Genomic DNA, 72,089 nt, shown 5'->3' with positions numbered 1-72,089 from the left:
ACCCAATTAGTTATCCAATAAGGCACTAGTATTTTCACACAGAAAAGGTACTATTTGCATGGAAACATATGAATAAACTTAGTAACAGCACGCTCAATGTAGCACACCAACCGAGGTTGCTGCACTGCGGGAGAGGAAGCAAGCAGGACAGCACCATATCTCCTAAGAAATGGTCCTGTCCTACTCTCTAACAGCGCTGACACACAATCAAGCTCTTTAGTGCCATACATATACATTTTCACCATGGTGCAAAGATGTCTGCGTCATATCTAGCGCAGGTTTTATACAGGAAGGCTATCCTTTCAATATAAAAGTATACGCCAAAAAAAACTGTAAAACCTTCTCACTTTGGATGTGTGCACACATGCAAAGTCAGTGAAGTTTGGGAAATAAAAAGATTTCTCATTTTAACGCCTGTCTCATATTGTTAATAGTATGACTTAGCTTAAAAAAACATGGATGGTTCCCCATGGATGCTCCCTTAAAGGGTTAGCGATGTAATTGAAGTTAAGTACATGCGTTTCTTTCAGGCAACTTTTCCAGCACAAAACATTTTACGCTGGAATAAAAATTCCGAATAAACATTTTACACCGGGTTTTGTCTTTGCGGTGTAATATTCTAGTAAACCCGCCCCTCAATGTTACATTGGGTTACATTTACACCCACCACATATTTAAATGGAAAAGCATGACTCCATGTTCACCGTTGTAGCCTGGCTGGCTGCAGTGTAAAACACTACCACACTACCACACTAAAAAGGGCTCTTCTGTGTTTAAAACATTTTTTTACATTAGATTAGACACAGCTATGTATGACCAGTAACCAACATGGTTGGGTGCATAATGTATAAATAATGGACATGGTTAACATAAAAAAGTATGTCCTTGCAATGAACTGCCAGAAGGTTATGTGCATTTCCCATAGAAACACCAGGTTGGGATTGCTGCAATTCTGGCTAAAAAATGTGAAACTTGTTTTAAAGTTACAAGTTACTGTTTATCAAAAATGCAATGCAGAGGTGAAGATAGATTCTTGATATTTATTTTGGAAAATGAAATTTTGAAAATCATAGTTTCTGATTGTTAGATTTCTAGCAATAACACATTGGTTCTGCCTGATTTATTCCCTCTGGTGGTGGTAATTACCTTGATGCGGCATGAAAAGTTGCTCTGCATGGACACAATGGGCAAGTTGTAAAATCAGAAAGCCTGGAGGGAGTGAAATTCTGTACATTTGGCAGTGATGTGCCATTTGGGAGTAGACAGGATCGGAAGGTATCACAAAGCAGCAGAGCTGGGTCTGGTTTTTGACATAATGATGCCAGGGAGGCATCATTTTGATGTTGAAGTAGCATTTATCCATTAATCCCTCTCAGATATTATTCTGTGCTCCAATATGGGGGTATACCTGTTTCACGATCAGGAGGTGGGCGTTCATAATTTCCATAATGTAAGGAACTAGGGGGCATATTATCAAGGGATTTATCTCCGCTTTTTTAGCTTTAAAAGCCAAGAAAGCGGAGATAAAATTATCTCCCTATTAGCAACAGGGTGCTAACACGCAAATTCGCATGTTAGCACCCTTTTTCTCTAAGCTTCCCCTTGCATCTCTAATGAGATGCAAAGGGGGCGTTCCAGAGAAAAATAATAGGAGAAATGTTGTTTATGACATTTCTCCTATTATCAAGGATTTCGCTAACCCTGTTAGTGATAAAAAAAAAGCAGCGCTAACTGCAGTTAGCACTGCTTTTTTTACACCTGGTATTTTCCTGACTTAGCCATGATATCCTATGGAAGGTGGATATCATGGCTAAGTTTGTGAGCCCCTATTATCAAGCTAACGCCAAACTTCGAGAGATTATCGTTGGTTTTCCAGAGATAATCTCTCAATTGGCAGTTTGCACGAGGATTTTTATCACTACTGAGATAAACCTTGCTAATAGCAAGTTATCTCTGCGATAATTTCTGGCGATGCTTAGCGTTAAAAACTTCGTTGCTAAGCATCGTTAGCGGTAAATATCGCTAAACGTTGGTAATATGCCCCTAGATGCTGCATACTAGTCACAAGATAAGTTCTGAGAAGTTAGATTTTGCAGCTATGGCAAGAAGCAAGGTAGATACTGGATCATAGAAACTGAGACTACAAACATAACCACCTCCACAGGAAAAAGCACACTCACTTCTAGGTCACTGCAGAAACTTCTGGACAAGAATCGCATGAGAAATATGGGAACACGGTAAAATAGCGACATGGTACTGTTGGAGCAGGAATCAGTTCAAATACTTTCATTTTACTGTCTCACACAGGGCTGAACTCTGCTTTATTTCTTCCAATAGGTTTATGGACCTTGGACTCTGTACTTAAGAAGTTCAGGAGCAAATCATCACATAAATAGTAATTATATTTTCTATCTTAATTCCAGTCAGTAATGAGAGTTGATTTTCAGTTTTAAGGGTATTATTATTCAGTTTAGAAAATCATCTTTTTTCAAAATTTTAAGTTTTAGTCATATTAGTTTTAATAATCAATTGTTTACAGAAATTGATTAAAAAAATGGTTATTTCACATTATGATAAAATGCTTTAAGCATGTTTCCTAATGGAAGAAATCCATATTTTAAGAATGGGGTGAAATGGTATCAGAAGGATCTCATAAAGATTTCAGGTTCGAAAGAGAGTGAGATCAAGCATTAAGCTCAAATGATATTCCAATACAAACAAATCTTTATTTGGAAAACAGCTATAAAAGACATAAAACACAAGAAATAAAAACAATTCACCCTTAAAACTATTAAAGTGTATTGAGAAAATCACATAGGAAAACAGCATAAAGACAAAGGTCTCTGTCAGTATCGTACAGACAGCAGTACGGGGATTAATGAAAAAATCATTCCACACCTTGGAACGTTCAAAAGATATAAAATGGAGACAGAATCAGCATCATAAAGAGACGAGTACCTGCCTTTTTCCAATCCTTACGGCCTGTCTAATAAAAATTAACACGCTAGTCAAGTTTCTAAAGTACCTACTTTATGTAGGTACACCAGGCCATTCTGATGGGTTTTCAAACGTGATTGTCATAAATCAGGAACCAGTAAATCATGCCTAGGATAGTTATATAAGGGTCAGAATAATAAAAAATGGGCCGTAGTTTATGTAGCAACATGAATACAATGGCATAAAGGTAACTCACTGAACATACATGTTTTAGGGGAAAGGCGGCATTAAAATGAATTAAACTCTGTTTAAAATATGTCAAGGAACATTGGTGGATGGCGTTCAGAAACCAAGTTAGATAAGGTTCCATGCTCTTGAAGGTTCATACCAAGACGTATCTATCAAATGAAACCAGAAACTGGGCCTGCAGCAACCTCAAATCTGTACAATGGTTATAGAAACCTTAGAAACCTTTCTTAACTATCTTTTTACATCTAATGGATATATTATGAGGGTTATCATATATATCAGCTAATCCGATGGCCTCCAATATATTCTTAAAATATACTAACCCATAAGTCAATTAATACTCACATCTCAACTACAGCAACCGCTTTCGTATAATTGTGCCTTGTCAGTCTACAGGTTCTGGGCTTTGGACTTTGGGGCTTAGGCATTACTGTATCTTGAGCACGTGTTTATAATTCCTCTTCTCAGAATGTAAACCGTTTCTCTGCTACCACTTTAGTGGAGCAGGAATTAATTTAAATAAACTCAGTTTACCATATCACACAGGGCTAATCACCGCTGGACTCTTTCACATAGGTCGATGGACATTGGACGCTGCACTTGAAAAAATCAAGAGAGAATCATTACAAGAATAGTAATCATACTTTCTATATTAAGTCCAGTCAATAAGTAAAGTTAACTAAAGTTTTTACGGGCTTTATTATTCAGAGTTTAGTACATCATCTTTATTCAAAATCAGGAGTTTTATTTGTATCAGATTCAATACATAATCATTCACAGAAAATGATATAAAAAATGGTCAATTTAAATTATGATAAAATGCTTTAAGCATGTTCCATAAAGGCAGAAATCTCTATTCTATGAATGGGGTGAACAAGTCCCAGAAGGAACCCATAAAGAGTTCAAGTTAGAATGACAGTGAGAACAAGCATAAAGCTCAAATTATATTCCAAAGGTCAATGCCCGATCAAAGCAGACCTTTCCATAAAGACAGGTTCACAGAGTCTCTGACCGAACATGGAATAAGGCTGGGTAAATGTGCAGTAGCAACAGCCGACAATCAGCAAAAAGGTCTGGGAAGTGAAAGGTGGTGGGACAAAAACTTAATGGCAAAAGGAATTTGTGTAGGAGTGTTAACCTACTCAAGTACTCTCATAAACAGTACAATGTTATGTTGCAGTTGCAGTTCATATTGCATATTCTCCTCCTCTCATCCAATCATCCTTCAGGACTCTTCCTGGGAACATGATCACTTCCCTTCTTCTCACACGAATACAATTGTTCACAAACAGTAATCTCTAAGTGTGCAACTTTGCTGTATCAGTCTGAACTACACATGAGGCTTCTCACAATCAGGACTTCTTTTCCCATGAATGGGACTACATCCCTAAACTTCTAATAAAACTAATTGTATGTTAGCTAACAATGGGCTGTGTACTAATTGAAACATCTGCAATAACGAAATAATAATTATTTGCACATCATCCCTTGGTATTAAAACAAGTATGTTAAAAGAGGTAAGGTTCATTTTACGTGCTTCATTCTATGTGTGGGTATTCTCCATAATTCCAGTAAAAGATCAATTCTAGACCAGTATTTTAACCCTTTTTTGTATGAGTGGAAACATTTTGCAGAGTTATGTGAAACCTTTATTTACTAAAACATGATCATTGAATGGTCATGAAAATAAACATTTTATGGGTGCTTCAGCACATTTGCATAGAAAAACACACCCTATGCACACACATCGAATATCCAAATATACGTAGGTAGTATTAAATGCAACAACAAATACAGATGTTGTTCCTTGTTTTCCTAGTTCACTAAGTAAGCTCAACTTTCTCTTCCCCCTACCCTACTTCTTCTCTGGTCTTTTTCTCTTTATTTGTTTCTGTCCCCTCATACCTTTGGCATAGACGCAGTCATTCAGAGGTATGTGTTGGTTTGAGAATTATTCTGATTTCATTTTTCACATTGATTAGCCATCGCCAATATCATCAATACACAATTTGCCAACCACAGTGAAGGTTACACCCTAACTACTAGGCATAGAGCCACCACTGTTCACTTTTTTAAGCTTCCTTTCTTCAAAGAGCATGCCATAATATGGTAATGGATATTTTTCTTACAATTATTAACTCATCATCGAGAGTATCATAAGGATGACACTTTTTGCCTTTCGGTCGGTTATACATTTTGATACTTGTGCACGCGATTAGGGTACACGGTGATACTCACACAATGTTCATTAAGTGTCTAAGGGGATTTAATTTTTAGAACTTGTCGAGATGTGTGGATCTACCCATAAATATGTTTAACAACGTCAATTGCCGTTTGAAATACTCTCTGTACAAAAGGATTGTTTTGTTATTCCCAGCCCTGAAGATTTGCGCAAGCGATGAAACACGTGTCGGTTGGCTGCTGTTTATTACATGAAAATTAAAGAACGGAAGACTACCTTTTCTTTTCTTTTTTAGAAACGACTGTTTTTCTGCAGCTTTACCTGTATTTCTTGTTGCATTTAATACTACCTACGTATATTTGGATATACGATTTGTGTGCATAGGGTGTGTTTTTCTATGAATCCTTGTGTTTTACCAGCTAGCTGGTTTAACCTATGAGTGGTTATTGGGTTTTTCCACTCACCCAGTTGCACCACCTAATTTGTTCTTTTGTGCTTCTATTATTGGCCGTGTGCCCATTGCTTCGCTGACACTAAAAACCTTTCTGCAATTGCTTCAGCACATTTGGATACCCAGCACAATCGTAGAACAAGAGACTGACAATTTTGTGAACTGGATCATGGCAAGTGCTGATGAAGTTGCACCAAGGAAACCTATCCACACAAGAAATGAACACAACACACCAACAAGTTCATGGCAGAACTGAAAAACAAGAAACGTTGCAGGTGTTAGAAAGAAAGAAGATGGCGCACCAGTAATACCCTTGAGCACCGTAAATGCTTCAAAGACGCTCTCAACCGATACCGCCACTTCCTGAAAAACACTAATTAGACTGCACTAGCTATCCACATAAATGACAGCTACAACAACAACAAGAAACTCTTCAATATAGTCAAGGAGTTCACCCACCTCTCCGCAACAGAAAACAACATCACACCCTCGCAAAGTGCTCTGCAACACCCTCGAGGACTTTTTCCACAACAAAATCAACACCATCTTCCAAGTCTTTGCACCCCAAACCCACTGCAGAGAACATCAACCTCCTCTCGCCGACCGATGCCCACCCACACGATCTCACCACATGGAACACCCTCACCGAGAAGGAAACTGCATCCATTGTGAGTTCCATCTCAAAGGAGCCCCTGCAGAGACATTGCCCCCACCACACATTCAACCTTGGAAATCAACCAATCAGCAAAGAACTTCCTAGAAATGGAAACATGCCAATATAAAGCCATTGCTGAAGAAGCCATCTGCGGACCCAGCAGAACCCAAGAACTACCGGCCCATCTCCCTTCTCCACTTCCCACTTAAGGTCATAGGGAAAGTTTTCAATGTCCTGCTCGCCAAACATCTGAAGAACCTCAACCTGCTGGACGCCTCCCAGACTGGCTTCAGAGCACACCACAGCACCGACACATCTCTAGTCGCAGCCACGAATGATATCAGAATGCTGCAAGACCACGGAGCAACAGAAGCCCTCATCATCCACAACCTCTCAGCAGCTTTCAACACTGTATCCCACCACACACTGATCAACATACTTCACCAGATGGGAATCCAAGGAGCGGCCCTCAAGTGAGTTGCATCCTACCTCATAGGAAGAATGCAGAAGATCACCTTCTCTCCTTACTCATAGCTCCCTTACAACATATCTGCGGTGCACCACAAGGATCATCCCTCAGACCAACCCTCTTCATTGTATACATGACACCACTTAATATCATCAAGAGTCACAGACTCAACATCATCTCCTATGCCAGCGACACTCAACACATTCTCTCCCTCACAAACAACCCAAAGACCATCAAAGAAAAGTCTCAAAGATGTATGAAAGATGTGGCCATCTAGAAGAACAACTGTCTCACACTCAGAACCGACAAGACAGAAGTAGCCATCTTCAGGAAAGGCAAGGACCCCTCTGGAATAACAAAAGGTGGCCCCCAGAACTGGGCCCAGTCCCAAAGAAGTATACGTCCTCAAAGTTGGCATCATCCTCGACAGCCAGCTAACCATGAAGAAGCAGGTGAGCGTCATCTCCTTTGCGTGCTTACTCACCCTCCAAATGTTCAGGAAGGGCTTTAGATGGCTCCCACCCAACACTACGTAAACAGCCATGCAATCTCTTTTCACCAGCAGGTTTGCCTGAAGAAACTCCCTCAATGTAGGACTCACTGTATATCTCATGAGGAAACTCCAGACTATCCAGAACACAGCAGCCAGACTCATCCTTAACCTCCCCAGGTACCCCTCAACTCAGGAAACTCCACTGGCTACCAGTTGCAAAGAGATTACAGTTCAAGCTGCTCAACCATGTATACAAGGCACTACACAATGAAGGATGGGTAGATCTCAACAAAATGGCCTCACAGCTAGAGCTGCTGACTTTGTAGCTGGGGTACTAGGATCAAGCCTCAGCATTGGCATCGCATCCTGTGATTCTGGGCAAATCATTTTATCTCCCCATGCCTACCAAAATGAATGTGTCCTTGTGTAACATAACTGGTTCTCATGTAAAGCACTCCAATACCATTGGGTTGAGTTTGCGCTATTTAAATCTTCACACAAAAAAACTACCAGTAAACTTTGATCCAGATTCCTCTCCATAGCAGTCACCCAACGCATTTACCAGACAAACAGTGGAGGCTGCTCCTTCTCCCACCTAGCGGCTAAGGTCTTAAACAACCTCTACCTGCACCCCGAGCTTCACCAGCCCTCCAGCAGTTCAGGAATTGATCTCAGGACCTGGATGTTCAACAAATAGAACAGGCAAAATGATTCCACAGCACCTCGAGACCCTCACAAATGAAGCAGCTGTGCTATACAAATATTAATTGATAGATTGACAGTGGCAAAACCACTGGCAGTAGGAAGGACAAGCCCCCTGGTGTATTGAGTGCTGTCTGCTGCTTACTCCATTTTTGTAGGCATGGGGATTACAGGCTGGTCAAATTTCATGTGTTTGAAACCACAAAACCATCCAGTACCGCCTCTCGGCAGCTATGTCAAGCGCCCAGGGCATACCACCGGGTGACCCCGGACATGCTGGCACAGGCATGTTTGGATCATCCCTGAGCTATGACAGGAGAACTAGAAAGGGACTTAGAGTCTTTGCAAGCTTGGCTAACGAAGAGGCTAGACGATCTTGCCCCCGTGACTGCCCCCCGTAAAACAGCTAAACGGGTGGCTGCCCCTTGGTTTATTGAAGCACCGGTGGCTTCGCGACGGCAGTGCAAGGTGGCAGAGAGGGCCTGGCGCTCACAGTATGATTCCACGGCCAAGCTTGCCTATAGGACGTCCGTTAAAGCCTACCATCGTGACATCCTCCTTGAAAAAAAAGGTTATTTTGCAAAAAGGATTGAGACGGCCTCTAATTCGAGCAAAGAGATCTTCACTGTTGTGAGGGAATTTACATCCCCACGTACTACTGCGACCCAGGCAGCTCCTTCGGAGCCATGGGTAAGCGGCCTTGCCAATTTTTTTACTACAAAGATTAAATTAATCCAGGATTCTTTCCCCCTGAGGGTGGCTGGATTATCTCCCAGCACCATGGGTGGATCAAATTTAACAGCTTGTTCGGAACCGATTCTGACGGAATTCCCACCACTCTCTGTTTCCTCGTCTCTAGAACTTATGGCCAAACTTAAATCTGGATCGCCCCTTGACCCATGCCCCGCCAAATTTCTAGCGAAAGTGGCAGAAGTCATTAATCCATTGGTGAACCCCATTCTTAATCTCTCCTTGAGGGGGAGGGGGTGGTTCCGCAGGCCTGGAAGCAGGCGATGATCATTCCTCTACTCAAGAAGCCCGGTTTAGACCCAGAGGCTTTTTCCAACTACAGGCCCATCTCTCTCCTGCCCGCTTTTGCTAAGATCTTGGAGAAGCATGTGCATACCGTGCTCTCCAGCTTTTTAGAATCCTACAATTTGCTGCACTCCACCCAATCCGGCTTCCGTACCAACTTAAGCACCAAAACGGCGCTTTTGGAAGTGTCGGAGGCAATCAAGGAGGTTCTGGATTCAGGAGACAAAGCTATGCTTGTGATGCTTGATCTGTCGGCGGCCTTCGACACCGTCCCCCATGAGGGTCTCCTCGTCAGACTTCACGAGATCGGTCTGTGGGGGACGGTGGTTTAGCTGGTTTAGATCTTTTTTGGCTGGCCGCCGACAAACGGTCTGGGCCCCCCCTTGCTCTGCCGTGATGCCACCACTGGGAGTCGGAGTCCCGCAGGGCTCAGAATTGAGCCCGACTCCTTTTAACATCTTCATGACCCCCTCGGCAGCACTGGTGGAGACGTTTGGGGCCCAGATCGTTTCCTATGCCGATGATACCCAGCTCCTCTTTACGTGTGGGAAAGGAGCAGATTTTGATGGAGAGCGTATTCATGGGTGCCTTGAGGCTGTCTTTAACTGGTTCCAGTTTAACAGCCTCAAGTACAACTCGGATAAATCCGAGGTACTCTTTTTTGGTTGCCGGTCGGATCCAGACTGGCAGGAATGGTGGCTTGCCAACATGTTTCCTCCAGCAGGCTCTTCCCAGCAAGCCAAGAATCTGGGGATCAAGATCGATAATGGTTTGACACTGAGATCACAGATCTTGGGCCTTACAGGAACATGTTTTGGCCTCCTGGAGATGCTCCGCAAGTTTTTGCCGATGCTTCCGGAAGATCATAGGAAGATTACGGTCCAGGCCTTAATTGGCTCGAGACTGGACTACTCCAACGTCCTATATCTTGGCCTGCCGGAGTATCTCCTGCAACGGCTGCAGGTGGTCCAGAACTCGGCAGCACGGGCCATTTTTGGCCTCCACAGGCGAGTCAGAACTTCTGGCCTCCTACAGTCACTTCATTGGCTGCCTGTCCGGAAGTGGATAGTTTTTAAGGCCTTTGACCTTGGCCCACAAGGCTCTTCATGCTACAGGAGCGAAATATATCCAAAAGAGGCTAGCCTTCTATCGCCCGACCCGTTCCCTCAGATCCGAGTCTCTTTCCCTGGCCGTGGTCCCCCGAGTAAAAAAGGCACGCATTGGGGGACGGTCTTTCAGGCTGTTGGCACCTCAGCTTTGGAACACTCTGCCTGTGGCATTGCGCAGTATTTCCAATCTGTTGACCTTTAGGAAGGGCCTTAAAACCTGGCTCTATGCTCTTTAGATACGCTCTTTTTTTCTGATCTCCGTTCCCGTTTATTTGTTGTGTTGTGTTTCTACTACAAGTTTACATTAAAGCGCCGGGACACTCCTAGGAGTAGCCGTGCGCTATACGAGACTTTTGTAACATAACATAACATAACATAACATAACTCCAAGACTAGAGGGCCTTCCATGGCAGTTATGCTGCCCCCGCTTAAATCTGCTAAGGGTCAGTTGGGGGAGACATGGACCTCTGTGTCAGCACCAGGAGCTAAGACAGGGAGGAAGCTGGCAAAGGGAGCAAGTGAAACCAGCTCTATTCTATTCTATTCTATTCTATGTTTGGTGAAGCGCAACAGCTACCCCAGAAATGGGGCGTCCCGGCGCTGAGAGACAAACACACACCTTCCTGGACAGGCTGAGAGATAACCTAGGGGGCAGGGAAGAGAAGGGTCTTGATTACCTTACGGAAGACAGAGAGGGAATCTATGGAGCGTATACTGAGAGGAAGATCGTTCCAAAGTTTGGGACCGAGGACGCCAAAGGAGCGGCCTCCAGTACGGCAGCGCTTTGTTCTGGGTACTTTCAGAAGAAGTTGGTTGGAGGAGCGTAGTTTACGGCCAGGGACATAGGGGCAGGCCAGATTTCGTAGCAGAGGGGGGTTTCCCTGTTTGGCAATTTTAAAGATCGTAATGAGAGCTTTAAATTTGACTCGGTGTTCCACAGGCAGCCAGTGGAGTTTGCGGATGGTGGCTCTGGCTGAACATCTGCGTGGGAGACCGACTAGTATTCTAGCTGCCGCATTCTGGATTCGTTGGAACCTAGCCGTTTCTGCCTTGTTTGCTCCCAGGAGGAGGACGTTCGCATAGTCAAGGCGTGACAAGATAGTTGCCTGGACAATTAGCTGTCGAGCCTTAGGATCAAAGAATCCAAGTATAGGCCTAAGGTTTCTTAGGAGACCTATACAGGTGGCAGCCACCTTTTTAGTGTGTGATTGGAAGCTAAGGTTGGCATCCATCCAGACTCCCAAGTTTTTTACACAGTTTTTGGGGAGTGGGGTGGTGCCAAGGGATGACGGCCACCAGTGCTCGTTCCATAGGCTGGTGTTTCTGCCAAGGAGGAGCACCTCGGTTTTTCCGGAGTTGAGTTACAGGTAGTTATCCGTCATCCATTGTGCCACTGCTGCCATGCCCTCTCTGAACTTGGATGCTGCGGTGGACGGGCTTTCCATGAGGGTGACGACCAGCTGGGTGTCGTCGGCGTACAACACCAGCGTGAGCCCCCACTTTTTGGCCACACCTGCAAGCGGCTGGACATACAGGTTGAAGAGGGAGGGGCTCAACGCTGAACCCTGGGGGACTCCTTGTGCTATAGGATGGGACTTTGAAAGAAATGAGGGAGCTGATACCTTAAAGGATCTGTCCTTAAGAAAGGAGTGGAACCAGGCGAGCGCGAGGCCAGACACACCGGCCATCTCCAGACGTTTCAGAAGGATGTCATGAGATGCCGTGTCAAAGGCTGCGCTGAGATCCAAAAGGACCAGCGCAGCACTTTGGCCGGAGTCTAAAATCATCCGGAGATGTTCAGTCGTGGCCAATAGGGCACATTTGGTACTGTGACCCGCTCTAAAGCCATTTTGGGATGGGTCCAGGATTCCATTTAGGTCCACATGTTTAGAGAGAATTCCATTGACATGGGCTTCTGCTATTTTAGATATCCAGGGGAGGAGGGATATTGGACGGAAATTTTCTGGCTTTGATGGGTCCAGGGTGGGTTTTTTGATTACAGGAGATACCCACGCTTGCTTCCAAGCTATGGGTACAGAGGCAGAAGCGAAGGAAAGATTGAGAATATCCATAATGGGGGGTAGGAAGAAGTCAATCGAGTCCAGAAAGTGAGAAGGGCTCATAGGGTCCGCCGGGGAGCCGGATTTCACTTTCTTGCAAAGTTTTATCAGCTCAGTCGCCGTGATGGCAGGGATTTGGGTAAGGGGGGTGTGGGTGGAGGCTGGGTTCTTGCATTCCTCAGAGTGAGGAGAATTCTGCAGAAAAGTTGCGTAGATTTTTTGAACTTTCTCCAGAAAGTATGTGGCCAGCTGCTCGCATTGTTCGTTGGATGAAATTTTGGGAGAGGGTGACCTAGGGTTTTGTAGTTCTTTGACAAGTTTAAAGATCACTTTAGATGGATTCGGGTTGGAACTGATTTTCTCAGCATAGAAAGCTGCACGGGTAGTGCTGATGGCTTTGTGATAGGTTTTGAGCTTGGAAAGGTAGTTAGCCCCATCCTGACCGTCAAAGTTTTTCCTCCATTGGCGCTCGGCTCTCTTACAGTACTTACGCATGGCTTTAAGTGTTTCATCGTACCAGGGATTAGAGGGTGTGAGTCGTCCCTTAGTTAGTTTAGCTGGGATGAGAGTGTCAAGCCCGTCTGTGATCCAGGTGGTGAAAGAGGTATAGGTCGTATCTATTTCCTGATTGGCTTCGCAGTGGAATCCTCCTAATGTTTCGTGAAGAGTGGGGATGGAGAGTTTGTGCCAAGGTCTTTTTAAGCGGCGGTTGGATTCAGTAGTATACTGTCGTCCTGGGGCTGGGACCGTTAGTTTGATGAGGTAGTGGTCCGTCCATCCCATCGGGGTGGGGATCTCAGTGACAGCCTCTTGGATATTGGTGAAAACCAGATCTAGGGTATGGCCGGCTATGTGGGTAGGACCATGGATGAGGGAGTTAAGCTGCAAAGCCGAGAGGTCTGTGAGGAGATTCGCAATTGTGTGGTCGTTGGATAGATCAAGGTGCAGGTTAAGGTCGCCCAGAATCGTGAAGTTGGCGGTTTTGGTAATGAGCGCCGTAGACGTCTCGAGAAGGGCGTCAATGAACCTGGAGGCAGGGCCTGGTGGGCGGTAGATGTATAGACCCGGCATCGTGAACTGAGGCCTAATGCTAATTTTAAATTTGGCACATTCGCAGTCAGGGAGAGTTTCTTTAGTAAAAGAGCAGATGAGGTGCTTTTTATAAATTACTGCTATGCCGCGGTTTATGGTGGCCAGGTGAAACTCATCTGGGAGCGTCAGGTTAGGGATGGTGGATACGCCATCTCGTAGCCATGTTTCGCAGAGAAAGAGGATGTCAGGATTTTCATCCAGTAAGAGCGAGTTTACCTCTAGATGGTGTTTAGACAGGGATCTGACATTAAGCTGGAGTATCGTCAGAGGCGGGGTTGTAGTTCTGCCACGGTGTTCCCAGACGCGAGAAGGAATATTGGTGGAGAAATGGCAGCGGTTGCAATGGAGTTGTGAGTGGCCCAGGGTGCCAGTAGCATCGGGACATCTTTGGCTAAGATTCATGGCAAGGAGTTCCTCACGGTCATACCGTATGAGCATGTGGGGCCTGGTTGGACCAGGGGGACTGGCGACCGGCGATGTCGTGGCGATGACGGGCGCAGACGGGCTTGCCTTAGGCGCTCCCGCTGCGCTCGTCCGCTGCGCTTCCGGTGACGGCACATGTTGTAGGGGGTAGGGGGTGTGGGCTTCCGGGGGGCGTGGCCTCCGTCCTCGCCGAGATTGGCGTTTTTGCTCAGCTTTTGTTTACCTACGAGACAGCGCTAAATCAGCTGCTCGCTATGGTATGAAGCAGGTGAGTGCCCTGGCGCTTTGCTAGCGCTTGATGAAAGTTGCTTTTAAAAGTACAAGATATACAAGTGACACAGGTGAAAATAATTAGCAGATTTTAAAAAGACTCCCGGCTTCCGCCTCAGGAGTGCGCAATTGTCAGGCTTAGGCGCTCGTGTTTCAGCGCTTAAGTACGCGACAGGGGGGCGTGGCCTTCCGGGGGGCGTGGCCTCCGTCCTCGCCGAGATTAGCGTTTTTGCTCAGCTTTTGTTTACCTACGAGACAGCGCTAAATCCGCTGCTCGCTATGGTATGAAGCAGGTGAGTGCCCAGGCGCTTTGCTAGCGCGTGATGAAAGTTGCTTTTAAAAGTACAAGATATACAAGTGACACAGGTGAAAATAATTAGCAGATTTTAAAAAGACTCCCGGCTTCCGCCTCAGGAGTGCGCAATTGTCAGGCTTAGGCGCTCGTGTTTCAGCGCTTAAGTACGCGACAGGGGGGGCGTGGCCTTCCGGGGGGCGTGGCCTCCGTCCTCGCCGAGATTGGCGTTTTTGCTCAGCTTTTGTTTACCTACGAGACAGCGTTAAATCCGCTGCTCGCTATGGTATGAGGCAGGTGAGTGCCCTGGCGCTTTGCTAGCGTGTGATGAAAGTTGCTTTTAAAAGTACAAGATATACAAGTGACACAGGTGAAAATAATTAGCAGATTTTAAAAAGACTCCCGGCTTCCGCCTCAGGAGTGCGCAATTGTCAGGCTTAGGCGCTCGTGTTTCAGCGCTTAAGTACGCGACAGGGGGGGCGTGGCCTCCGTCCTCGCCGAGATTGGCGTTTTTGCTCAGCTTTTGTTTACCTACGAGACAGAGCTAAATCCGCTGCTCGCTATGGTATGAAGCAGGTGAGTGCCCTGGCGCTTTGCTAGCGCGTGATGAAAGTTGCTTTTAAAAGTACAAGATATACAAGTGACACAGGTGAAAATAATTAGCAGATTTAAAAAAGACTCCCGGCTTCTGCCTCAGGAGTGCGCAATTGTCAGGCTTAGGCGCTCGTGTTTCAGCGCTTAAGTACGCGACAGGGGGGGGCGTGGCCTTCCAGGGGGCGTGGCCTCCGTCCTCGCCGAGATTGGCGTTTTTGCTCAGCTTTTGTTTACCTACGAGACAGCGCTAAATCCGCTGCTCACTATGGTATGAAGCAGATGAGTGCCCTGGCGCTTTGCTAGCGCGTGATGAAAGTTGCTTTTAAAAGTACAAGATATACAAGTGACACAGGTGAAAATAATTAGCAGATTTTAAAAAGACTCCCGGCTTCCGCCTCAGGAGTGCGCATTTGTCTCTGCAGAGTATTCCCATTTTGAGGCCAGGAGGCCTGCTAAAAAGGCTTCTGGAGGCTATAGCTCACCACCAGGAGAATAACAAGCCCAGGATCATTGAAATTGGCCCACTGGGGTCAGAGATATTCATGCTGAAAAAAATGGATCTTTGACCCCCCTCTGTGCATTGGAGCAAATGGGGCTGTGCCGCCTTCTGGACTCTATGCCCTGGGTGAGTCCTTACCCAGGGGTCAATGGATTCCTATTTAGGTTTTGTTGTGGGGGAGTGGGCATGTTTGAGACCTACTCCCCCAAATTATTTTTGTCCCTGAGGTCCCTATCTCCCTGGGGGATAGCACAACATTCAACGGGGCCCAGGACCCACGACCAAAACACCACAGGAGAAAGTACTGCCACCACGTGCCCATGACTAGAGAACTGGGGGGAGCAGGAGAGATCTAGCACAATCAGGAAGGATGTAGGCAGGAAAATGGAAACGCCAGCTCCCTTGCCAGCACATCACATTGTCAACCGGGTGTGCAGCCAGCAGGGCAGAAGGGTGTTTGCTCCCTGAGCTGCCCCCATAGCTTTACCTACACCTGGGTGGCCAGTGGGCATGGGCACTCAGGATTTTAAAAATAAAAAGAGCAAAGAAAAGACTCAGGCACAAAGCCCATTCGCATCAAGAAACACAGTGGTCAAAGCCACTTATAAAAAAAAGTCATTGCTACTGGCTGTGAGTGCCCCATAATGCCCTGCAGGGCTTGTTTTACATTAAGTCCTCTTTCTATGGTGCCCTCTGGAGGGCAGGGGCACTACAAACATAAATCTGTGTGTGTGACTAACTAATAAGCATGGGCGGAAAATCCGTTTCGCTCGCGGATTTTGCGGATTTTCGGTAAATTCGCAATCCGCGAGATTCGCGAATCTCCCGCAAAATCCGCAAATCCGCGAGCAGCGGATTTTGCTCGCACTGTTCGCGTGAGTTCGCGGCTTCCCAGTACACTCCGCGCCCTGCGAATAAGTGCAAAATTGCAGAAATACGATCTTAGCAAAACTGAAACTACTTACCAGGTTCAAAAGTTCAGGCTCATCATTAGTAGCCATTTCCTGTAGTGCTTCCTGAGGGGCCCCTCCAGAGTTCAGTTGCCAGTTGCAACTATTATGTGACCCTGCTCTGAACCTCAGAATAGTTACACATATGCCACAAAGGTCCTGAATTACAGCTAAGGGAGACAAGCAGGAGCCAGGCTGGAAGTTCAAATCCATTAATCAGCCCCTAATTCATTATTGTCAGTTGGGGCAGGGCAGGTGTTGTAACTAATTTTGCAACAATGAAAGCACTTAGCAAGTGCAAAAGATCACTAATCAGGAAGCACCAAGGAAGCAGGTGCCAGCTAAAAAAATATTCTGTGACACATTAATCAGCCCCAAATTAATTCAGGTCAGATAGGGAAGGTGTGCTTGCGTTGCCACAATAATGTACACTGACTGGACAACCAGAGGGTGCTGTGATGAAACAGAGGGTGGCATGGGTGGGCCAGAGGGTGGCATGAGTAGTCAGAGAGTGTCAGTGGTGACAGAGAGTGGCAGTGATGAAGAAGAGTGTCCCAAACAGGCTGGACACGTAGAAACAACAAGTTCACGAAACTTGCGACCCGACAGGTAAGTTCGCAATTTGCAACATTGTACAAAATGCTCGCGAACTGGCAGAAACCCGCGCAAACACAAAAAAAAAATCCGCAAATTCGCGAGAATTCGCGGATTTTGCGGATTGCGAGTTCGCAAATCCGCAAAATTCGCGAACGCGAGATTCGCAAAATTCGCCCATGCTTACTAACTAACCATGGTTTAACTTCTTGTAGTCTTCCTTTGTATACAAGTTAGCAAACCTAAAGGCAATTGATGTTTGATGCTTGAGCTTCGTTATGGAGAAAATATGTGTATTAAAACAATATTTATTAATGTTCATTGTCATGCTGTCATCCTTTTGACTGAGGAAACCTTATCAATAAATAGCTTTTATCTAGGGGTGAAGTTCTTTATATTTTTTGTACTGAGTCACAATATATAGAAATATGTATTTTTACATAAAACTCTCATGTTTTTGAATTTAATAGACCTGGATAACAGTTTTATGTTTTACTTCCTGCATGGTATGCTGGTAAATATCGTGTTCCTTTCAATAAACAAGGTAACCATATTCACTATAATAATAATAATATTTGAATTTTCTTTGATTGTAACAGAAATGTACCCAAATCGTGCATAGGCATCAATGTTAAATACCACATGGACTTCAGCAAGGTTTTCACCAGCCAAAGAAGGGCAACCACATCACACTGAGGCTGAGAAATATCCAAGTAGACTTGTGTGCAAAGTCTTAGTGTGGAAAAGTAAAAGTAAATTAATTTTGGCTTGCATTGCTAAATTAGACATTAGATGCATGAGCTTTCATTGTTCCTTGTAGCAGAAAGGTCTAAATTCAATATGTTCAGAATTAATACCTGTAAGTTATATCCATATGTATGTTTGAAAGGTGAAATAGAGACTATCGAAACTGCATTCTCTGGCTGGTTTAAGTAACCTTATAAAAAATAGTTGTGCAGGGTTGAAATCTAATTTTGTCTTAGAAAGAGCTTGAGATACCACCATAGGAATATATAAATAACTAATTGGCAACATTAAAATCATTAGGTAACAAATAATTTTATTTTGCACATCCTAAGGATGCCTCTTAGAAAGGCTGATAAAGTCGGACTTTTGGCAGCTATCTTGCACTGATAAAAAACTAGATGGAAATCGTGTCCCAAAAAATAAGTGTCCATTTGCCTTTGTGATATGTTTTGGAAACCTGGGGACAAGAGTTGTTTTTTCATTTGTAACCTTATAACGGGTTGTCAGAAGCAGTACCTGAATTGTCCTGGTTTCCGTGGGAGCTAGTGGCCAAGGCTTCTACGATGATTATTTCCAAATTCCCAATCACCCCTGCACCCGGATTGCTCCAAGCCCAGGAATGGAAGGGAAAGGGGAAGTGGATAACAAACAACAAAGAGAGGCTTCCACACTGGTGTCTTCGTCACTACCTCTGGGATGAGTAGCTGGGGAACACCTGAAACAGTTAACAGATGATTACTAACGTTCAAACCTATTTTGGGAAAACACCACCCACTCACTCTCTCAGCTCACTTCTCTCATACCTGATTCAGTGTGGAAATTACCGCTCTCTTGCAGAGCCCGTAAAGGTTCCTATGGGAGATTGAGGACTCTTGTAGTTGTTTGTGTCGATAGGTGAATGGTTGAGATTAGGTGAGTAGAGGTGGTAGATGTGAGAAGTTGGCCTGGTATATAATGCTCACTAATTCTTAGCGATCACTTTGTACCATGCCAAGCAACCCTTATGATGATGGTTGTAATTCAACCTTGTAGACCAGTTATCCTAGTGGTAACGTGGACAAAGCAGTCTTAGGCTAAACTCTGAAAGGCATGTGAAGCCAGCTGTTATACCATACACAACCCCCTTGAATACCAAATGAAAGGGACACCACACAGATATATATTGAAAATATATATTGATTTATTAACTATAAAATCCCCTGGACTCTTTATGAGCATAGAAGCACAAGCGTTAAATCACAAGACAGTTTAAAATACACAAAAGTTGCACAATATGGATGAGCCCTAGGGGCCACCTAAACCATATACTAAGAAAGTGGTATAAGAGATACCAATAGGAAAGGGAACAGGCCTAGGGCCTTGGGAATCGCTGGAGCTATTCGAGACTAGCAGTGACTAAGTCGGGAAAGGCCCGCTGGACTCGGGTGCAGTGTTCAAAGTGCACGCACTTTCCAATGCAAAGTCTATGGTGCGTAAAAAGTACAAAGTTAGAAAGTTAGGAACCTTCCGAGTGACCTACGGAGCTGAAACTTAAGACACAGGCCCTTGAGATGTGTACCAGTGCAGGAGCACCGGCGGAGCTGAGTTACCTCACCCACAGGAAGCGGGTGCACAGGGTCGAAGTAGTGTCGGGTTTCGTCACGCTGGTCGATGGTGCTTGGAGCTGAAGATGCTGCAGGCGGCTCGATGTGAAGAGTTCCGGTGGATCCAAGGGTGGATCTGAAGATGTGAAGACCTGAAAGCAGAGGGGACAGTGTTCAAAGTCACTAGCCAGTGACTACCGTGGAACCAGATTGGAACCAGGCGATGTCGGGTGCAAACAGGCGTTGTCGGGTAGCTTCTTTCTGCAGCCACGTGGATACCCGGGGTCGAGGACGTCCAGGAGTCGGTCACGAGCTGTCCCACGCAGGCTTCTCGCTGTTGGCGGTGTCGGCAACTTGATCGGAGCAAACAGGCCTTGGCAAAGGCAAGCCAGGCAGAAGTTGAAAGATGCTTAACACTCGGACCAGCAAGGTCAGAGCGGGTGCTCCTTTTTACAGGAGCTTGGGTAGGTCTGGAGCAACCAGACCTGCTGTGTAAATTGTCGGTTTCATTGCCAAGATGGCCGCTGACCACGTGGCTAGTGGCCGGGATGGCGCATCGAGTGGCACAATGCAAAAGGGCCCCACGCAGATCGTGGAGATGCTGGAGGGCTGATCTTCGGTGCAAGGGCTGCTTGGTGGTGGGGGTTCTCAGTCCCCAAAGCACAACATCAAGGATGCCTCAGAAGCTGCGCAGTCAGCTTTTCGAGTGTCTTCCAAGAGGTCCGGTCCCACGTCACTCGGTGCCTCCACGGGTCCCTTCTTTGCAGGGACTGTGGATCGGGCTCTGAGAGGTCTGGGAGTCTGGTTCTTGTCGGGCTCTGGGCTCGGGCTTGTCAGAACCTTCAAAAATTGGTTCATAGTTGTTTTGTTCCTCAGGAGCAGTACCCAAAAGCCCACCTTCCAGCAGCTTCGGCTCTGCGTTATAAGTTCAGCAGAAGGCCAAAGTGGCTAGACGAGGGGAGGTAAGGGAGGGTACTGCGGGGAGGGAGATCTGGAACGAGAAAAGATAACAACCGGAACACGTGAGCGCTAGTCGCTACAAAAATCACCTGCTGCTCTCACAGAATGACTTCCGGATACCTGAACGAAAGAACTGGCTTGTAATTGTGTAACTCAAGTTGAAAAAACACCACTTAGAAAGTTTACCTAGGCTTACATCCAGTATAACACTAGAAATCAAAGTGCAAACAGATTCTTCTGAATTGTATTAGTTCCCAAAACATTTGCATACTTTTGTAAAATGACACCTAGAGTTGTCACAACTTACATCAATAATAATGCTTTTAGTAATAATTAAAACAACATTCCCAAAATGCATTTACCTCATGCACACATCATCAAAAGAATAAACACAGCTATTATTTTGGCAAAATTCCTAAATGCATTAAACTTACATCAATAATAATGCTTTCAGTAATAATTAAAACAACATTCCCAAAATGCATTTACCTCATGCACACATCATCAAAAGAATAAACACAGCTATTATTTTGGCAAAATTCCTAAATGCATTAATCTCATGCTCCTAAATAGAAGAAAAAACCCCCAGGCGATTAACAGGCTTTTTGAGGGATTGTAGAAAAGAAATACAACTCAGCCAAGTTGTTTAAAGTTGCCAGGAAATGAGGTCAAGTGGTGTTAATAGGCTAGTAAGACAAGATATTCCAAGAAGGGAAGAAGTTTTCAGCTGAAAGACTTCTGAACATTGAAGGTGCAATGTAAATAGGGAGCGCACCAAAACACGCAAGTGAAGGTCTGAGATGAAGGCTGCCTGCACCAAGACACGCAGTAGAAAGGCCTTCCTAGAATTGGCAATTGTGAAATGGTTGGATCCTACCTGAGATTTCTTAGCTCGGATCTCAGAGGTAGGATTCAACCCCAAGGTCAGGAACTGCTGCGGAGAGGTCAGGAAACCAGCCGGGTACAGGAGAGACGCCGGGAAATCAGAAACGGACCGGAGCTCAGAGAACCTTCAGCAACAGCAAGAAAACCTCTAGAATAATCCGCAAGGAATCTAGGGCGTGGCTCAATTTATAGCCCCTGATTCCGAACTACAGATGCTGCGGAGGAACAAAAGGCCTCCAGCAAAGTAAAGAAAAGAAACAAGAGTCAACAACAAACATTGGCACCTGCAAAAACAAAAGTTAGCAAGAACACAGTTATAAACAAGTTAGGTACATAAGAATCATAGACCAGTACAGGGTTGGATCAGCAAGTTAGACACATAGGAATTATAGAACATTACAGGGTTGGATCCTGACAGTGCCCCCCAACAAAAATGGAGACACCCCTCTCCAAGATGTCAAGTAATTGCTTCTGGGTGACGTGCGTGAAAGGATCGCACCAAACGAGGAGCATGCACATTTTCTCGGGAAACCCATGAGTCTTCTTCGGGTCCATATCCCTTCCAGGATAGCAAATACCATAATTTGCCCCTGACCCGTTTACTGTCTTTGATGCAACGAACTTCAAATTCTTCCTGATTCTTGACTTGGATCGCAGATGGTCGAGGTCTTTTTTTTGGAACTGCCTTTTTCAAAAGAGAAGTGTGAAACACTGGATAGATTCTCATGTTTTGTGGAAGGAGTAGCCTATATGCTACCGGATTGATACATCGTACAATCTTGTAGGGTCCAATGAACCTTGGATGAAATTTATAGCGTTTTCTAAACTGAAAGTTTTTTGTGGACAGCCAGACTAGGTCCCCTGGCTGATATTCTGGAGCTTTACGTCTTTTCCTGTCCGCAAATTTTTTGTAGGAAGCTTTTGCCTTCATGATGTTCTTTCGTAAAGTTTTGGTGATTTTACTCATTTCTTGAAAATGTGAATCCAGGGAAGGAATATTTGTCTTCGGTTGAGCTAACAGTAACGGAGAAAAGTGTGGGTGTCGGCCATAAACAGCAAAAAATGGTGACATTCCTGTTGAGGAGTTTTGTAGGTTATTATAGGCAAATTCTGCTTCCCATAAGAGACTTGTCCATGAACCTTGTTTCTTACACAGATAACATCGTAAATACTGTTTCAGGATTTGATTGACCCGTTCCGTTTGTCCATCTGTTTCTGGATGGAAACTTGTAGAAGTGTTATTTTTGATGTTCATGGAATCACACCATTTTTTCCATAGTCGCGAAATAAATTGTGGGCCTCGATCCGAAGTAATTGACCGTGGTACACCGTGCAGACGAACCACATGCTGCAAGAGTAGTTGTACAAGTTGGGAAGCGGTAGGGAGTTTATGAATTGCTACAAAGTGTGCCATTTTTGATAAACGGTCTACTACTACGAATATTGTTGTCTTTCCCTGGTCTTCCGGCAGGTCGGTGATGAAATCCATAGCAATATCTTCCCAGACCTGAGTAGGAGTTGGAAGGGGTAGTAGGTAACCTTTTTTACTTCCTCGTTCGCTTTTAGCTTGTACGCAAATGTCACATAATTGAATGAAAGAGATCACATCTTGATTCCAGGTTGGCCACCAAAAGTTCCTTCGTACAAGCTCTTTAGTTTTTGTAATTCCCGGATGACCAGCTAAGTGTCTAGTATGGCACCATTGAAGGACTTGAGTTTGTAACACTTTTGTTGGCACATACAGTAGGTTGGAAACAAAAGGTAGATTCTGATGAATAGTCCTATTTGGGCCTTCTTGTACCCATGATAACAGTTTGGATATAGGCATGGCTTCTCTTATTTGTTGAAAAAAGATATCTGACATAGTGGCACCAATTATTTGTTTGTTCGATAACATGTTTCTTGGTCTGGGAATGAGAAGTGATTCATCTTGTTTTATATCATAACGTGATAAGGAATCAGCTTTATTGTTCTTGGTTCCAGGCCTAAAAGTGATAACGAAATCGAATTCTGCAAAGAACAATGTCCAACGAAGTTGTCTTGGGGTCAAAGCCTTGGCGCACCTTAAAAATTGTAGATTGCGGTGGTCCGTATAAACAGTTATTGGATGTTTTGCTCCTAACAAATAGTGACGCCATTCTTTGAAGGCATGCCGAATAGCTAAAAGTTCCTTCTCAGCTACTGTGTAGTGAACTTCAGCAGGCAAAAATTTTCTAGAAAGAAAAGCAATCGGATGTAATTCATTGCTTACTGAGTCTTTTTGTGACAAAATAGCTCCAATAGCGAAGTCCGAAGCATCTGCTTCTACTATGAAAGGCTTTTCTGTGTCAGGATGTCGTAAAACTGGTGCTTGTGTAAAAGTCTTTTTGAGAGCCTGAAAGGATAGTTCAGCTTCAGATGACCAGATAAACCTTGCGTTTTTCCTCAGTAACTGGGTTAAAGGAGTAGCTAAAGTTGAAAAGTTCTTGATAAATCGACGATAAAAATTAGCAAACCCCAAAAATCGTTGGATGTCTTTCACTGAGGTAGGTGATGGCCACTCTAAAACTGCTTGAATCTTTCTAGGAGCCATAGTAATACCCGATGGTGAGAGTATAAAGCCTAAAAATTCAACCTCAGTAGTGTGGAATTCGCATTTAGACAGTTTGCAGAAAAGACCATGTGTTCGTAAAGTGGTTAAAATAGTTTTAACATGTTGGACATGTTCTTCTGTAGAAGATGAAAAAATTAAGAGATCATCAATGTAGGCAATGACGAATCTATCCAGATAATCCCGAAGGACGTCATTAATGAAAAATTGAAATGCGGCCGGGGCGTTGCATAAGCCAAACGGCATTACACAATATTCGAACAAGCCAAAACGAGTTCGAAAAGCCGTTTTCCACTCGTCGCCGGGTCTTATGCGTACCAAGTGGTAAGCCCCTCGTAGATCCAACTTAGAATAGATTGTGGCTGACCGCACTTGATCTAGAAGAACTGGGATTAACGGTAAAGGATACCGATTCTTGACAGTGATATTATTGAGCGCTCGATAGTCAATACATGTGCGCAATTCCCCATTGCTTTTGGGCACAAAGAAAAGTGGCGAGGCTGCTGGCGACTTAGAGGGTCTGATAAATCCAAGCTTCAAAAATTTATCAAGATATTCTCGGAGGTGTTGATTTTCCTGCTCGGTTAGTGCATAGATTCTACTGCAGGGAATTTTTGCTCCAGGCACTAAATCAATGGCACAGTCATAATCTCTATGAGGGGGTAAACTCTCAGCTTTTTGTTCACTAAACACATCAGCGAAAGAGCCATAAATGTCTGGTAACTCTATGTCCTGTTCAGCTGCGGTGGAAACGTACAGAGCTGAAACACTGTGTAACAAGGAACTTGGAGACTCTTCTGGTTCTTTGTTTGGACCTAAACATTCCTGTAGACACCAATGAGATGTAAATTCAATTGAACGATTAGCCCAGTCAATAGCTGGGTTATGTAGGGTTAGCCAGGGTATACCTAAAATTACCCCAAATTGCGGTGCATCAATAACATCGAATGAAATAGTCTCCTGATGTCTCTTGTTCTTGCTATCACAAATCATATGGAGAGCACTGGTGCAATGGGTAATCATTCCTGAAGTTAACTGAGTACCATCAACAGCATAAACAAATTCAGGTCTGGATTTAACTAAGGTTGGTATATCTGACTTTTTGGCGAAGGCTGTATCAATAAAATTCCCAGTGGCACCTGAGTCTACCATAGCAGCAACTTGTAAATTTTTCTGATTTGGCAAAATGAGTAGGATGTTCAGAATGAGATGTGGCACCGTTAACTGCAAAGTATTTGCTACTGACTGTTCAGGAGTAACCTGCAAACTCGAAATTGTCTCCTGATCCAATCCCGAGTTAGCTAGTTTTCCGACTTGTTGTTTGACTTGTCGCGTGGCCAAGAACTTTTTGGTTTAAGGAGACAATCTCTAACAAAATGCCCTTTCTTACCACAATATAAGCAAAGACCATTTTTACGTCGAGTTTCTTTCTCTTCGGAGGTTAAAGGTTTTCTCAAACTTCCAACTTCCATGGGTTCTACTCCCTCTTGTGTGGTTTGGTGTGTTTTTTCTCTGACTCTAGAGAATATTCTAACATCTGTTTTTCTTTTATCTCCTTTACGATCTGCAACCCGATGATCCAAACGAAGGCTAAGAGCAATTAAATCTGCACATGAGCGGGGCTGTGGATCGATTGGCGCTATTAGGTCTTTCAACTCGTCTCTTAGGCCTTGGTAGTATAAGGCTGCTCTCTTTTCCTCGGGCCACTCAGTTTCTGCTACCAAACGATTAAATTGAGTGAGGTAGTGAACTAAATCCTTATTTCCCTGTTTTAGTTCTAGCAGTTCTCTATCAGCTGAGCCAGTGATAGTTCGTCTGTCGAATATTTTCTCGAATTCACGTTTGAAGAGAGTCCAATTGTACAGTAAAGGATTGTCTGAGTGAACCAAAGGAACTGCCCACATTGCAGCATCCCCACTTAAATAAGAAATTAGAAAGGCTATTCGAGACTGAGCGTCTGGGAAGGAAGTTGGTTTAACCATAAAGTGCAACTGTACCTGAGTTAAGAAGGTTTGAAACTTGTTCGGTTCCCCTGCAAATCGCTCAGGTGGTGCCAAAGGAACAGGAGTGGGGACAGTTACAGAAACTGAAGAGCCAGGGCCTGATACATTCGTTTGTGATAGACCTGCTGTAGGCCCTGAATCCAATCTACTTTGTAACTGAGTCACCTTACTGGCTAGAGCTGCTGTTTCCTGTCGACTAGCAACAAGTTCATTTTGCAAATTTCCAATCATGGCACAAAGATCATTCATGGTGGCCATCTTTTGTGTACTGCTCGGGAGGAACTAAATTCTTGGGCGGATTATTCTGTCAGAACCTTCAAAAATTGGTTCATAGTTGTTTTGTTCCTCAGGAGCAGTACCCAAAAGCCCACCTTCCAGCAGCTTCGGCTCTGCGTTATAAGTTCAGCAGAAGGCCAAAGTGGCTAGACGAGGGGAGGTAAGGGAGGGTACTGCGGGGAGGGAGATCTGGAACGAGAAAAGATAACAACCGGAACACGTGAGCGCTAGTCGCTACAAAAATCACCTGCTGCTCTCACAGAATGACTTCCGGATACCTGAACGAAAGAACTGGCTTGTAATTGTGTAACTCAAGTTGAAAAAACACCACTTAGAAAGTTTACCTAGGCTTACATCCAGTATAACACTAGAAATCAAAGTGCAAACAGATTCTTCTGAATTGTATTAGTTCCCAAAACATTTGCATACTTTTGTAAAATGACACCTAGAGTTGTCACAACTTACATCAATAATAATGCTTTTAGTAATAATTAAAACAACATTCCCAAAATGCATTTACCTCATGCACACATCATCAAAAGAATAAACACAGCTATTATTTTGGCAAAATTCCTAAATGCATTAAACTTACATCAATAATAATGCTTTCAGTAATAATTAAAACAACATTCCCAAAATGCATTTACCTCATGCACACATCATCAAAAGAATAAACACAGCTATTATTTTGGCAAAATTCCTAAATGCATTAATCTCATGCTCCTAAATAGAAGAAAAAACCCCCAGGCGATTAACAGGCTTTTTGAGGGATTGTAGAAAAGAAATACAACTCAGCCAAGTTGTTTAAAGTTGCCAGGAAATGAGGTCAAGTGGTGTTAATAGGCTAGTAAGACAAGATATTCCAAGAAGGGAAGAAGTTTTCAGCTGAAAGACTTCTGAACATTGAAGGTGCAATGTAAATAGGGAGCGCACCAAAACACGCAAGTGAAGGTCTGAGATGAAGGCTGCCTGCACCAAGACACGCAGTAGAAAGGCCTTCCTAGAATTGGCAATTGTGAAATGGTTGGATCCTACCTGAGATTTCTTAGCTCGGATCTCAGAGGTAGGATTCAACCCCAAGGTCAGGAACTGCTGCGGAGAGGTCAGGAAACCAGCCGGGTACAGGAGAGACGCCGGGAAATCAGAAACGGACCGGAGCTCAGAGAACCTTCAGCAACAGCAAGAAAACCTCTAGAATAATCCGCAAGGAATCTAGGGCGTGGCTCAATTTATAGCCCCTGATTCCGAACTACAGATGCTGCGGAGGAACAAAAGGCCTCCAGCAAAGTAAAGAAAAGAAACAAGAGTCAACAACAAACATTGGCACCTGCAAAAACAAAAGTTAGCAAGAACACAGTTATAAACAAGTTAGGTACATAAGAATCATAGACCAGTACAGGGTTGGATCAGCAAGTTAGACACATAGGAATTATAGAACATTACAGGGTTGGATCCTGACAGGGCTCCGGCGGGAGGCGGCGGCAAAGCAGACGTCGAGTTGCTGGTTGGTACCTGTGTTCACAGGGTGGCCACTCCTAGGCCACAAGGGAGATTCTCTTCAGTCTTCTGTGCAGCAGAATGTCGAAGTCCAGTCTTCTTCTTCGTGTAAAGTTGATTCAGGATGATCTGCTGTGCAATGGCACTGCTCCCACTCTTATTCCCAATCTGAGGGGTGGATCACCTACTAGGTCCCTCCTCTGGGAGGAACCAGGAAGGGGGGCGGTTACACCCCCTTTCCTTTGTCCAGTTCCGCGCCAAGCCTGGGTCTGGAAAGTCCCAGGACCGGTTTGGACTGGCCTATGCACGGGGACACCTTGTGTGCCCCGGGCATGTCTGATTCTATTCAGCCTTGTCCTACCCAATACACAAAACCCTGTCTGGGATGGTGCTCGCACCTCCCAAGGCAGGAAACCCTTTGTCCAGGCCACCATCTGCCGAGTTTCGGTCAGCAGCAGGAGGCCAGACTCGTGTCTGTGGTGGCAGCATCCATTTTGTGATGCTGAGGCTCTGTTTAACTTTAACCGGGGTTAAGGCTACACACATGTCCTGTCCCTCTAGAAGGGTGGAATGCTATACCCCTCGCCAGAATTGGCGAGGGGATAGTATTCCAATTCGTATGACACCTTACTCGACATGTTTTGATAAAGCCAAACCAAAGATAGCAAATAACCGCGAGGATTATAATGCACTTCAGAGTATATGGTATGGCAATATCCCGGAACAGCTTAGGGAGTTGTTCCCGACAGCTGCAGACGGGCTCAGCTCATGCTAGAGCACCATCTCACATATTTCCAAGCACTCTGCCTCCAGGATTGATGAGGCCTTCCATAGGAGTGGCTGACAGGAACATATGTGTCCAGTTTAGGGTTAGGCACAGACATACTGTACCTAAGTAAGAGGTGATTACACCAACTTACCCCAGCTGAGTGATCAGCCAGTTGTGTCAAATATGGAGGCCAGGCCACGGGTGGCACAATACATGCTGCAGCCCCTGGTAGGCCTTGGATACACCTATGCCCTGGGCACCTATGGTGCACTGATACAGGGGCTCACAAGGTGACCCAGTTCCAATTCGTAATGCACCTAGAGTGCATTGGCAGTAATTTAGAGAGAGAACAGCAGGCTGTGGGTCTGATTAGCAGGCCCACAGCCACATTAAGTCAGAAACCAGTGAAGCAAAAAGCAAAAATTTGGGGTGACCATAGGATAGCAGACCCTACTCTCCTACATAACCCCCCCCCCAAACGCAGGGACATTAGTAGGGGTGGGCGGCCAGCTACGCTCCGTGCACGGAGTGTGCGTAGTGCCGCCTACTCCGCATTTTGCGGAGCTGGCAGAGCCAGGCGGCACTACGCACGCTCCGCAGACGGAGCGTAGCTGGCCGCCACCCGCCTCCCTCCCGCCCTCCCTAGATACTTTCAAATAAAGGAATGAAATAATTTAAAAAGCACTTACCTTGCCGCCGCTGCCCGCCGTGTCCCCGGGGCTCGTTATCTTCCGTCTTCCGTCTTCTTTAGTAATGCGCATGCGCGGGCGGCCGCGCATGCGCATTTTACGAGAAAATGCGCATGCGCGGGCGCCCGCGCATGCGCATTACTAAAGAAGACGGAAGATAGCGAGCCCCGGGGACGCGGCGGGCAGCGGCGGCAAGGTAAGTGCTTTTTAAATTATTTCATTCCTTTATTTGAAAGTATTTAGGGAGGGCGGGAGGGAGGCGGGTGGCGGGGCTGGCGGCCAGTGGTTTTGCGGAGTGGGGCTACGCGGAGTGCGGAGGTGGGCGTAGTTTCTCGCCCACTTCGCGTAGCTCCGCGAAGCCCCACTCCGCCAACTCCGCCCAGGGCTAGACATTAGACTAACCTTGACCACCAGTTGTGTCTTCATGTTCCAAGTGGAAGTACCTGGAGAGACCATCTGCGTTGCCATGGTCAGTCCCTGGGCGGTGCTCCACTGTAAAGTCCATCCCCTGTAGGGAAATGGACCACCTGAGTAGTTTTGGGTTTTCACCCTTCATCTGATTAAGCCATAGGAGGGGCTTATGGTCTTTCTGAATCTTGAAGTGAGTGCCAAACAAGTATGGTCTCAACTTCTTCAGGGCCCACACCACAGCAAAGGCCTCCCTCTCTATAGCTGACCAACGTTTCTCTCTGGGGGTCAGCCTTCTGCTAATGAAAGCAATGGGCTGGTCCTGGCCATCTACATTAAGCTGTGAAAGCACTGCTCCCACTCCCAACTCAGAAGCATCTGTTTGGACAATGAACTCTCTTGAGTAGTCAGGACTCTTCAGGATAGGTGCAGAGCACATGGCCTTCTTCAGGTCATCAAATGCCTTTTGACAGATTTCTGTCCACTGAACCTTTTTGGGCATCTTCTTGGATGTCAGATCATTAAGAGGAGTCACAATGGACCCATAGTTCTTAACAAACTTCCTGTAGTACCCAGTCAGGCCCAAGACGGCTCTGACCTGAGTCTGGGTGGTTGGAGGGGACCAGTCCTTGATGGTCTGGATCTTACTCTCCAGTGGTTGAACTTGGCCTCCACCTACAAGGTGGCCCAGGTATACAACCTTACTCTGCCCTATCTGGCACTTGGTTGCCTTGATAGTGAGGCCTGCCTTCTGCAGAGCCTCAAGCACTTCCTTCAGGTGGACCAGGTGATCCTCCCAGGTGGAGCTAAAGACAGCAATATCATCCAGATAAGCTGCACAAAAGTCATCCAACCCAGTAAGGACTTGATTCACCAACCTTTGGAAGGTGGCAGGTGCATTTTTCAAACCAAAGGGCATCACCACAAACTGATAATGCCCACTAGGGGTAGAAAATGCTGTTTTGGCTTTAGACTCCTCAGCTAACCTGATTTGCCAGTAGCCAGCTGTCAAGTCAAATGTGCTCAAATATTTGGCAGAAGCCAACTTGTCAATGAGCTCATCTGCCCTTGGAATAGGGTGTGCATCTGTCCTGGTGACAGCATTGAGTCCTCTGTAATCCACACAAAACCTCATCTCTCTCTTGCCATCTTTGGTGTGAGGTTTGGGGACCAGAACCACTGGGCTAGCCCAGGGGCTCTCTGAAGGCTCAATGACACCTAATTCCAGCATCTTTTGCACCTCAGTCTTTATACAGTCCCTGACGTGGTAAGGTTGCCTGTAAATCTTGCTCTTTACAGGAAGACTGTCACCAGTGTCCACCACATGTGTACACCAGTTAGTCTGACTGGGTGTCAAGGAGAACATATGCCTGTATGCCTGTAGAACTTGTCTGCAGTCATGTTGCTGATGTTCAGTGAGGCTGCCACCTAAGGCCACACCATCAACTGAGCCAACCTCAGGGTTCTGAGTGAGCAGGTCTGGGAGAGGGTCACTCTCTTCCTCCTGTCCCTCATCTGTAGCCATGAGCAAGCCCATGTCTGCCCTGCTGACATATGCCTTCAATCTGTTTACATGGAGCACCCTGTGGGGGCTCCTGGGAGTTCCTAGGTCCACCAAGTAGGTAACCTCTCCCTTCTTCTCCAGAATTGTATGGGGTCCAGACCACTTGTCTTGGAGTGCTGCTGGGGCCACTGGCTCCAACACCCATACCTTCTGTCCAGGCTGAAATTCAACAAGGACAGCCTTTTGGTCATGCCAAGCTTTTTGTAATTCTTGGCTAGCCTCAAGGTTTTTGGATGCCTTTTCCATGTACTCTGCCATCCTGGAGCGGAGACCAAGTACATAGTCCACTATGTCTTGCTTAGGCTTTTTGAGAGGTAACTCCCATCCTTCCTTCACCAGACACAGGGGTCCTCTTACAGGGTGCCCAAACAACAATTCAAAGGGGCTGAAGCCAACCCCCTTTTGAGGGACCTCTCTGTAAGCGAACAAAAGGCAGGGCAGTAGGATGTCCCATCTTCGCCTGAGCTTTTCAGGTAATCCTTTAATCATGCCCTTTAGGGTCTTGTTAAATCTCTCAACAAGCCCATTGCATTGTGGGTGATAAGGATTGGTGAACTTGTAGTTAACACCACATTCCTTCCACATAGCTGTCAAATATCCTGACATGAAGTTGGCACCTCTATCAGATATTACCTCCTTAGGAAACCCCACTCTGGAGAAAACTCCAAGTAAGGCCCTGGCCACAACAGGAGCTGTTGTGGTCCTAAGTGGAATTGCCTCTGGGTACCTGGTGGCATGATCCACTACCACCAGTATGAATCTGTGCCCAGATGCTGTAGGGGGATCCATTGGACCAACAATATCAATCCCCACTTTTTCAAAGGGAACCCCCACCACAGGTAGTGGTATCAGGGGGGCCTTTGTTGTTCTACCTGCTTTACCACTGGCTTGGCAGGTTTCACAGGAGCGACAAAACTCCTTGGTGTCTTCAGACATGTGAGGCCAGTGAAAGTGAGGGACAAGCCTGTCCCAGGTCTTGTTCTGGCCTAAGTGTCCTGCTAGAGGAATATCATGGGCTAAGGTGAGAAGGAAACCCCTAAATTGCAGAGGTATAACCAACCTCCTGGTTGCACCAGGCTTGGGGTCTCTACCCTCTGTGTAAAGGAGTCCTTCATCCCAATAAACTTTATGGGCACCTTCAGCCTTCCCAGCAGCCTCAGCAGCAGCCTGCTGTCTGAGGGGTTCAAGAGAAGGACAGGTTAACTGAGCCTGCCCCAAGTCTGCCCTAGAAGGTCCCCCTGTCCCCAGAAACTCAACCTGATCAGGTTCAAGTTCTTCAGAGACAGTTCCTTCAGGGGTCTCAAGATCAGTTTCCTGTGAAGCCTGATCCTCACTTGCAGGCAGTTGGGAAGGCGCAGCCTTAACCCTCCTGTTCTTCTTCTTGGAAGGTGCTTGGTCCATTGTTCCAGGATCCAAGACCTGAGGTTCAGAGAGGCACTTTTTGGCCTGTGACCTGGTCACAGCAAGGACATGTGATTATATCCCTAACATCTCTGCATGAGTCCTGTACTCAACTTCTGACCATAGAAAGTTCTCCAGGTCATTGCCCAACAAACATTCTACTGGGAGATCAGCACTAACCACAACTTTCTTTAGGCCAGTTACCCCTCCCCAGGAAAAGTTAACAAGTGCCACACTATGTGTAGTAGTGACATTGCTGGCATTGGTCACCAGGTAATCATCGCCTGGCATGTATTGTCCAGGGTCCACAAAGTTAGGTGTCACCATAGTGACACTGGCACATGTGTCCCTGTAAGCTTGAGCCACTTTATTGTTGATCAAAGGTGTCTGTCTGTATTTGCCCAGGTTACTGGGACTTATGTCAGGGGTCAAATCTATGTCCCCTTCACAAATCAGGACAGCCTGTGTAAGGGTTCTGACTAGGTCAGAATCTCCTTCAGTTCCCAAAGTGATACCCACTAATCCCTTGGTTTGAGGACCAGCACTGCTAACTGTACTAGTGGGTGCAGGTGCCTTAGGGGCTGTAGTGCTGGGGGCTCCACCCTTTTTACACTCACTTGTCCAGTGAGAGGTGTTCTTACAAGTTTTACACCAGGGTTTCTTCGGACCTTCTTTCTTCTTCTTCTTGGAAGTTTGGGACCCACCCTCTGGCTCAGTTTGGGGCCCTGTTGAAGACTTCTGGTCTTTAGCTTTCTGCTCCCCACCCTTCTGGTCTGTTTTCTTCTGGTCACCACCCTGGTTCTGGTTCTGGTTCTTTTGCTTAACTCTGGTTCTTACCCATTTATCTGCCCTCTTTCCCAATTCTTGGGGAGAGGTCAAATCTGAGTCAACCAAATGTTGATGCAACTGCTGGTGCTGACAATTATTTAAAATTTGTTCTCTCATCAGCAAATTATACAATCCTTCATAGTCTGTAACCTTGCTTCCCAGCAACCATCCCTCCAGAGCCTTAGTGGCACACTCAACAAATTCAGACCAGTCCTGAGTCTGTGTCTTCTGGGTATCTCTGAACATTAACCTGTACTGTTCAGTGGTTAAGCCTAACTCATCAATCAGAGCACTCTTCAGGACCAGGTAGTTTCTAGAATCCCCATCACTAACTGTGAGGAGTCTGTCTCAGCCTCTACCTTCAAAGGAGAGCCACAAGATTGCTGCCCACTGCTCCTGAGGGATCTGCTGTACTCTGCAGGCTCTCTCCATTGCAGTAATCCATTTATGGATGTCATCCCCAGCTTTGTAAATGTAAATGTAAATGTAGGTATACTTATATAGCGCAACTTGTCACCACAAAGGGCATCCTGGCGCTTGCCTAGGGAACCCGTCCTGGTATTCCCCTGTGAGAAGCCCCGACAGGGTGTCCACAGGGTGAAAGTCAGGCATCCCGCCGCGAGGGGCCGTTGTGGAGATTAAGCAAGCTATTGCCCAGAGTCGCAGAGTGTGAACCCATGAGTCGAGGAGGCACCGGGACGAGAATTATCGAGTCCGTGGAATTTTTAGCCCAAGACCCGCCGGGGCGGGGAATTGAACCCTGGTCCAGGACCGATCTCAGATTCTGGGTCTGCCGCCTCTAACCCCTGAGCCACACTTCTCCACACTTCTCAGCTTTGTAGGGGGGCACAATCTTACTCAGGTTTCTGTTATCAAAAGACCTGTCTTTATCCTTGCGGATATTGCTGCCACCAGTGGGTTCTATTACCCCACTCTCTCTAGGCTGTCTTGCTCTAGCAAGTTTCTCTTGGGCCAGGGCAATCTCTAACTCTTGTCTCTGGACTCTCAATTCAGCCTCTCTAATTTGAGATTCTCTCAATTTGGCCTCATGTTCCCTTCTCTGAGGGCTAGTCATCTCCCTTCTGGAGTGACCATGAGAGCCTCTAGAGACATGGGAGGTATTGGATTCACCTGAGTGATTCCTCCTCCTCCTATGCCCCTGGTTAAGTCCATTTGGGTGGCTGGGCAAGGTCAGCCTTGCTTCAGTCCCAAACACACTTAAGTTAGCCTGGTTCAGTCTACTGACCAGCACCTGACTATTTCTGTCATCATCTGACTCACTGCTTTCCACCTCCTCCTCTTCCTCTTCCTCTTCCTCCTCATCTACCTGAGGAGCTCCAGTGGTGGAGGCTTCCTCATATACCAGGATGATAGGGGCAGGGGTGTCTACAGTGTCATCCTCTGAAGGATGGCCTCCTTCAGCATTCCCTGTGGGGTTTGCTTTAGAGGGCTTTAGAGTCTCAGACTGGTCTAAGAGCTCTCTTAGGTGGTCTGTAGAGGGGAAGGCCCTGTCTTCAGACCCCTTAAGACACAAAGCTGTCTTAATTCCTTAAAGGAAAAAATAGCAAATTTGGATGGTGCCCTTGGAGGGTCACTCTCAACAGGAGTAAGTCCACTGGACCCCTCTGCTCCAGACATTGCTCTAGTGTGGGTGGATGTGTTGCAATCTACCTACACTGGTGTTTACCTACTAAACCTATCTAGTAGTTGTAGCTAGGGTGTGCTACTCCCTTTGCTCTACAACAACTAAGTTCAGTAGAACTTATGTATACTAGTCTTGTTTTATATGTACCTAGCAGGTACCTGTATGATCTTTCAAATGATAATCTCAAAGATTGTAATGGTAAAACAACAGCAAGCTCAGATCCCACCGCTGCCACCAATGTGAGAAGTTGGCCTGGTATATAATGCTCACTAATCCTTAGTGATCACTTTGTACCATGCCAAGCAACCCTTATGATGATGGTTGTAATTCAACCTTGTAGACCAGTTATCCTAGTGGTAACGTGGACAAAGCAGTCTTAGGCTAAACTCTGAAAGGCATGTGAAGCCAGCTGTTATACCATACACAACCCCCTTGAATATCAAATGAAAGGGACACCACACAGATATATATTGAAAATATATATTGATTTATTAACTATAAAATCCCCTGGACTCTTTATGAGCACAGAAGCACAAGCGTTAAATCACAAGACAGTTTAAAATACACAAAAGTTGCACAATATGGATGAGCCCTAGGGGCCACCTAAACCATATACTAAGAAAGTGGTATAAGAGATACCAATAGGAAAGGGAACAGGCCTAGGGCCTTGGGAATCGCTGGAGCTATTCGAGACTAGCAGTGACTAAGTCGGGAAAGGCCCGCTGAACTCGGGTGCAGTGTTCAAAGTGCACGCACTTTCCAATGCAAAGTCTATGGTGCGTAAAAAGTACAAAGTTAGAAAGTTAGGAACCTTCCGAGTGACCTACGGAGCTGAAACTTAAGACACAGGCCCTTGAGATGTGTACCAGTGCAGGAGCACCGGCGGAGCTGAGTTACCTCACCCACAGGAAGCGGGTGCACAGGGTCGAAGTAGTGTCGGGTTTCGTCACGCTGGTCGATGGTGCTTGGAGCTGAAGATGCTGCAGGCGGCTCGATGTGAAGAGTTCCGGTGGATCCAAGGGTGGATCTGAAGATGTGAAGACCTGAAAGCAGAGGGGACAGTGTTCAAAGTCACTAGCCAGTGACTACCGTGGAACCAGATTGGAACCAGGCGATGTCGGGTGCAAACAGGCGTTGTCGGGTAGCTTCTTTCTGCAGCCACGTGGATACCCGGGGTCGAGGACGTCCAGGAGTCGGTCACGAGCTGTCCCACGCAGGCTTCTCGCTGTTGGCAGTGTCGGCAACTTGATCGAAGCAAACAGGCCTTGGCAAAGGCAAGCCAGGCAGAAGTTGAAAGATGCTTAACACTCGGACCAGCAAGGTCAGAGCGGGTGCTCCTTTTTACAGGAGCTTGGGTAGGTCTGGAGCAACCAGAACTGCTGTGTAAATCGTCGGTTTCGTCGCCAAGATGGCCGCTGACCACGTGGCTAGTGGCCGGGATGGCGCGTCGAGTGGCACAATACAAAAGGGCCCCACGCAGATCGTGGAGATGCTGGAGGACTGATCTTCGGTGCAAGGGCTGCTCGGTGGTGGGGGTTCTCAGTTCCCAAAGCACAACATCGAGGATGCCTCAGAAGCTGCGCAGTCAGCTTTTCGAGTGTCTTCCAAGAGGTCCGGTCCCACGTCACTCGGTGCCTCCACGGGTCCCTTCTTTGCAGGGACTGTGGATCGGGCTCTGAGAGGTCTGGGAGTCTGGATCTTGTCGGGCTCTGGGCTCGGGCTCCGGCGGGAGGCGGCGGCAAAGCAGACGTCGAGTTGCTGGTTGGTACCTGTGTTCACAGGGTGGCCACTCCTAGGCCACAAGGGAGATTCTCTTCAGTCTTCTGTGCAGCAGAATGTCGAAGTCCAGTCTTCTTCTTCGTGTAAAGTTGATTCAGGATGATCTGCTGTGCAATGGCACTGCTCCCACTCTTATTCCCAATCTGAGGGGTGGATCACCTACTAGGTCCCTCCTCTGGGAGGAACCAGGAAGGGGGGCGGTTACACCCCCTTTCCTTTGTCCAGTTCCGCGCCAAGCCTGGGTCTGGAAAGTCCCAGGACCGGTTTGGACTGGCCTATGCACGGGGACACCTTGTGTGCCCCGGGCATGTCTGATTCTATTCAGCCCTGTCCTACCCAATACACAAAACCCTGTCTGGGGTGGTGCTCGCACCTCCCAAGGCAGGAAACCCTTTGTCCAGGCCACCATCTGCCGAGTTTCGGTCAGCAGCAGGAGGCCAGACTCGTGTCTGTGGTGGCAGCATCCATTTTGTGATGCTGAGTCTCTGTTTAACTTTAACCGGGGTTAAGGCTACACACATGTCGTGTCCCTCTAGAAGGGTGGAATGCTACCCCCGTCGCCAGAATTGGCGAGGGGATAGTTTTTCAATTCGTATGACACCTTACTCGACATGTTTTGATTAAGCCAAACCAAAGATAGCAAATAACCGCGAGGATTATAATGCACTTAAGAGTATATGGTATGGCAATATCCCGGAATAGCTTAGGGAGTTGTTCCCGACAGCTGCAGACGGGCTCAGCTCATGCTAGAGCACCATCTCACATATTTCCAAGCACTCTGCCTCCAGGATTGATGAGGCCTTCCATAGGAGTGGCTGATAGGAACATATGTGTCCAGTTTAGGGTTAGGCACAGACATACTGTACCTAAGTAAGAGGTGATTACACCAACTTACCCCAGCTGAGTGATCAGCCAGTTGTGTCAAATATGGAGGCCAGGCCAGGGGTGGCACAATACATGCTGCAGCCCCTGGTAGGCCTTGGATACACCTATGCCCTGGGCACCTATGGTGCACTGATACAGGGGCTCACAAGGTGACCCAGTTCCAATTCGTAATGCACCTAGAGTGCATTGGCAGTAATTTAGAGAGAGAACAGCAGTCTGTGGGTCTGATTAGCAGGCCCACAGCCACATTAAGTCAGAAACCAGTGAAGCAAAAAGCAAAAATTTGGGGTGACCATAGGATAGCAGACCCTACTCTCCTACAGTAGACAACAGTATTACCATATGCATATAATATATACTCTCATTTACTTGTTGAATCACACTGATGCTGGACAGTTGATAAAAGTCTATACTTCACGACATAGGCTGAATCTCTGAAGAGTCTTTTCTGAAGCTCGGTATTTGACCTTTCAAATATACAGTTCTATTTGGAAACCAAACTACACTTCAGACCATGGAAACTCTGACGCTGAAGAAACCCAATTGCACTGGACTGAGATAGCGCCACCAGAAGTCTTTGAGGAAAGAATATTCTTACCGCGTCAGACTGAGGAGATGCGGAAGAATTACTTGCCAACTGGAATAGTCCACAGAAGAATGCCGCTATCAAGAATAGAGCCGACACCGCCGAACACTGGAAAGCGGAGCTGCGGCTGAATTCGGAATGCAGAAATCAGTCTGGAAATGGAACGAAACACGCTCCCAATGCCCCGAATTAAAGTCTCAAAGGATTCTGACTGGGATTCGGGCAAAACTTGGAATTACGCAGTGATTTGACGGGAGCCAAAATCAGGGCGTCGAACTGCCTGAATAGAACAGTTGAAGTGCGCCACATAGAACGCGCGGGATAAGGAAATGGCGGACTGAATAGGAAAGACTAGAACGCTAACCCTACCAATCGGGGGCACACTCAGGAAGCACAACTAATCCTCCCTCTGACTGCGGACATGAACCAATTTCTGTATGGAGCCCCAGAGTGGAAATTTTTGCAATGCAGTAAATCTTTTAATCGTAGGGACAGAAAGAGGTCTCTTAATGGAGCCCGGCATGGACCTGACAGTACCCCCCACCAAAGCCCCCTCCCTGGGTTTCAGAGGATGAGTCTTATGGAATTCTGTGACCAATCGGGGAGCATGAACATTACTGCTGGGTTCCCACGACCTTTCCTCCTGACCATAACCCTTCCAGTCCACTAAATAAAAGATTTTCCCTCTTTTAAACTTAAAATCTAAGATTCTTTTGACCTCAAATTCTTCTGAACTCTGCACTTGGATTGGAGCTGTTGGTAGGACACGTCTGAAGTTTGGAGGGTTTCTTTTAATCAACGAGACATGAAAAGTTGGGTGGATCTTCAAGGACTTTGGGAGAGCTACCTTGACACTCACCGGATTAACCATTCGAACCACAGGGTAAGGACCCACAAACCTGGGTTGGAACTTCCGATTCCCCCTCAACCGCATATGTCGAGTGGAAATCCAAACCTTTTCCCCGGACTCATACATGGGACTCATTCTTCTCTTCTTATCTGCCTGCACCTTGTAAGCATCTTTTGCCTTCTTGTGATTTGGAGAGGTTACCTTTAAACTCTTGTATCACCTCCCCAGCTGCAGGGACCTCAACATCCACCCGTCCCACTAGCATGTTGGGATGACGACCAGAGTTTAAGAAGAATGGAGAAAAACCTGTAGAAGAATGGACTGCATTGTTGTAGGCAAACTCCGCAGTGCTCAACAAAGAGGGCCATTCCCCCTCCTGATCCATCAAATATATCCGGAGATATTGTTCTGAATCCTGGTTCACTCTTTCCGTCTGTCCATCCGTTTCTGGGTGGAAACTGGTGAACAAACGAGAGTCGACTCCTAAACCCTTAAGGAAGGACTTCCAAAATCGAGAAACAAATTGAGGTCCCCGATCTGAGATAACCACTTTTGGAACCCCATGCAGTTTGACAATGTGTTCAATGAATAGTGTAGCTAACTGAGATGCTGTGGGGAGTGCCTTCAAAGGGACGAAATGACTCATTTTTGTAAACTGATCCACCACCACCCAAATGACTGAATAACCCTGACTAGTAGGCAGGTCGACAATGAAATCCATGGAGACTGTGTGCCAGGGGGATGGAGCTACTGGTAAAGGCATTAAAAGGTCCTGCGGGGATTGTCTCAAACTCTTGCCCTTAACACACGGTTCACAAGTGGCGATGTACTGCCTCACCTGAGCGTCCATGCCTGGCCAGAAGAAGATTCTCTTAATTAACTCCAAAGTCTTCTTGGCTCCTCTATGGCCTGCTAATGGATGGTCATGGAATTGCTGAATGACTTCCTTTTGCAACTCTTCACTGGGAACAAACATCTTTTCTTGCAAAAATGGTTTCCCATCTCTTACACTGCGATCTGGACCTTCCAATTCCCATTTAGAAAACTCTGTTTTAGCAAATTCTTCTCTAATCCGATTCTCCAATTTATCTTCGACTGCAATTGCTACAATTTTTTCTTCAGGAATGATAAATCCCTCCACTTTGGTTTCGGCTTCCTCTCCCATACTCAAACGTGAAAGGGCGTCAGCTTTTCCATTTGAAGAACCTGGCTTATAGGTTAAGACAAAATCATAGTCTGCAAAAAAGAGTGACCAGCGCAGTTGCCTGGGAGTTAACGTGCGAGCTGATTTTAAGAATTGCAAATTCCGATGATCAGTAAAGACCGTGACCACATGTTTCGCTCCCAACAAGTAGTGTCTCCACACTTTGAAGGCCTCTTTTACTGCCAAAAGTTCTTTATCTGCAATGGAGTAGTTGACCTCAGCAGGGGATAGTTTACGAGAATGATAGGCCACTGGATGAAGTTGACCGGTGTCCTTCTGACGTTGAGACAGAATTCCTCCTATCGCCAAATTGGATGCGTCAGCTTCGATGAAGAAGGGTTCATTCAAGTTAGGGTGTTGCAAAACTGGAGCTGTAACGAATGCTTCCTTTAACTGTTGGAAAGCCTCCTCAGATTCACGTTCCCAGATGAATCGTACATTCTTTTTCAGAAGACGGGTAATTGGGCTCACCTTTTCAGAGAAATTCAGAATGAAACGCCTATAAAAATTGTCAAATCCCAAAAAGCTCTGTATCTCCTTCACTGACCTTGGCGCCGGCCAAGACTTGATTGCCTGTAACTTGGAATCATCCATGGATACTCCTTCCGGGGATAAAACGAAGCCCAAGAATTCCACCCTGGAGGAATGAAAGACACACTTCTCCAGCTTGACGAACAGATGGTTCTCCAGCAGCCGTTCCAGAATAGCCCGCACATGGCCAACGTGTTCTTCTCGACTGTTAGAATAGATAAGGATATCATCAATGTAAACCACCGCAAAGAGGTCCAAGAACTCTCAAAGCACGTCATTCACAAAATGCTGGAAAGCAGCTGGAGCGTTACAAAGCCCAAAGGGCATCACTTGGTATTCGTACAAACCAAACCTGGTTCGGAAGGCAGTTTTCCACTCCTCTCCTTCAGCCATGCGCACCAAATGATATGCCCCTCGTAAGTCCAACTTAGTATACACACACGCATCCTTAACCTGATCAAGAAGTTCTGAAATGAGGGGTAGTGGATAACGATTCTTTTTGGTGGCTAGGTTCAAGGCTCGATAATCGATGCAGGTTCTCAAGGTCCCATCTTTCTTAGGGATGAAGAAGAGGGGCGAAGACACAGGAGACTGTGAGGGTCGGATGAAACCATTGGCTAAATTTTGTTCTATGTAGTCCTTCAAATGGATGTTCTCGGGTTCCGATAGTGCATAGATTCGGCTGCATGGTAGAGAAACCCCCGGCTCCAATTCAATCCGACAGTCATATTCTCGATGAGGTGGTAATTTTCGAGCTTCTTTCTCATTAAAAACTTCCTTCAGATCCTGATATTCTTCTGGAATCTCTGGAGCCTCCAAGGCGCAAACCATTTGAACTTGATTAGCCAAATTTAATGACAACGTGGAACTGGTATTCACTGGTGAAGACTGAAAACAATGCTCTAGACAAAAATCCGAGTTCATTTCAACTGAACGTCGAGACCAATCAATCCGGGGGTTATGCTCGGTGAGCCAAGGCAGACGCAGTATTAGCTGAAACTGAGGAGCATCAATGAGATTGAATCGAATGTAACTCCGATGCTCTCCTGGTCCCACTACGATTATCAGTTCAGTATCATAAGCTATTGGCCCCGAAGACAAATTGGTGCCATCCACTGCTTGAACTGGTTCTGGTCTTAACTTCTTTTCAAATTGAATTCCTAAAGATTTGGCAAACTGGATGTCACAGAAATTCCCAGTAGCCCCCGAATCAACCATCACGGAAACTTCCTCCATCTGAGTCTTTCCAAACACAATTCTACATGGCAAATTCAGATGCGGGGCTGCTGATTGCAGGGTATTAGCTAAAAGTTGTGGCTTTGGAGTTGTCTCTTCACTCGCTCCCACCAGTGCAACTCCGTCTACTGGTGGAGCCGGTCTTTTACCCACGTGTTGGCCTTTGGTTTCTTCGGACATTCCTTGACAAAATGGCCTGACTGACCACAATACATGCACAACCTGCCTTGACGTCTCTTTTCTCTTTCCTCCTTGGTAAGAGGACCTCGAATCGTTCCCACCTGCATAGGTTCTTCTTGACTTTGGCCTTCCTGGTTCTTAGCCAACTCCGACCTAGCCCGATCAAATCGTGGTGGGAGGGTACGAACATCCCTCCGACGTTCACTTCGTCTTTCCGCCTGCCGCTGATCTATCTGTTATACTAAATCAATAAGTTCTGATACATCAGTAGGTCTTTTGGGAATCTGGGCCCATCCATCCTTAAGCTCATCTTTTAAACCTCTGTAGAAAATGGCCGCCCTCTTAGACTCGGGCCAACTAGTTTCAACAATCAATTTATTAAATTGTGCCAAATAGGCCACCAAGTCTCAATTTCCTTGCTTCAACTCAAGAAGTTCATTGTCTGTGGTCTGTGAGACGTTTCTTCGATCAAAGATTCGCAAGAATTCGGCCTTGAATTCTTCAAACTTATACAACACAGGATCGTTGCAAGCCACCAGGGGCAATGACCACGCTGCTGCATCTCCGCTCAGGTAGGACAGCACAAACGCCACTTTAGACTGATCCTCCTTAAACCAAATGGGCTTACAAAGGAAGTGTAACGAACACTGGGTAAGGAAAATTTGGGCCTTATGGGGGTCTCCTTGAAATCTCTCGGGAGGGGCCAATGGGATTGTAGGGGACATTGCCTGCACTACTTGTGTGGTTAACTCTGTAGAGGAAGAGGAAGAAGGCGTGGAACCAAAGGCTGATGACTTAATACTCCCAAAATTGGGACGAGGACTCTCAGCAAGCTCATCTATTCTCTGACGCAAATAACTAGCCTCCTGATTAGATTTCCTAACTTCCTCCCTAGTCTCACTCAACTGTTTCTGTAATCCCTCTAACACCGAAGCCAAAGCTTTGACATCTAATCCTTCTGCCATCTCGCCCAGACAGAAGGTAATAAAGGCACTTCAATCTGTCAGAAGCAGTACCTGAATTGTCCTGGTTTCCGTGGGAGCGAGTGGCCAAGGCTTCTACGATGATTATTTCCAAATTCCCAATCACCCCTGCACCCGGATTGCTCCAAGCCCAGGAATGGAAGGGAAAGGGGAAGTGGATAACAAACAACAAAGAGAGGCTTCCACACTGGTGTCTTCGTCACTACCTCTGGGATGAGTAGATGGGGAACACCTGAAACAGTTAACAGATCATTACTAACGTTCAAACCTATTTTGGGAAAACACCACCCACTCACTCTCTCAGCTCACTTCTCTCATACCTGATTCAGTGTGGAAATTGCCGCTCTCTTGCAGAGCCCGTAAAGGTTCATATGGGAGATTGAGGACTCTTGTAGTTGTTTGTGTCGATAGGTGAATGGTTGAGATTAGGTGAGTAGAGGTGGTAGACAACAGTATTACCATATGCATATAATATATACTCTCATTTACTTGTTGAATCACACTGATGCTGGACAGTTAATAAAAGTCTATACTTCACGACATAGGCTGAATCTCTGAAGAGTCTTTTCTGAAGCTCGGTATTTGACCTTTCAAATATACAGTTCTATTTGGAAACCAAACTACACTTCAGACCATGGAAACTCTGACGCTGAAGAAACCCAATTGCACTGGACTGAGATAGCGCCTCCAGAAGTCTTTGAGGAAAGAATATTCTTACCACGTTAGACTGAGGAGATGCGGAATAATTACTTGCCAACTGGAATAGTCCACAGAAGAATGCCGCTATCAAGAATAGAGCCGACACCGCTGAACACTGGAAAGCGGAGCTGCGGCTGAATTCGGAATGCAGGAATCAGTCTGGAAATGGAACGAAACACGCTCCCAATGCCCCGAATTAAAGTCTCAAAGTATTCTGACTGGGATTCGGGCAAAACTTGGAATTACGCAGTGATTTGACGGGAGCCAAAATCAGGGCGTCGAACTGCCTGAATAGAACAGTTGAAGTGCGCCACATAGAACGCGCGGGATAAGGAAATGGCGGACTGAATAGGAAAGACTAGAACGCAAACCCTAGCAATCGGTGTCACACTCAGGAAGCGCAACTAATCCTCCCTCTGACTGCGGACATGAACTAATTTCTGAATGGAGCCCCAGAGTGGAAATGGTTGCAATGCAGTAAATCTTCTTTTAATCGTAGGGACAGAAAGAGGTCTCTTAATGGAGCCCGGCATGGACCTGACACGGGTATCTCCCCATTTTTATTCACAATAAGATGTCTAAAAGAATGGTTCTACTAGATCATTTTCGTTTCAAATCATAGGATTAAATAGACAACTAAGAGCTAGATGTAGGTAATCCAAAAATACCTGTTCTAAAATACCAAATTTTACCAATTCGGTATTTAAGAATCGGTATTTGGGATGTAGGTAAAAATTCGGTAATTTTGACAGATTTGGTAAAATTCAGTATCTGTCATTCGGAATTTACCAAATCGGTATTTACTGATTCGGTATTTACCGATTCAGTATTTCCCATCAGTGCACTGGTAGATGAGAATAAAGACATGGCATTAGGCATGAGGGAGATGGCTGCAGGGATGCAGGAGATGGCCACAGGTGTGCGGGACATGACACAATCAGTGCAGGTCCTGTGCAGTAAACTGGACCAAGACAGGTTAGCAAGGCGCAAGGACAGACAACATGCTCAGCAACAAACTAAGGCTATGAACCCCCTGGCCACAGCCACTTCCCTTCTATGCAGACGATGCATCAACATGCAAGAGAGACTAACACACAGCAACAATAAGGTGTCTATGGGCCTTGCAAGGGTGACCAGTGCTGTAGAGGTGCTGCTTAATGCAGAGACAGCACAAACTGCTGCTCTGGATGTACCGGAAAGTGAGGAAAGCACCAGTAGGAGCAGCATGACAAGTCCCTCTGTAGTTGAGACACGGAGGAGCAGCAGGCACCATGGTGAGCCAACACCCCAAACACCCAGTAAAGACAGCCAGCCACTTTCATCTGCCACTGGTAGGCGTGCCCGGAAATTACTCAAAAAGCCCACTCTCCATGAACTCGAATGGGGAAGTGAGACAGGACTACCATTATTGAATGGATGACATTTGTGCTGCATATTTGTGCTTTTGAGTACCTGCGTAGTGCCAAATAATAAAATACATTGGGTGCATACTTCACCTGTCTGTGTGTATTTACTTAGTCAAAAATTTCCATGTGATCTCTGCCCATCTCTGTCTGCCATCAATTGGTGGCACGACTCCTGCTGTGTTTGGTTCAGGCAGTGCATGTTCATCATCGTGGTCCTCAAAGTCGCTCAAATCCACCTCTGTTTCCCTCTTTGTAGCAAGGTTGTGTAACATTGCACAAGTTGCAATCATCTTACAGCAGATAAATGGTGAGTACTGCCGTGTCCCTCCACTTTTGTGGAGGCAGCTGAACCTGCTTTTTGGCAGGTCAAAGGTGTGCTCCACAACGTTCCTGGTTGATTTGTGTGCACGTTGTATTGTCTCTGGCTGCGGGTTGAAGGGTTGAGGTAGGGTGTCAGGATGAATGAAAAGACAGCATATGCACTCTCCCCTATATGTAAATGAGAAAACCATTACTCACATGCACACATACACATACATCTGCTATATCTATCAGGGTGTGTTACAGTGTTTTACCTAGCAGGTATCCTTCGCCAAATTGCCCTGCTGTCAGGCGTGTGTAGATCCCACTGTTCTCAAAGATGAGGAGTTGTGGGTACTTCCTGGGAACTTGGCCACAATGTCTGTGATTATGTTGTTGGCATCACAGATTACTTGTACATTGATGGAGTGGGTTGACTTCCTGTTTCTGTATATGTACTCTGTGGCAGCAGGTGGGCATATAGCGATATGGGTGCCATCAATACAGCCGGTGACGTGTGGGAAATGTGCAATTTGATAAAAATCAGTCTTGGTCTTCAGCAGTTCCGCATGTGTGTCTGGGAAGCAGATGTAATGATGCATCCTCTGCATCATGGCCGCTAGGAACTTCCTGAAGAAACGGGACAGACAGCTCTGAGACACCCCACCTGCCACAGCAATGACTCCCTGGTAACTCCCAGATGCAAGCAGGTGTAGGCTACAGAGCACCTGCACATGAGGAGGGATGGCATGTGCCCTTGGGGTTGGGTGCTCCAATAGTGGGTGCAGGTCCCTGATTAAGTCCAGGATGGTTTGGGGGTGTAATCTGTACCTTTGTAATATCTCTGGCTCAGTTAGTTGGAACAGCATAATCCTCTGCCTGTAAACTTGCTCCTCCCTCATCCAGACCCTCTCTCCTGCTGCCTGTAGCCTTAGCCGCCTTGCTATCACGTAGAATGCCGTCATTCTGGTCACAATGTTGCATTTTGGGATCTTTTTTATAGCCTGCACCTGGTTACCACCTGCTTTCAATCCATGGTAAATACTACCGAATTTCCTGAAATTCGGTATTTTAGAAGTTCGCTACATCTCAAAACTCATTTTTTTCCATTTCTTATTTACCGATTCAGTAAATAATTATTCAGTAAATACCGAATCGGTAAATACTGACTCGTATTTACCGAATCTGTCTTTTTTGGGCCCCTACATCTCAATATCCAAATACTGGTCGGTAACGGCCAAAGTTCAGTATTTTTGGCCATTACCGACCGGTATTCGGCTACCTACATCTGGCCCTTGGAGCCTTGATCCATGACGAAAATTATGACTTAGAATGGGTGTCTTTCGCTTTGATCAAGAAGGGACAAACTCTCGGTGAAACTAGGAAGCTGAGAAATATAGTCTTGTGGGACAAGGCTGTGAATAATCATAGGAACTGGATTACCGTGTTGAAAAAGCGGCTTGACATTGTGTGGGAATTTAGATAAAATATAATATCATGGAACTGAGACACTGACTACTGAATGAACTGACTCTCTCACTCTCAACTAGGGAGCATATTACCAAGTACGGCGCATAAAGTTATTGCCGGTTTAGCGGCAGAAAACCGCAGTTAAAGCGGCGATAATGGGCTTGATAATATGCCCTTGAGAATTCCAATAGAAGTACATGTTCTGGTGAGAACATGGTCTTCTATTGGACTTCTCCAGGGCATATTATCAAGCCCATTATCGCCACTTTAGCAGCAGTTTTCTGCCACTAAACCGGTGATAATTTTAACGCCGTCCTTGATAATATGCCCCTAAGAGAGCTGCTTGGATGCAGTGGAGAAGAGATGATGACCTGAGTGTAAGAATTCCCAACTGCTAGGTAAAGGACTGTAGGGTGACTGACTCAGGCTTTCTCCTGAATATCTGAAACTGAAAAACCCCTTTAAAGACCACGGAAGCAGTTCCTATGTTGGTTCCATACGGTTGAAGGGCATTAAGTATCTAGGACTAGAAGTGCTTACCTTCAGTGTCCTACCATTCCTGAGACAGTGAAGAGGAGTGAATCCTAAAAACAATGACAGCATTGTTTGCCTGAGAGAAAACAAGCAACAGCAATGCTGACTTGTCTTTCAGCTGTGGGCAGATTCTGAGATGGGGGAAGCCTTTTCCCCACTTGAACTTACAGCCTGGTGTCCATGGAGCAGTTCATGAAGATTAGTGAACACTAGGAAAACCACAGAGAAATTATAACATTTTTGCTATATGCTCTAAATGGATGGACATTGAATTCGTTCTATTGTATAAAAATACGACTTTTGCAAATTTTAAAGATCTGAATATTTCCCTTCATCAGTCTTTGCTGCCGCAATTTTAGTTTTATTTAGTGAGCCTTGTTTCTGGGTCCAAAATTGAATGCTCTGACGCTGCCAAGCACTAATTTACTTATATCATTGTTATTTGTAAAACTCTCCATCCCTATGCCTAAAGCATTCCTACATCGGATTTTCTACATTTTAATGTCCTTTTAACCTTATTTTAATACATTTACTTGGGCATTTAAATCTATTTGTTTCTATAGTGTCTTATGTATTGGTTTTATATATATATATAACTCATTAAACTACTAGTCATTCCTGAAGTGATATGCACAACAAGTTACGTCTACATTTAAACATCTTCCAGACTTATCTCCTGTTGAAGGAGAAGACATTGATGAATTTCAAATGGCTGTCAAGAAACTTTCAAATTAGATATGACACTCAAACCAGTTTGGTAGTTATTAGACACTGTGGAGCATATTCACAAGAACGTGTGGCAACCATCCCAAAGGTAATTTAATGCAACTTCCAACATCGCAGTCTATCACAGGAAAATTATGTCGTAATAACGAAGCATTCTCAACATGGCGGCCCCATGCAATAGTCTCCAAATAACACATCAACTGACCGTTGTAAAATCAACTCCATACCGTAAAAATTCAAAACGTGAACACAAAAAAAGCAGCGATGAGGCCAATCACAATACCAAAATCAGTAAAAACCAGCTACACACCTGCAATTCAGACGCATCAGGCAGGAAAAATCACCATAAATGTAGAAATAAATGACTAACAAATGCCAAACAACAGCGAAGCACAACAGATATTGCCGGAGCAAGTATGGAGGATAACCAGAACCCCAAAAGCCCCCTGGAGGACCAGCCTGGGATAACAGGGTCAGGGAAGGCCAAGGAGAAGAAGAGTAGGAAGAAGCGGTTCAGTCTGCAGGAAAACAGGATTCTGATAAGGGAGGTGGTAGAACACCATCAACAACTGTTCGTCACCTCCACTGTGTCATTGGCAACCAAAAATGGACTATGGCAGTCCATCGTGGACAAGGTGAATGGAGTCAGAGTGCTGAAGAGGACAAGTGGAAAACCAAGCTGAAACTCGCAAACAACCGGAAGGCAGCAATGCAGACTGGAGGTGGGAGTCCAGTGCCACAGGTTTAGCTGGACCAGATGGAGGAAATGGTGTCCACAGTCATCAGTGGAGAGGCAGTGGCTGGAGTCAGGGGACTGGACACTGATCAACATGTCCAGACACAACAGCACCAGGGTGAGTAACAACCAGGAACTGGGGTGACGGGGGGAGATGGGCACAATGGCAAACATGTACAATTAAGAAGAGCACATCTGCGGACAAACCATGCCCCAGCCCCCAACTCCCACTAAGAGACTAATGTACCCAAGTATGCAACATCTCAGCACTGCATAGCACAGAAGTTAAAGGCACATTGCGTAAAATAGAGAAGGGGCAGCAAAATCAGAGCTGCAGGGGCGACACACACACATAACAGGCAGAGCAAATCAACACTGACGACAATGTGGTACAAACTGCAACACATCCACAACAGAACACAGCACTCAACAGGTGCCGAAAGGATGTAGACACTGGCCAATCGCAGTTGGTATTGTAGGGAAATGTGAGTTGATAATGTACACATACAAACACACACACGTCAGTTGTCGAAATGTCCACTGACCCCCATCAAAAAAGCAGCTCCTCCCAAACAGCTACGATGCACACAGTCATACAGTCTGTATGTAAACATGGACAATGCGACAACATACATGTGAACACATTGTTAAACTGCATCTCCTCTTCACATTGTAGAGGGACAATCAACACCTCCTGCAGAGCAGCCTGACCCTCTCTTCTCTGATGATGAAAAGGACCACCACAGTTTCCACTCCAACACCCTCCAAGGGTTCATTGACAGCCTCCGTAGCCCACCTCCAGGTGTAGGGCAGCACAGCTGCAATGAGGACACCCCATCCCTTGCACAGACCACAACAGCATGCAGCACCCACCACCACAGATGCCTCCCAGGACTCCCACGAAGAACACATGGCCTTCCAACGCTGTTTGTTGGGATGCCAGGAGCAGCTGGTGGAACAGGTGCAGGTGGGCTTCGACCACATTGCAGACAAACTAGATGCCATAGATGCCATACATGGGTGTCTAAGTCCAATCAGGGACCCCTCACAGTCCCTAATGAACAACCACAGTCTGCTCCATGCTCTCCAATGGACCATGGCTGACATCGCTGGAACCTTGACTCAGAGAATAGACCGACTGTCCAGGCAGAGTGGCTCTAGCAATGTCACCCGGGAGTTGGGACACTTGGGGAGGTCAATGGAGACCAAGGAGCGGGCAAACGAGGAAAGAGCCGCTGCCACAGCTGCACACCAGCAAGTGGTGTCAGGGTTCCTCAATGACCTTGAAACCATCCTCATGGCATTGCTGCCACAAGGCCTGGTGCTGATGCATGCTCCTGCTACCACTACATCCACATTTCAGCCCCCTGAAATGTCAGTGCCACACAGTGAGGCAGACATTCCACCTCCGGCCCCTGAGGTGTCACTGCCACACAGTGCTGGAGAAAAGCCAGCACCACCCACACATGAGGCACATCAGACAGCAGAGTATGAAGATGCGGATTAAACCGCCTATGTGGTAAGAAGGACGCAGTAGCATTCATGTTCGCCATAAGGCAGGTTTCAGCTTGGTACAGTCCTCTGCATCATCACCTTCCACTGTCCCCCGATGCACCTGCGACACTCTCCTTGGACCTTGACATGAACTGCCATATAATGTGTGATCGCCAATGACACAGCAATCAGACTGCCGACTGAACACTTCCTCTTCCTCTGGCTGGCGCTTCATGGGCCAACATTGTAAAGTAGGGTTTGTATGGCCCTATACTGCTCCAGATGCTACACTCCACTGAATGTGCATTAAGCATTCCGAATCATACAGATGTGTTGTGTCTATGGTCTTCCAAATGTGGTAGTATAGATGAATGTAGGGTCAGTGAATTCATCTTACGTCCATGTGGCTCATGTGATTGGACTTGGGTCACAGGGTGACACATTGCCAAATGTTGTCCAGATGGTGCTGATGCAACAACAGCGACACACGCATTTGCTACTTCCTTGTCCAGCCCCGTACGGAACCACGCCCAGAGCCCCGAGGTCATTGTTTAAACCCTTATGCTGGACTGGCCAGCCCACTATGCTTCCGCTCACGGGGGGGACAAAGCTACATGTGCCAGGACTTCCCTGTTGTGATCTCCTGACCACAGGTGTAGTTATCAGCATGCCACAGCCACTCCCTCATGGCTGGTTGACACCCACACCACACCCATTCAGCAAACGTGTCAAAGGACATCTGACCGGAGCAATAAAAAGGGCCGGGCGCACGTGCTTGACACCATTTCCGACCTCTCTCAGGGTCTGTCCGTGTGGTGTGCATGTAGGCATGGAAGCCCAGGGGCCTGCAGCATCACATTATGCCAGCCCGGAGGTGACATGATGGTGTCTGCACCATGATACCCAATCATAGAGGGTCCATGACTTTTGGGGCACAGACTTGGCGGCACCAGATACACTGCGGCTGGCACAGGCACACAGCCCTGGACAGCTACTTTCGGTTCACTGAGGTAGGGGCACCTTAAGTGCTGAGCGGTTGTGCAGCCTGAGATGATGCCCCGTCCCCGCGGTCGGACTGCTCAGGGTTTCTGTGCCCTGCTGGACCCCAGTGTAGGCCTGAGCCAGCGGACAGCAGGGGCCTACCACCACTTGGTGTCGCCTCCTGGATCACAGAGTTAGTGGCACCTATGAGGCTGAGTGGGTGCGCAGCCTGCGATGATGCCAGATGCACTGGTATGTCCTCTGCCATTTCGAAATCAAGAATTCTAATCAAAGTGAGACCTGGTGGCCTGCGGAGCGGGACTGCTTGATGTGGAGGTTGCCATGTCCGTGGGCCCCGGGTTTGTGGCTTGCAGCGGGCACGTGGTAGGCTCTCTTTTCTACACACCGGTGGCAGAAGGTGAGCAGTGAGGCCTGGGTGCGGAGGGATGGGCCTGCACCGCTGGGCGTCAGGAGGGGCTGGGGTGCAGCTTTCCTGGGTGCGCAGGGGCGGGCATGCACCACTGGGTGGTGGGAGGGGCTGGGGTGCAGCTGCCTGGGTACGCAGGGGCGGGCATGCTCCGCTGGTCGGTGGGAGGGCCTGGAATGCAGCTGCCTTGGTGCATAGGGCGGACAGGCGATGATGTGTGCAATTGTATGTACTGTGCCATTCATGTATCTGACTGACTCTGTTTCAGATGACGGGTCTGTCTCAGATGTGGGACCTGGTGAACTGCACTACATACCGGCACGTGGTTGGAGACACACCAGTGGCAGCAGGTGAGCACAGTGTGGCCTGGGTGTGCAGTGTCGGCACTCTCTCTCCCTGCCCATCTCTACTTTTCTCTATGTCTCTCTCCACCTCTCTGTCCGTCTATGTCTCTCTTCCCCTCTCTGTCTGTCTATCTCTCTCTCCCCCTCTCTGTCCCTCTATGTCTCTCTCTCCCTCTCTGTCCATCTATCTCTCTCTCCCCCTCTGTCCTTCTATCTCTCTCTCCCTCTCTTTCTCTTTCTCTGTGTCTCCCTTCCTCCTTCTCTCTATCACTGTCCCTTGGTGCGCGCAGGACACACCTCCTCATCATGATTGTTGTCTTGCATTGCAGGTTGTGACCTATGGATTGTCCCGAGGGGAGCCGCCATGTGTCTTCATTTTTGTTCTCTGTTTATTTGAATAAATGTTCATTTGTTGATTTGAAGGTGAATGTGTGATGTACATTTTTGAGATGACACATGCATGTCACCAGATATGATTGTGCGACATCAGGCAGATTATTTGGTACATGATTCCGTGGAATTGATTTGGCATATTTTTGGCCCGGGTGGTGCCTTGGGAGTGGGGGTCCTGCGGGTGGTGGCGGTGGGTTTTGTGGCCTTCTTGGGTGTCCGGTCCGCATGTTCAGTGGCTCCATGGCACATGTTGCCCTTCAGGTGTGGCTGTGGGCTGGGCTCCCTTTTGTGGTGCAGTCTGCGGACTGACTTTGCACCCAGTCAGAGCAGGTGTTAGTTTCCTGCTGCTAATGCGCCTTATTGCATGTTTTGTGGTCGTATCGCCGATCTGGCTGGTTATTGAGAATGTTGCAGAGTGGTAATGTCGCGGCTTTTTGCATGGGAAAGCCTACTCTGCATCTCATTAGCGATAGTTGTGGGGGTCATCTGTAGCGATGTTTTTTGCGGCTGCTATCGCAGGTAAACTGGTGCTATGTGCTCTTTGGCTGTTGGCACCAGCTTGTGAATGGGGTGATAAATTAATTGCGACTTTGACTGCGATAAAGTGCCGTTAGCACGGCGATAACTCCTTGAGAATATGCCCCAAGTTCTTCAGAAGAAGACATTTGGCTTGAGAGGATGTTGACATGTATTTTACTTTTTTATGGGAACTCATTTCTCAATGTCAGTTTGAGAACTTTAGTGATCAACTTGTGTATGACCAGTTTATGAATCAATATAATAGTCGGTCTATTAGACGCATATTGTTGTCTATTGGCAACCCATCATTAGAAGAGTCTGTTATGATTGCTAAAAACAATTGCATTTCTCAAATTTGTGTCAAAGAGCTTGAGAATAAAAGTGTGTAAACAGTGAATACTGTTCATTTGCATGTAGATCAGCATAAGTGATTTGAGATTGTAACAGGGATTCTGCGCAAACACAGAACTGTGCAGTGAGACTTAGGACCTCAGTGAATTAGGGTGTGCCAAGACTCACCTTAGTACCCAAAATCCCCTACCAGACTAGCAATCAGTGTCACATTCGCTCTTCATCCTATAGCAAAGAAACTGATGATAGACAACCTAGAACATGCAACCTAGAACCATCTCAGGAATGGTGGGAAGTGAGAACACTCTTTGTTTATACGTTCATACTAGTCCACAACTAGAGTAAAATAGAGACACAGTAAGGTTAAAATGTTTATTTTAACAAGGTGATCTCAAGCGCAGTATTTTTATCAACATCAGCATACATATAGATAATACTAATATGGAGAGCATGGTTACAATTCCATAAAATACAAAAGGAGGAATCTGATTACACTGATAGTGAAAACAGGTGATAAAAGTGCCTATTTAAAGCACCCTCCCTATCTAGGAACTATATTATCAAACTATAGAAGGTCTCCAGACTTTTCTTAGGGGGACCCCATTTACCTGTCCGCTCAGTAAGTGTAAATTACATCAGGATCGGTTAGTCTCGCTGCATCGCTGGAATCTTCCAAGTGTACTCAATTCTGGCAAGTGTGCTATGATAAAGGCACCAGAATCCTACTCCGCTTGCAGCTGCTAAATTGTTATGTCTAGAATTGTTACACGGACACGCTGATAAACAGGCTTGCACGTTATGATAACCTTGGCGGCTCAGCACTCACTGTGCAGACTGGGGACACGGTGTATGTCTAGAGATCACAAAAAACAAAACACTTTTCTCATGTATAGACCTTCGTGAAAGCTAACTCAGCAAAAACTGCTAAGCAGCATTGTGTGCAAAAAGCAGGAAAAAGGAAAATGGTGTTTAAACTTCTAAAAAGTCATGCTAACTTAACATGCACACAAAAAGAGGCCCATAAACCACACTACACCCCCCATGTTCGGGGAACACAGTACTCAGAGCAAACAGTATAGAACGCAGAGTTCAAGTTCGAGTGAGACAGAACTATCAGCCTGATTCATCAAAGACCCGTTTTGCGAGTCTTTAATAGCGATTCATAAAGAATCGCTATTACAGGCTCGCAAAACGGGATTCATGTAGGAATCGCAAAATAAAATTCGATTCCTACATATTCCTTATTTGCGATTAGCAAATTGCTAATCACAAATAAGGAATAACTCCCCATTCATTCCTATGGGCCAAAAGGCCCATAGGGAGTATTCCTTATTTGCGATTAGCAATTAGATAATCGCAAATAAGATAGCGATTTAAAGGGTGCCAGGGGTGTCCAAAGGACACCCTGTAGCACCCCTTAAATGCAAATTTAAACAGGTGTTGCGCACACACATGTCCAAAGGACATGTGTGTGTGCAACATGCAACTTAGAAAAATGCTTTTAAAAGCATTTTTCTAAGTTTTCGCTATTTACCACGAGGTTTGACCTCGCGGTAAATAGCGGCCCGAAATAGCAAATTCGCAATTTGAAAATGGATGATGAATTGCATTTAAGGAATCTCAAATAGAGATTATTGTATTCCTCGCAAAATTGCGAATTCGCTATTACCGATTTTTGCATTTTGGATGATGAATCCCAAATGCAAAAATTGCGCTCGCATAGGGCCAGATTCTGAGAATCTGGCCCTTTGCGAGCGCTATTCACCTTCATGAATCTGGCTGCAAGTTCAGAAATATTATGCCGAATTTGAAATTTAGGATTGAAAAGTCAAAAAAATGTTTTCAAATCAGTGAATACAAACACACACTGCTTTGGTGTGTGAAAATACCTTAGATATGTAATAAAAAATCAAAACTAAAATTAAAAATATTCATGAGTCCAGCACGTGTCTATGAAGCAAAAAAATAATGAATACTTCAGTCCAACAACGTGTAAGCACCAAACGTTGCAACTGCTTTCAACAAGAAGTCGTTGTTGTCATCCATGAACATTTTAATAATCCAATTAAGCAAAGGAAAAGAATATACATGTTCATCAAATGCCAGAGCCTCTAGAAAACATCAGAGGACAACTTAGGCTTACTTCAAGATAACTGCGATCCAGAAAGTCATTGGGCTCAGTCCAAATGTTCCGATTGCCTAGAACCCCATGTGCCGCTGCGCAGGCCATAATCCCGGAACCAGAACAATCTATTTCATAAACAACTAAGGGACTCATTAGTAGATCAAAATCCAGATCAGGAGACACTGTGTTGCAGAAACACAAATCCAGGACCCATTCAAATCCACAATCCAGGCAATGGAAAACAGGCTGCATGCAAGTGAAGAAAAAGAACCGGAAGGATAAACCATACGCCACACTTAGAGTCGCCAAAGGCAGCGCACCATAATGTTCTAGCATCCGGTAACGCAGGTGGAGCAGCCGGGACTGTACTTCGAGGCACACATATTGTGCATCCATTTTGTAATAAACAAAATAAAAGCAGAATGCCGGCGCCCGAAGCCAGGAGCAAGGGTAAACCTCCCAAAACACTCAAACATATTGAATGAAAAAATGCAGGGATCACACCGAATATAGTCTGAAATGAGGTAACAAGGCCAGAGCATACTACTTTAAAAAAATGAGCCAAGCCAGTAGTCGACGAGGTATTCAAGATTGTGTGGATCAAAGCACCGAAGTGCAAGGCAGGTCAGCGTTTAGTAAATCATTTACTTCAGTACGAGTATTTGCAACGTGAAGGACAAATGTCTCACACACAGATGTAAGGTGAACTTCCTTCTGGGACAAAAGAGCTCTTATTCTGCTCATCTTGTTGAACTCTGCTTTCAAGGTCGGAATTGAGGGCCAGATGGAAGCATCAAGCCTGCCATGCAGAGGAGGGAACAACACATTCTTGCAACAAGTTACACGCTGGGAAACGGTAACAATGTAAGCAATACAGGCGTGCATCCCACAACACTCTTCATTATTTAATCATAAATAACTACCATTAGCAAGCGTGTGAATGCAGGTGTATTGGCCGGGACTGGGGTGCCTTTCAAAACACACTCTAAATTTGGTGCAAGCACATTACACGAGCCGTGCAACTGAAGATTTCTGCATGTTAATGTATGGAAATACTTCTTTACCATCCCTCAAACATCTGTAAGTGAATTGAAGATATGCTCCACCCAGGGGCTCAAATCTGCCTATAGTATAGTGTTTCATGCAATTCTCAAACTTGAAAAGAGAGAAGGGTAAGGTTATTAACCCGTGAATAAGCCACACAGCCGAATTTGCCTCTGCTACAGAAAAAGGCAATGGTTCTAATTTTTCAATATGCAACAGGGAAAATGTGGCATCTTTCATTGACAAAAATTTCTGTTTCAAAGTCAAATTAAAAGGCAGAAATAACAAGCTTGTGTTCATGTAATCCCATGGAATGCGACTATTCTTAAGTGTCTGCAAAGTCCAGGCAAACTGCATAACAAAACACAATTGATTTTGCCCATGATATAACACTGCAACATCTTCTTGTACAATATCAACCACAGATGACACAATATTATCTAAAGTGTAAATTCGGGAAGAAAGGGTGTTAATGCTATTATCTACAACAGCAAGCACTTTTTGTAAATTGGCCTGATCTATAGCTCTAAGCCTAGAAGCAGCTTCAATTTGAGACAGTTTCCAAACTTCATTGTAAGCAACATATATCCATCTTTTCGATCTGCCACCCGCAGGGCCATTCACAAAATCATTTAGATCGACAGTTTCAGTGAGCTTGGACAAATGCGACTTAACAGACGCTAATGATGAAAGTCTGAGACAACTCTGGCACAACTTGCCTACAGAATAGGTGGTGACTAAATGGTGAGTCTGAAAACGGGGATCAACTCTAACCGCCATATAGCCAGGGGTCAGACCCAGAAAGCGGTGTTGGCAGAAATCTGCACTTTTTTGCCATAGCAACGAGCCTTCAGGATTAATGCTGGAAACATTAAAAGAGGAATTACTAAGCAGTGCCTGAATGTCACTCAGGGGTGTACTGGTAAAATTATTCCAATGGGGGAATTCACCCAAATCTGGAAATGAAGGAGCATTTAATTTTTTATAAGTAGCCAATCGAGAGCATGTGATTTGTGAAATAGTATAATTCAGAAACAACATAAGGTTTAAGATGAGACATGCACGATGCAAAGCCTCAGTGCCTTGCACTTGCCAACCCCAAACAGATTTAGGATCAATAGTATCTTTCCACAGTTCATAGCCCCCAACAGCCAACTGGTCAATAAAGATCTTTGAATAGAGTAATTTAGTGTGGGTAAGTCTAACCTTGGAAAATGACTGGCCATTCAATTTAAAATAAAATGAATTAGAGTTGGATTGATCAAATTTCGTAAAATAAGAAAACTTGTTCAGAAATGTTTTGGAACTGCCTTCTACTGGTGCTGGACAATGTTCCCACTGTGTGAAATTAACCATGCTTCTGAATGAGCCAGCCTTATGTAGAAAGTGATTGCCAAAATGTTGGCAACAGTACAAATCACCATAATTTGCAGACTCTAAATATAGATCTTCAGCACTGAAGGCAGCATATTATTTCAAATCAGTAAATAAAGCTACAACCGTTTTTGCATCCCAATCATCAGAGCGAATATTTAGTTTAACCACATCCCCCATAGAAACACGGAGTACATGTGGAACATTAATACCCTCTGTGGGACCATGAATCTGGAACTTTAGAGCATCCCATACAATCCCTTCTAAAACAGACCAAGCAATTATATTAACAAAAGTCTGGTCCCTCTTCATGATGTGCAAAGAGGAGTGGAGAGCCAAAGTACCATCAATCTCTCGAATTGAAGCTCTTTCTTCAACATAGTGTCCATTGATAAAACGAAAAAAATATACCACAAATCCTATGGACATGAACAAAAAAATTGCAATCAGCACCATCCAAATGTAAATCCAAGGTGGAATCAAAAAATGTTTTTTAAACAAGGTAACAAAAATTGAAACTTTTGAAAGGGTCTTTGATGTGGATGAGCCAGTGTCAAATGAAAAACGGGATTGATTAGCCACACAAGTTTCCAAATCAGGCGTAGAAAAGTCAGTTGGATAAGTATATTCAGTGTCATTAAGAGAATCACCAGCAGGTTGAATCACTATAGGATTCGTAAGTGGACTCATTTCAATGGCAACATCAGGCCCGATGGCAAGATCCGGGTCCAAAACAGAGTGTCGCACCATTGCTGGACATGAAACTGCAGGCATCATACTATACAGTATCGGCCACCCTGTGTGATTTGACATGGTCAATTGAAATGTACCTGTTCCCCTTTCATCCAGGAAGAGGAGGTAAATGACTGTTCTTGTACCCTTCACTCCAAGCATGGCAACTGGAGCTCAATAGGAAGGACCAAATTATTTTTGATTGTCGATCTTCTCTCGGACCAGTTGTCCAACCTGGGGTAGCCAGCCGACTACCAGAATCTGCAATACAGCTTCAGACGTGGAGGGCAAGTGTTCCTTTGCAAGAGTGTCTCTGGTCTTGTTGTAGGTTCTGCAAAACATTAGAATGTTCGTCTACGTCAAAGGATGCAGCTCCGGCCGCCATGTCTAGACCGTCAAGGTCCGGCACAAACATCTTGATGCCAAAGAACATTTCGTATGGGTTCCGCCCACCCAGAGACCATCTAAGGAGATTATTAAGTGGACGTTGTATGCTATTCAAGTGGGTGAGCCATTCTCTACCAGCATCTAGCACCTTCACTGTCAATGATTGTTTTAAGTCATGGTTCATCCGCTCCACAACACTATTGCCCTCAGGTCTGTATAGAGATGAAAATTTATCTTGGACCCCCAATGAACCCATGGCATCCTTGTACGCCCTAGAGGCGAACGCTGGACCCTGGTCCGAATGGAAGCTGTCACATGCAAATATTTTCATAAAGACACGCAAATATCTTATGACAGTTCTGGCATCAGCGCTCCTTTGAGGCCACACCCACACAAAGCACGTACAAGAGTCAACTGCTATTAAGATGTACTTATATGCAGTATCAGGGGAGAAAGGACCGCAGTGATCCAAATAAACACACGCAAGTGGCTTATTAGATATGTAAAATTGAGTTTAGGGCTAGCGTGCAGCAGAAGAAAGCTTAATTTGCTGACAAATGCCACATTGACGGACAAAATCACGTGTCTGTTTGTACAAACCCCGCCACCAATATCATTGCTGGAGGAAAGATGCAGTAGCTGATACGCCGACATGCGCCAACGCCATCCCTGCATGGGCTGCTGTAATCAAAGCCTGTCTGCGGTCCGCGTTGGGAACCAGTCTGTCACCAACGTCCTTAATTCTATCATAAGGAACTTTATCGGGTCTTAAGTGATAGGAGTACTATAAAGGGAAACCCTTAGGATAATTACCTTCCTTCTCAGTTGTGGCAATAGCTGCCAAGATGTCATCATCAATATTACTTTTGGAACGTGTAACCGCTGCCACTGCAAATGTTGCTCCAGCTGTCTTCGCAGACTCATCCATGAGACAGTTGCCAACAGCGTGAACTCCCACGCGCTGATGACCCAGAGTGTGAATTACAAAAACGAGCGGGAACCGTTCTTTAAGCTCCGCCACTCGAACCCAGATCATTTTATGTTTTATTGTGCGACTCTTGGAGTCACGATAATCATTTTGAGTTCAAAAGGGTAGATTGTCATCGAAAGACTGTACACAATAGTAAGAATCACTCACAATAAGAGTAGTTACACTTGGGTCCGCGTACTTCAATGCAAGCATCAGAGCACGTAGTTCTGCTAATTGGGTGGTACAGTCCCCTAGTGTCTGTGTATGCACGACATCGGACTTGAATTCACCATCCACCATCATACCAACCACATTTGCACAGGCCGCGGAATACACGTGTCTAGAACCCGTAGCCGCTTGTGCACTCCCATCAGTGTAAATGATACAACGAAAATCTTCAAGTGGGCGCATAATCAGAGGAGCAGTATGAACAAACTCATACTGCAAAAACTCTTGAGTCTGCAAAGAGGAATCGAAAATGAACGTTACATCCGGGGATGTCAAGGATGTAGCCCATATTATCCATCGAGGGTGCAAAGCCTTGGAATTTGGTACACTGGCCTTCATCACTGCCTCCAAGGCAGGATACGGAGTAACAACCACAATGCGTTTTCCCTTCGACAGTGCACGTTCCTTAAGAATCGCCATTTGCACTGCTGTCAAAACTTTTTCCACAGTAGAAAACCGCAACTCGCCCGAAGTGTACAGGTGTAACTTGTAAGCAATAGGAACTGTGTCTCCCTCATTAAAAATGAGGTACGTGAAACCCATCGCCCCAGGTACGATGCTTATCACCAGGTTTGTGTGGTTATCAAGAGTCGACAAGAACTTAGATTCATGTAAGTCAGCCTGCAAAGATTGCAAGACGGCTGAATGTTCTGGCAGCCAGCACGATTTAAAAAAAGCAGGTTGTATCAACGCATAAAGTGGCTTGATACACTGGGCATATTCCGGAATGTATGTACGTCCGAAAATTCAAAATGCTGAGTAAGGATTGTAGTTTTTTCAGCATTGTGAGAGCTCGCAAAAGTGCGCATTTCTTCAAGAAGTGAGGAGCCAAGCCTCTACCTTCATTGTTGAGCTCGTAGCTCAGGAACAAAACTTTGTTTCCTGCAATGTGTGATTTTGCAAAGTTGAATTTATAGCTAAAGTCCGCAAAAAGGCAAATTATGCGGTCACCACAGCACAGATGCAGCCATAATTCGTCGTCTGTGAGATAAATGTCATCCACATACGAACATGCATCTGCGTCAAGCAGAGAGACTATTCGGGCAGCAAAAACGCCTAGACTGTTCTAGTAGCCCATGGCCAAATGAAGAAATTGGGATTGTTTGCCATCACAGGTAAAACTCGTCCACTGACTACTAAGTGGGGACAAGTTATGTGCAAAAAAGCCATTGGAAATATCAAGTGTGGTTTTGAACCTTTTACGCACAAGACTATCCACTAGAGCAGAGCTGTGAGTATTCTGCACTGCACACGTACGACAATGTGAGTTTAAGTGGCGGTAATCCAATACCAAACGGTACGAGCCATCTGGCTTGGTGACAGTAAAAAGTGGGTTATTCATCGGAGACACAGACATTTCAATTAAACCTTGATATTCCAATTGTTCAAGGATTTCACCCACAGAGGCTTTCGCCTCACGCCATAAGGGATATTGGGGTTGTGGCTGTGACATTGACCCCAAAGGGATCTCATGTCGAGGGGAAAATTTGTCCCATCCACATTGAGTACGGTACAACACCGGCGCAAGCGCCTTAGCCTAATCTTCTGAAAACTGCAGCGCCTGCTCCTTCGGCACTGTGTGCGCGAAAGCGGGAAGGGTCACCTACTCCCCTTGTGGAGTGGCCAAGACAAAAGGTGGGGGCCAGTCGACCTCCACCAACAAAATATCATAAGTAGTCGTTAGATTTTCCCAAAAAAAACCTTTTATAGTACGTTCTAAGTCACCTTCAATCACAAGGACTATTTCATAAATTCTTTCAGGGCTAGCCACTCTAGTGTCTGCTGTTTCAATTACAATGAAGGTGTCAGTCACTGTCACCTTCAGTAGTGGATGGAGCACCTCTCTAATTATGGTAATCTCCGCCTAGCTGTCCAGAAGGGTCAGAGCCCATGTCAGATTCCAAAGCTGCGTTCAGGATTGGTTAGTCTCTCTGCATGCTTGGAATCTTCCACGTGTACTCAATTCTGGCCAGTGTGCTATGATAAAGGCGCAAGAATCCTACTCGGCTTGCAGCTGCCAAATTGTTGTGTCTAGAATGTGTTACACGGACACGCCAATAAACAGGCTCACACGTTATGATAACCTTGGCGGCTCAGCACACACTGTGCAGACTGGGGACACACCGATGTCTAGAGAAGTAAAAAAACAACCCTTTTCTCATGTATAGACCTTCGTGAAAGCTAACTCAGCAAAAACAGCTAAGCAGTGTTGTGTGCAAAAAGCAGCAAAAAGGAAAATGGCGTTTAAACTTCTAAAAAGTCATGCTAACTTAACATGCATGCAAAAAGAGGCCCGTAAACCACACTACAAGATTTATAAGCCTTATCCCCCCACATTTTTCAAAAAATTGAATATTTGCTTGCATTGTGGAAATTCTCTGCATATAGTAAGATAGGTAAACCTTGTCCAGTGAAAAATGTTTTTTTGTAGACTCTGTAACTCTTACATACTTTGCAAAAGTATGTAAGAGTAGCAAACACAAGGGTATTAAGGTCTCATGTGTGGTTGAAAGTAACTGATTTCGAATAGGAATGTGGTGATGACGTTGTTCTGGTGGTTAGAGAAGTTCATGATTTTGTGAGAAGCAAACCCTCTGAGTGTGTTGACCCCATGGTTGATATCAAGGTTGGGGACAAAATGTTACCTCTCCGTGTTAATTTTGGTGCCTAGATTACTATGATTACTCAAGAATGATCCCATATTATTTGGGGAAATAGGAGTTTATTTTCACCCGATCATTTGCTTGTTTTTAAATAAGGTCACATAATTGAGCTGAAATGTTATATTGAAGAGTTTTGGGAATTTAAAGGAAGAGGTATTGAAGGGAAAATCTATCTTGCTGTTATAGTTTTAAATATCCTAGGTTGGTTTCATCAAGGGTTGTTCAGGTTTGTACTAAACCTGGAACAAAAGTTCTAATTCTTAGTTGTCAAGATAATGCTCAAGGGTTGAAACTAAAGTTTCCAACTGTTTTTTTCAAAAGATCTTGGAAAAATAAAGGTTTCAAATATAGTATTAAAATCAAGACAGGTGCCAGACATGTTAAACATAAATTGAGGGCGGAGAGGACCTGGAGAAGGAGTTGTTTTACAAAGATATTATTAAACCAGTTGAATCATCACTGTGGTTGTCCCCTCTATTAGTGGAGAGAAAAAGTAACAATGATTTGAATATGTGTGTTGAACTCAGAAATCTCAACAAGGAGATATGGGTGCACTCACATCCATTGCCTAAAATGTCAGAGTTGTAGGCTTTAACCGATCAGGCATTAGATCATCAGGTTGAGCTACATCCTGATTCAAGCCATCTCACTGTGTTTGTTTCACCTATTGGCTCATTTTAGTATTGTCATATGCCGTTTGGGTTTACTATGGCGGCATCTGTTTTCCAGAGGGCCATGTTTAACATGCTAAAGGATGTAAAGGGAGTGTTGAATTCCCAATATTATGTTCTAGTATTTGGTTGTGACTGGAGTGAAGATCTAATCCTAGAAATGGTTCTTACCCTTTTTTGTGAACATAGGGTTCTGTTAAAAGGGTGACAAGTGTGAATATCTGAAAGAAAGTGTTGACTATTTGTGAAATCTCCTGTGACGGTATCCAGCCTAAGGCTGAGTTAGCCAATGCTATTCTTGAAGCGTTTCCACCTACAGACATGTCAGGTGTTAAGTCCTTACTTGGGATGTATGACTTTTATTCCTCTTTGCCAGAACCCCTTTAAAAGGGCCTGAGGGCAATCAGGAGTTACTTGACCCAACAGTGAAGGTTGAGGCCTTTCACTTCTGAGGTCCTGGGACCCCTTCTACTATGAATCGTGAGCAACTAGGCCAAGTACTCCTTCAGCACTTGACTCACAGGGGCAGTGTGGTCTAACATTCCAAGGGTTCCTCTGGGGGAGGTAGATACATAGGATTAACCACATGCTCACAACTCAAAGTACACACAACAGCAATAAATTATTGTCCAGACAAATACTCATGTTTATTTAAAAAAAGGGAGAATTTATTTATTTATTTATTCATTTTAAAGGTTTTATATAGCACTGGCTAGACCCGGAGGTATCAGAGCACTTTACATGAACATTAGATCATAGTTACAGGTTACATCGTTACAAAGGTTACACAGTTATTAGAGCATGGCAACATAGTTACTTGTAAGGTTGAGATAAACAAAAAGAACAAATACGTAAGAGAAAAGCAGGCAAGGGGAAAGATTCAGGGGAGAGGGTAGGCGCTGGGGAAATAGACAGGTAATGAAGGCGGGAAAGAGAAGGGGAGGGTGAAGGACGCAGCATGGAAGGAGGAGGGGAAGGTCGACGGGGACACAAACCGGTAGACGAGTCAAAGCAACGTCCAAAGTCCAGTAAGCTGTGTTCCCAGGGGAGGTGGTATCACTTCTCTATCTCTGTTGCGGGAGGCTCCCTTTACACAGTGGACTCTCTCAAAGGGGTCTCTGAGACTCCAAGGCCTACATACCGGATCCTTCCACAAGAAGGGGAGAGGGCGTGCTTTTGCAAGGGGTGCCAAACCATACCTCAGCTGTGAGGGGCTTCCTTGGCGGAGTGGACTCTCTCAGCAGGTTTGAGACTCCAGAGTATAAATATTGGATCTTTCCCCAACAAAGGGAGAAGGAGTCCTTAGTCAAAGGGCACAAAGGACAGGGGGCTAGGCAGACTAGCGGGCAAGGTGAGAGATTCAGGGGAGAGGAGATAGGAGCTAGGGAAGTAGACAAAGAGAGAAAGAGTACTAAATGCGAACATATTTAATTAATGAGATATTATATAGCGCTGGCCAGACCCGAAGGAAACAGAGAGCTTTACATGAGGACCAATAATGTTGCAATATACATCAGTTAAAAGTTACATAAGTATCAAGAAAAGCATTTAAAGAACATAGAGGACAAGGTGAATGGTGCAAGAAAGGGTAAGGGATAGGGTAAAGGGGTAGGAGGAAGATAAGACGTAGAGATGAGGGGAAATCTGCCCAAGGTCCGGCTGGGTAGGTGATGGCGGGGGGGGAAATCCACAACCCATCTCCTCTTTAGCTATATGGTAGCTCCACCAGGCATCAGCCAAATTGCTTGTTCTCTACAGTCTGGGCTAAGGTTCTGCAGGTTCCAAGTCCTGATGTGTAAGCAGGTTAGGGGATAGGTTCAAGGTCTGGTCAATGTCCAATTGTTGTCCCAGGGAAGTAAAACAGCATGGAGGGGACCACTATGGATGCCATCTTGGGGTCAGGCAGGGGACTGTACTGTACACTGGTACACTGGTGGCCATTCTAAGGTCAGGCATCTGGCAGTTAGAGTCAATATCCAGGACAGTGGCCACCAGAGAATAACAAATCCTGCGTGCACACACCATCACACGCACACAGATGCACAAGCACACACAAATGTGAGCACACACTATCATATGCGCACATGCGCAAACACACAAGCACATACACAGAAACATCCAAAAACAAGCACACATAAAATCCCATGCTCTAGTACAAAAACATCCAAGTACATGCACACGCAAAACCATCACATGCACAGACATGCACAAGCACACACAAATGCTCTCACACTCTCATACACGCGCAGATGCACACACACACATGCACACATATAGAAACTACCAAAAAACAGAAGCACACATACAATCACATGCTCCAGAACAAAAATACCCAAGGACGTACACACAGGTACATGCACACACATAATATCACACGTACACACATGTACAAGCACACACAAATGTGCGCACTAAGCATGGGCGAATTTTGCGAATTTGCGGATTTTTGTTTTTTTGCGTGTTTGCGGTTTTTTTTGCGTGTTCGCTTGTTTTTTTGCGTGTTCGCGGGGCTTTTTGCGTCTTCTCGAGCCGCTTGCATAGCGAAGTTACCCATGCAGTCATTTATGGGAGAGGGAGGGAGAGAGAGATAGATAGATAGATAGATAGATAGATAGATAGATAGATAGATAGATAGATAGATAGACAGATAGATAGATAGATCGATAGATAGATAGAAAGAGAGAGAAAGAGAGGGAAAGAGAGAGGGAGAGAGAGAACAAGAGAAAGAAAGAAAGAGCCCGGATCTCTGAAGGGCCAGATTTCTGTGTTGCCCCTACAGAACATACAGCTTTTTATTTTTTACCAAAATGCATATGAAAATTGTGCTGTAAAGGACTCTTTTAGTTTAACCCCCTCCTGACAACTCAAAATGGGTGTATTTGCCATCCTCTCCCTTCTTCCTGTTTTTTATATCTGTAAGTGCTTCCTGATGAGGTTTAATTCCTTGGACAGGTGCCTCGTTGCCTACTTGTAACTATTCTCTGACCCTGCTTCAAGGGTCAGAGCAGGGTCAGAGAATAGTGTCAAGTAGGCAACGAGGCGCCAGGAAGCAATTAGCAGCAGGTGTCCAAGTTGAAGTTAATTTGTTTGTAACCCTTTTGTAAAAGGTTACAAAGAAATTAGGTTCCACTTTTGCACCTGCTGCTGTAACCCTTGCTTGGCTGAAAATTCGTCCCCGCTGATTCGCGGATTTCGCGAGATTTGCGGATCGCGAAATCGCAGAAAATCCGCAAATTCGCCCGCGAAACTGATTTTACGCCCACCCTTAGTGCGCACACACTCTCATACGCGAACAGGGGGGCACACAAGCATGCATACAGAAATATCCACACGCATAAGCACATATACAATCCCATGCTCTAGTACAAAAACACTAAAGTACATGCACACACCATCACACGCACAGACATAAGCAGACATATAGAAACATCTGCACACACTGAATCACATGCTCTAGTACAAAAACACCCTAGTACATGTCCACACCATCACACGCACAGCCATGCACAAGTATATACAAATATGAACATAGTCTGTGATTTGTTGGGAGGCATATGGGCAGTTCTTGGTGCAGGCCACACGTTGGTGCGCCCATATGTCCCCCTCTCACTTGGCCTTGGAGTCTGGACTTGTAGCTCTCCAGTTGCGGTGTATGTCAGGGTGGTTTTCCTTCCGTGGGCCACGCCCTCTAGAGCCTCTTGGTAGTGTCCGGCGAGGGACCACAGCTTGCTATAGAACCCCAGGCCACCCCAAATGCTCAGAATAGAGAGAATAAGGCCTCCATCTTAGGGTCAGGCAGGGAGGTTAGGCAGGTCTGTGTTGATTCTCTCATCCCTCTGCAGAATCCCAGTCTCCAGCCCTGCTGCCTACGGGCCGTCTCAGGTCATTGCCCCTTGAGTCAAGAGGTAAAAGTCCCTGATAAACAGTGCGGGGGCCCCCCTGGCCTCTAGGGGAGCAGTGCTAGCTCTCACCTCATTGCAAAGTGCAGAAGTCCCCAAAGTTAGGGGCGTTGGTGTTAGGACACAGCCGGTTCTCTGCTCCCGACAGCCTCGGCGCGATTCCGGCGTCGTCGTTGGCGGGCTTCACCGCCCGAAGCCTCGCTGCTGATCACCCAGGGCCTTCACTCCTAATCGGTCACCATTTTGCAGTCGCTGTTATGTGCCCTCCACAAAATCTCCACCGTAAATTCTTCACCCCCTGTGCGGCGACCCTCTTCCTCAGCGCTTCAATATCAGGGGGAGGCAACCGCACCGAGCCCCACTGCAGCCAAGAGGGTCACAGCCCTTCTCCGGGGGTTTAGCTGCATCATAGCCCGGCTGCCATATTAAACGCAGGGCCACTCTTCGTCTCAGGTGCAAAAGTCGGGGCTAAAGCACCTCCCGGACTCTGCAATGGCATCAAAATGTTCCACACATTTTCTACATTTATTTTCCTCACTGGCTCTCCGTTTTCCCCGGGCTAGAAGTACCAATGACAGCAGAAATTCAGACTCCCGTGCGGGAGCCGAGCAGGTTCACGTCTGCGCGTAGTCCGCATAAAGAGAAATATGACACTCACAGACAACTTTCATGGATCCACTGATATCACGGCTCTAGTGTTTCTTAGGCAGCTCCCTGTGTCCCACTCCCTCCTTGCTCTAGCAATAGTTGTTACTCTCCAGTCAGTATAGGTCCCATCCAGGGTACGCTCTACTAGTAGGTTGTGTCCCAGGAGTTCAAATCTAACTCTGTTTGAAAGTTAAAAGTGATCCAGCACCAGGAATGTTCCCCAAGGGACCCGAAATCAGTCTTACCTGCACCTGTGGAATTGGAGTGACTGGAGTTCCTGAGAGCGCCCCCTCTGCTGGACCAAAGGGGGTGGTAATGGACTGAGCATCTGAACCAATCAAACACTCACACCCAGTCAAAAGATCTGGGTTTAATCCATCACCGTTCTTTAGCCCACTCTGCCTCCCCAGTTCAGACATGGCATTATGCAAATCAGTCTGACCCTGTGCCTCATGGGAACAGTCCATCCCGAACTGCCAAGCCATGCCTTCCCTGGACCGGAAACAAGCTTCCGAGGACCGGTTTCTGGCATTCCAGCCGTCTTCAGCCCGGCTTGCTTGAATCCAGTGGCAAAGTGAGCAAGGGACCATCACCACCGTCCATCACCACCCCCTTTTGTACCGCTTTTGGCCGCCATAAGTGTGGCAGGGTATGCTCAGACGTGAGTCCCTTGCTCGCAAAATGAAATGCAAATTTCCTTTGATGCATGTGCCTATTAGTCTTTCTTCCACAAATTTATCGAGGAGGAAATTAACTTAGCCTATCCAGGTTGTCCGTAGAATTTCACACAAAATTGTTAAACCTGCTAGATTTAGAGATAACATTCTTTTTTTTTATATCTACATGATGTTACTTGCTTGTTCTTTTCAGGATGTTTTATTGTTTTAGTTTTTAGGAAAATACGGGAGGTATGTAGTGTCTTATTATTGTTTTTATAAATGTAACTAAGCTCTTTGTTCTGCTTTCACCTCCTTGTTGGTGGAAGCTTAAGAGACTGAGGGGCCTATTACTGTTGTGTTTCTATCTAGGACCCTAATTCGATATTCCCGATTCATGCCCTTATGTGGTTATAACAAATAATATCCTTATAAAGGCATAGGAATCATATCCATATTTAGTAATAGCCCATGCAGTCCAAAACACGGCAAGGCTACTCACATAGACACCTTTCATAATACTACTTTTAGTGTACGCACCTTACTTTATGATAGGTATTGCAATTGTGGCAATTCATTTCTCTTGCATGAGAAAGAAGACTACTCAATAAAATAACACCTTTTATTGAAAATGCCCGTCTCTCTATTTCTTTGCACTCTGGTGAAATTAAGCATGCATGATTGACTGAGTGAAATAGTTGTCTATTGTTTTCACACGACTCTAGAGATGTACTCTTTATTCTGAGGGAGCAACGTTGTCATGTTTATGCGGTTGTCAGAAACTAATCCCTTCTTGTCTAAATCAGGACGGTTAACCCTTTCCTGAACATTCGAGAAAGTTCCTAGTGACCTCTGAGCTAGCTGGCAAAACTAATTAGGTCTAATATAGTCAGTAGAGACCTAGATGACCTCAGTCCTACGTCTACACTGCTGCTTATGTTATTCCAATGCGCAGAGCCTCTTGGGAATATAGGAACTACACTACATTACGATGTCAGGCGGACTTGCGTCTGGCCCACACAGTCTTGGTGTGAGAACCGACTGAGGTTGTTGGTTCTGCACTGCAATTTCTCTATGGGAGCTTGTGCTGTGGTAGAAAAACCAGCCGCAACACAAGCTCCCAAAGGGAAATCGGAGTTTCTGTGAATACCTGCGCCGCGTGCCAAGCACCATGACAAGGAAGGGATTTACAGGGGGCACCATAGGTGCCCCCCAGATCCCAAACCAGAGGCTGCTGAGGGGTGCAGGGCCCTCCTAAGTGGCTTTCTGACAGGCTTTCCATGTCAGAATGCCCAACACAGGAAGCCTGTCTGAAACCAGCATCATAATCCAGATGGCGTAAACCCTGTCCCAAAGGGATTATGAGCAGCTTTCAACTGGCCACCAGGCTCCTTGACCGGATGTATGACGTTACCACGCATACCATTACCACGCATACCATTACAACGCGGTATTTACAACGCATACCGTTACAACGCATAGCGCTTTGAGGTGCTGGATAGTGGTAAGTATAATTTTATATTCCAACTCCAGTCCCCGTGGATACTAGGGAAGGTGTTGGATATAAAATTAAACGTATTCCCTATCCTAGAGCGCCCCCCAGCGCAATGCGTTGTAATGGTATGCGTGGTAATGCCTGCGTTGTAAGTGTAGTGCGTGGTAAAAAATGTGTGGTAAACGTTGTATACCTCCTTGACCCCGTCTGAAGTCAGCCAGTAGGACCAGCCGGCTGAAACTCTGACCGCCTTCTTTGTAATAAGGCGGTCGGAGTTTAAACCAAAGTTGCCATTCAGAAGGTCTCCGGTCCGCGGTCAGAATTTGCCAATTGACATCTAAATCGGCCCCTGAGAGTTCCTTTCTATTCTTTAATGTGCGGTGTGACAGAAGTGCCATTTGAGACAGACCTGTTTCTCTGTATGCACACACAGATGGCTGAGCTGTGACTGCGATTAAAGCTATGAATAATTTCCTCTGACCTTTCTTGTCATTACTACAGTTTCTTTACTGCAATGGTGTACTTGGTGTCCATGTTGCTACATTTACTTTTAGGAGCTAGATTGTTTTAACTGTGTGCACGCTCAGCCATAGCGCATATGAAGACAAATTGGGTGCTTCATATGCAAACCAGGGATGAGCACCCAACAACCAAGAAGTATGCAGTACTCCGTCCGCAGTAACTGTCAAATGTAGAATTTGCAACAGACAAACACAGAGCAGCAAGTTTGCATTATGGCCTTTCAACCGAAATAGGTGGCAGAATGTCAATTGGTGTAGATACAGTCGTCAAGGGCATAAGTATATGGTTGCACACAAGTATATATTGACAGCACATCCCTTGATTCATTATTGGTATCTGCACATGAACAGGGCTGGATAACGCTTTACCTCATAAGTCTTAGAGAATGTGGATCCTCCCACTTGTGGCTCCTCCAGAAGGGATTCTTGTGGTTGCTAAAATGTGCATCATCTCCCAAATCGCACACATCCATCATGTAGATTCTCCACAAACCCCCTTATATCAGGGCTAATATAGGAGCATCTTATTGTGACTGTGTGTTGAATGAAATAGCAATTTGTGCAATTGGTCTCAGACTCCTTTTTCAAAAAAGCTAAAACAAAAAAACAGCACCTGCTAGGAAAAACTTCTTAACGACCAATTGAGAATTTGGTGCAGTTTTGATAAGTAAACGCTCTTAAATAGGATTCTAGGGGCACTTATGTCTTGTGTCTTGCGCTAAGCTAACTTTGGCTAGAGCTTGGACCAGCTCAGAAACACCTAAGGTTTGGAACTGTTGGGCATTGGTAACCGAGATACATTCCATGTAATTAGCTTTAGCAAACATCAGAGGCATACGCACATTGAAAAAGCATGAAAAGATTTGGGGAACTTTTGTAGAGCGATAATGTTATATTTTATTTTCTTCTGGATGTAGGGGAAATTTTTTTTTTCCACGAACTGATATTGGATATCTCTTGGATAATATAACCTGTACGACTGCTGAAAAGAAACTGCCATAACTTTTTCTTTTTCTGTTTACCTATCCTCTCTTCTCTTTTTTTTTTTAATAATACCTCATGGCCTACTCGTTCTATTATATGTTTTATATGATTTATATAAGTTAAACTTATGTATTTATGCTTTAATGTACTTCTTCCTCGTCAGCCTGTCAACAATAC

Source organism: Lissotriton vulgaris, chromosome 1_1 (assembly GCF_964263255.1).
Source record: "Lissotriton vulgaris chromosome 1_1, aLisVul1.2, whole genome shotgun sequence".
Taxonomy (NCBI): Eukaryota; Metazoa; Chordata; class Amphibia; order Caudata; family Salamandridae; genus Lissotriton; species Lissotriton vulgaris.
This window is presented reverse-complemented; position numbering follows the sequence as displayed.